Below are 72089 nucleotides of genomic sequence, written 5' to 3'. Positions count from 1 at the left end.
ATTTTTCTAGAACATGTTTCACGTTTTTGAAACATGTCTTTTTGTTGGGGAACGCAATATTTTAAAAAATTTCCTACGATCACGCAAAATCTATCTAGGGATGCATAGCAACGAGAGGGAAGAGTGTGTCTACGTACCCTCGTGGACCGAAAGCGGAAGCGTTAAGTAACGCGGTTGATGTAGTCGAACGTCTTCGCGATCTAACCGATCAAGTACCGAACGCACGGCACCTCCGTGATCTGTACACGTTCAGCTCAGTGATGTCCCTCGAACTCTAGATCCAACTAAGGCCGAGGGAGAGTTTCGTCAGCACGACACCGTGTTGACGGTGATGATGAAGTTACCGACGCAGGGCTTCGCCTAAGCACTACGACAATATGACCGAGGTGAAAATATGTGGAGGGTGGCACCACACACGGTTAAGAGATCAACTTGTGTGTTTATGGGGTGCCCCCTCCCCCGTATAAAAATGAGTGGAGGAGGGTAGGGCCGGCCTCCTATGGCGCGCCCCAAAGGGGGGATTCCTACTCCTAGTAGGAGTAGGTTTCCCCCCTTCCCTAGTTGGAGTAGGAGAGAAGGAAAGGGGGCCGCCCCCCTCCCAATTCGGATTGGGCTTCCAAACATAGCTTTCCAATATATCAATCTTTATGTCTCGACCATTTCGAGACTCCTCGTCATGTCCATGATCACATCTGGGACTCCGAACTATCTTCGGTACATCAAATCACATAACTCATAATACATATCATCATCGAACGTTAAGCGTGCGGACCCTACAGGTTCGATAACTATATAGACATGACCGAGACTAATCTCCGGTCAATAACCAATAGCGGAACCTGGATGCTCATATTGGTTCCTACATATTCTACGAAGATCTTTATCGGTCAAACCGCATAATAACATACGTTTGTTCCCTTTGTCATCGGTATGTTACTTGCCCGAGATTCGATCGTCGGTATCATCATACCTAGTTCAATCTCGTTACCGGCAAGTCTCTTTACTCATTCCGTAATGCAACATCCCGCAATTAACTCATTAGTTACATTGCTTGCAAGGCTTATAGTGATGTGCATTACCGAGAGGGCCCAGAGATACCCCTCCGACAATCGGAGTGACAAATCCTAATCTCGATCTATGCCAACTCAACAAACACCATTGGAGACACCTGTAGAGCATCTTTATAATCACCCAGTTACGTTATGACGTTTGATAGCATACTAAGTGTTTCTCCGGTATTCGGGAGTTGCATAATCTCATAGTCATAGGAACATGTATAAGTTATGGAGAAAGCAATAGCAATAAACTAAACGATCATAGCGCTAAGCTAACGGATGGGTCAAGTCAATCACATCATTCTCTAATGATGTGATCGCGTTCATCAAATGTCAACTCATGTCTATGGTTAGGAAACTTAACCATCTTTGATTAACGAGCTAGTCAATGTAGAGGCATACTAGTGACACTCTGTTTGTCTATGTATTCACACATGTACTAAGTTTCCGGTTAATACAATTCTAGCATGAATAATAAACATTTATCATGATATAAGGAAATATAAATAACAACTTTATTATTGCCTTTAGGTCATATTTCCTTCAGTCTCCCACTTGCACTAGTGTCAATAATCTAGATTATATTGTAATGATTCTAACACCCATGGAGTCTTGGTGCTGATCATGTTTTGCTCGTGAGAGAGGCTTAGTCAACGGGTCTGCAACATTCAGATCCGTATGTATCTTGCAAATCTCTATGTCTCCCTCCTTGACTTGATCGCGGATGGAATTGAAGCATCTCTTGATGTGCTTGATTCTCTTGTGAAATCTGGATTCCTTTGCCAAGGAAATTAATATTGTCATAAAAGATTTTCATTGGACCCGATGCACTAGGTATGACACCTAAATCGGATATGAACTCCTTCATCCAGACTCCTTCATCTGCTGCTTCTGAAGTAGCTATGTATTCTTCTTCACACGTAGATCCCACCACGACGCTTTGCTTAGACCTGCACCAACTGACAGCTCCACCATTCAATAAAAATATGTATCCGGTTTGTGACTTAGAGTCATCCGGATCAGTGTCAAAGATTGCATCAACGTAACCATTTACGATGAGCTCTTTGTCACCTCCATAAACGAGAAACATATCCTTAGTACTTTTCAGGTATTTCAGGATATTCTTGACCACTGTCCAGTGATCTACTCCTGGATTACTTTAGTACCCCCTGCTAAACTAATAGCAAGGCGCACATCAGGTCTGGTACACAGCATTGCATACATGATAGAACCTATGGTTGAAGCATAGGGAATGAGTTTCATTTTTTCTCTATCTTCTGTAGTGGTCGGGCATTGAGTCTGACTCAACTTCACACCTTGTAACATAGGAAAGAACCCTTTCTTTGCTTGATCCATTTTGAACTTCTTCAAAACTTTATCAAGATATGTGCTTTGTGAATGTCCAATTAAGCGTCTTGATCTATCTCTATAGATCTTGATGCCCAATATATAAGCAGCTTCACTGAGGTCTTTTAAAAAATTTTCTTATTCAAGTATCCTTTTATGCTATTCAGAAATTCAGTATCATTTCCAATCAACAATATGTCATCCACATATAATATCAAAAATGCTACAGAGCTCCCACTCACTTTTTTGTAAATACAGGCTTCTCCAAAAGTCTGTATAAAACCATATGCTTTAATCACACTATCAAAGTGTATATTCCAACTCCGAGATGCTTGCACCAGTCCATAAATGGATCGCTGGAGCTTACACACTTTGTTAGCACCTTTTGGATCGACAAAACCTTCTAGTTGCATCATATACAACTCTTCTTTAAGATATCCATTAAGGAATGCAATTTTGACATCCATTTGCAAAATTTCATAATCTTAAAATGCGGTAATTGCTAGCATGATTCGGACGGACTTAAGCATCGCTACGGGTGAGAAGGTCTCATCATAGTCAACTCCTTGAACTTGTCGAAAAAACCTTTCGCAACAAGTCGAGCTTTGTAGATAGTAACATTACCGTCAGCGTCAGTCTTCTTCTTGAAGATCCATTTATTCTCCATGGCTTGCCGATCATCGGGCAAGTCAACCAAAGTCCACACTTTGTTCTCATTCATGGATCCCATCTCAGATTTCATGGCCTCAAGCCATTTTGCAGAATCTGGACTCATCATCGCTTCCTCATAGTTTGTAGGTTCGTCATGGTCAAGTAACATGACCTCCAGAACAGGATTACCGTACCACTCTGATGCGGATCTTACTCTGGTTGACCTATGAGGTTTGGTAGTAACTTGATCAGAAGTTTCATGATCATCATCATTAGCTTCCTCACTAATTGGTGTAGGAATCACTGGAACTGATTTCTGTGATGAACTACTTTCCAATAAGGGAGCAGGTACAGTTACCTCATCAAGTTCTAGTTTCCTCCCACTCACTTCTTTCGAGAGAAACTCCTTCTCTAAAAAGGATCCATTCTAAGCAACGAATATCTTGCCTTCGGATCTGTGATAGAAGGTGTACCCAACAGTCTCCTTTGGGTATCCTATGAAGACACATTTCTCCGATTTGGGTTCGAGCTTATCAGGTTGAAACTTTTTCACATAAGCATCACAACCTCAAACTTTGGGAAACGACAACTTGGGTTTCTTGCCAAACCACAGTTCATATGGTGTCGTCTTAACGGATTTTCATGGTGACGTGAATGCAGCCGTCTCTAAAGCATAACCCCAAAATGATAGTGGTAAATCAGTAAGAGACATCATAGATCACACCATATCTAATAAAGTACGATTACGACGTTCGGACACACCATTATGCTGACCAAACTCGTAACTCAAATATTCTCCTCCACGATCAGATCATAGAAACTTTATTTTCTTGTTATGATGATTTTCCACTTCACTCTAAAATTCTTTGAACTTTTCAAATGTTTCAGACTTATGTTTCATCAAGTAGATATATCCATATCTGCTCAAATCATCTGTGAAAGTCAGAAAATAACGATACCCGCCACGAGCATCAACACTCATCGGACCGCATACATCAGTATGTATTATTTCCAATAAGTCTGTTGCTCGTTCCATTGTTCCGGAGAACGGAGTCTTAGTCATCTTGCCCATGAGGCTTGGTTCGGAAGCATCAAGTGATTCATAATCAAGTGATTTCAAAAGCCCATCAGCATGGAGTTTTTTCATGCGCTTTACACCAATATGACCTAAACGGCAGTGCCACAAATAAGTTGCACTATCATTATTAAACTTATATCTTTTGGCTTCAATACTATGAATATGTGTATCACTACTATCAAGATTTAGTAAAAATAGACCACTCATCAAGGGTGCATGACTATAAAAGATATTACTCATAAAAATACAACAACCATTATTCTCTTATCTAAATGAATAACCGTCTCACATCAAACAAGATCCAGATATAATGTTCATGCTTAACGCTAGCACCAAATAACAATTATTCAGGTCTAAAACTAATCCCGAAGGTAGATATAGAGGTAGTGTGCCGACGGCGATCACATCAACTTTGGAATCATTTCCCACGCGCATCGTCACCTCGTCCTTAGCCAATCTTCGCTTAATCTGTAGCCCCTGTTTCGAGTTGCAAATATTAGCAACAGAACCAGTATCAAATACCCTGGCGCTACTGCGAGCATTAGTAAGGTACACATCAATAACATGTATATCAAATATACCTTTCACTTTGCCATCCTTCTTATCCGCCAAATACTTGGGGCAGTTCCGCTTCCAGTGACCAGTCCCTTTGTAGTAGAAGAACTCAGTCTCATGCTTAGGTCCAGACTTGGGCTTCTTCACTTGAGCAGCAACTTGCTTGCCATTCTTCTTGAAGTTCCCCTTCTTCCCTTTGCCCTTTTCTTGAAACTGGTGGTCTTGTTGACCATCAACACTTGATGCTCCTTCTTGATTTCTATCTCTGCAGCTTTTAGCATTGCGAAGAGCTCGGGAATTGTCTTATCCATCCCTTGTATATTATAGTTCATCACGAAGCTTTTTTAGCTTGGTGGCAGTGATTGAAGAACTCTGTCAATGACACTATCAACCGGAAGATTAACTTCCAGCTGAGTCAAGTGATTGTGGTACCCAGACATTCTGAGTATGTGTTCACTGACAGAACTATTCTCCTCCATTTTGCAGCTGTAGAACTTATTGAAGACATCATATCTCTCAATCCAGGCATTTGCTTGAAATATTAACTTCAACTCCTGGAACATCTCATATGCTCCATGACGTTCAAAACGTCGTTGAAGTCCCGATTCTAAGACGTAAAGCATGGCACACTGAACTATCGAGTAGTCATCAGCTTTGCTCTGCCAGGTGTTCATAACATCTGGAGTTGCTCCTGCAGCGGGTTTGGCACCTGGCGGTGCTTCCAGGATGTAATTCTTCTGTGCAACAATGAGGATAATCCTCAAGTTACGGACCCAGCCCGTGTAGTTGCTACCATCATCTTTCAACTTAGCTTTCTCTAGGAACGCATTAAAATTCAACGGAACAACATCACAGGCCATTTATCTACAACAATATAGACATGCAAAATACTATCAGATACTAAGTTCATGATAAATCAAAGTTCAATTAATCATATTAGTTAAGAACTCCCACTTAGATAGACATCCCTCTAATCATCTAAGTGATCATGTGATCCATATCAACTAAACCATGTCCGACCATCATGTGAGATTGAGTAGTTTTCAGTGATGAACATCACTATGTTGATCATATCTACTATATGATTCACGCTCGACCTTTCGATCTCAGTGTTCCGAGGCCATATCTGCATATGCTAGGCTCGTCAAGTTTAACCCGAGTATTCTACTTGTGCAAAACTGGCTTGCACCCGTTGTATGTGAACGTAGAGTTTATCACACCCGATCATCACGTGGTGTCTCGGCACGACGAACTATAGCAACGGTGCATACTCAGGGAGAACACTTATACCTTGAAATTTAGTGAGAGAACATCTTATAATGCTACCACCGTACTAAGCAAAATAAGATGCATAAAGGATAAACATCACATGCAATCAATATAAGTGATATGATATGGCCATCATCATCTTGTGCCTTTGATCTCCATCTCCAAAGCACCGTCATGATCACCATCGTCACCGGCTTGACACCTTGATCTCCATCGTAAAATCGTTGTCGTCTCGCCAACTATTGCTTCTACGACTAGCGCTACCGCTTAGTGATAAAGTAAAGCAATTACATGGCGATTGCATTTCATACAATAAAGCGACAACCATATGGCTCCTGCCAGTTGCCGATAACTGTGTTACAAAACATGATCATCTCATACAAAAATTTATATAATCATGTCTTGACCATAAGACATCACAACATGCCCCGTAAAAACAAGTTAGACGTCCTCTACTTTGTTGTTGCAAGTTTTACGTGGCTGCTACAGGCTTAGCAAGAACCGTTCTTACCTACGCATCAAAAACCACAACACGGTATAATGATTGCTTTTTGATCTTCAGAAAGAACCTTGTTCATTGAATCCGATTCAACTAAAGTTGGAGAAACTGACACCCGCCAGCCACTTGTGTGCAAAGCACGTCGGTAGAACCAGTCTCCTGAACGCGGTCATGTAATGTCGGTCCGGGCCGCTTCATCCAACAATACTGCCGAATCAAGAAACAACTAGTGACGGCAAGCAATATGTATATACCCACGTACACAACTCCTTTGTGTTCTACTCGTGCATATAACATCTACGCATAGACCTAGCTCGGATGCCACTGCTGGGGAGCAAAATATTTCAAAAAAATCCTACGATCACGCAAGATCTATCTAGGGATGCATATCAACGAGAGGGGAGAGTGTGTCTACGTACCCTCGTAGACAGAAAGCAGAAGCGTTAAGTAACACGGTTGATGTAGTCAAACGTCTTCGAGATCCAACCGATCAAGTACCGAACGCACGGCACCTCCGCGATCTGCACACGTTCAGCTCGGTGATATCCCTCGAACTCTAGATCCAGCTGAGGCCGAGGGAGAGTTCCGTCAGCACGACTACGAGTTGACGGTGATGATGAAGTTACCGACGCAGGGCTTCGCCTAAGCACTAGGATAATATGACCGAGGTGGAAATCTGTGGAGGAGGGCACCGCACACGGCTAAGAGATCAACTTGTGTGTCTATGGGGTGCCCCCCTCCCCCGTATATAAAGGAGTGGAGGAGGGGAGGGCCGGCCTCCTATGGCGCGCCCCAAAGGGGGGATTCCTACTCCTAGTAGGAGTAGGTTTCCCCCCTTCCCTAGTTGGAGTAGGAGAAGAAGGAAGAGGGAGAGGGAGAGAAGGAAAGGGGGGCTGGCCCCCCTCCCAATTCGGATTGGGCTTGGGGGCGCGCGCCTCCCACTTGGACGCCTCCTCCTCTCTCCCACCATGGCCCATTAAGGCCCGTTAACTCCCCCGGGGGGTTCCAGTAACCCCTCGGTACTCCAGAAAATGTCCGAACCTATCCTAAACCTTTCCGGTGTCCAAACATAGCCTTCCAATATATCAATCTTTATGTCTCGGCCATTTTGAGACTCCTCATCATGTCTGTGATCATATCCGGGACTCCGATAAATCTTCGGTACATCAAATCACATAACTCATAATACATATCATCATCGAACGTTAAGCATGCAGACCCTACGGGTTCGAGAACTATGTAGACATGACCGAGACTAATTGCTACCTCTTGAGCATGCGTTGGTTTCCCCTTAAAGAGGAAAGGGTGATGTAGCAAAGTAGCGTAAGTATTTCCCTCAATTTTTGAGAACCAAGGTATGAATCTAGTAGAAGATAACACGCAAGTCACCTAGTACCTGCACAAACAATTAAGAACCTCACAACCAACGCGATAAAGGGGTTGTCAATCCCTTCACGGTCACTTGCCAAAGTGAGATTTGATAAAGATAGTAAGATAAATATCTTTGGTATTTTTGTTGTATAGTTTGGAAAATAAAGATTGCAAAATAGTAAATGAGATGCGATAATAAAAGAGATGCAGTATATTAAGGAAGAGACTCGGGGGGCATAGGTTTCCCTAGTGGCTTCTCTCATGATAGCATGTATTACGGTGGGTGAACAAATTACTGCCGAGCAATTAATAGAAGAGCGCATAGTTATGAGAATATCTAGGCAATGATTATGAACATAGGCATCACGTCCGTGTTAAGTAGACCGAAACGGTTCTGCATCTACTACTATTACTCCACACATCGACCGCTATCTAGCATGCATCTAGAATATTAAGTTCATAAGAACAGAGTAATGCTTTAGGCAAGATGACATGATGTAGAGGGATAAACTCAAGAAATATGATATAAACCCCATCTTTTTATCCTCGATGGCAATAATACAATACGTGCCTTGCTGCCCCTACTGTCATTGGGAAAGGACACCGCAAGAATGAACCCAAAGCTAAGCACTTCTCCCATTGCAAGAAAGATCAATCTAGTAGGCCAAACTAAACTGATAATTCGAAGAGACTTGCAAAGATATCAAATCATGCATATAAGAATTCAGAGAAGAACCAAATATTGTTCATAGATAAACTTGATCATAAATCCACAATTCATCGGATCTTAGCAAACACACCGCAAAAAGTATTACATCGAATAGATCTCCAAGAACATCGAGGAGAACTTTGTATTGAGAACCAAAGAGAGAGAAGAAGCCATCTAGCTAATAACTATGGACCCGAAGGTCTGTGGTAAACTACTCACACATCATCAGAGAGGCTATGGTGTTGATGTAGAAGGCCTCCATGATCGAATCCCCCTCCAGCAGATCGCCGGAAAAGGCCCTAGATGGGATCTCACGGGTACAGAAGGTTGCGGGGGTGGAAAAGTGGTTTCGTGGCTCGCCGTGATGTTTTTAGGGTATAAGAGTATATATAGGCAAAAGAAGTATGCCGGTGAAGCTCCGTGGGGCGCACGAGGGTGGGGGCACGCCTACCCCCCTGGGCGCGCCCTCCTGCCTCGTGGAAGCTTCGCGGAGTTCCAGACTTCCACTCCAAGTCTCCTAGTTTGCATTTGTTCCAAGAAAGATCCTCGCGAAGGTTTCGTTCCGTTTGGATTTCGTTTGATATTCCTTTTCTATGAAACACTGAAATAGGCAAAAAAACAAAAACTGACACTGGGCCTCCGGTTAATAGGTTAGTCCCAAAAATAATATAAAAGAGCATATTAAAACCCATTAAACATCCAAAACATATAATATAATAGCATGGAATAAAAAAATTATAGATACGTTGGAGACGTATCCAACATCCCCAAGCTTAATTCCTGCTCGTCCTCGAGTAGGTAAATGATAAAAACAGAATTTTTGATGTGGAATGCTACCTAGCATAATTTTAATGTAATTTTTTTATTGTGTCATGAATGTTCAGTTCCGAAAGATTCAAGACAAAAGTTTAGTATTGACATAAAAATAATAATACTTCAAGCATACTAACCAAGCAATTATGTCTTCTCAAAATAACATAGCCAAAGAAAGCTCATCCTTACAAAATCATATAGTTCGGCCATGCTTCATTTCTGTCACACAAAATGCTCCCATCATGCACAACCCCGATGACAAGCCAAGCAAGTGTTTCATATTTAGCCTTTTCAAACTCTTTCAACTTTTACGCAATATATGAGCACGAGCCATGGACATAGCACTATAGGTGGAATAGAATGGTGGTTGTGGAGAAGACAAAAGGGAGGAAGATAGTCTCACATCAACTAGGCGTATCAATGGGCAATGGAGATGCCCATCAATAGATATCAATGTGAGTGAGTAGGGATTGCCATACAACAGATGCACTAGAGCTATAAGTGTATGAAAGCTCAACAAAAGTAACTAAGTGAGTGTGCATCCAACTTGCTTGCTCACAAAGACCTAGGGCAATTTGAGAAAGCCCATCATTGGAATATACAAGCCAAGTTCTATAATGAAAAATTCCCACTAGTATATGAAAGTGACAACATAAGAGACTCTCTATCATGAAGATCATGGTGCTACTTTGAATCACAAGTGTGGAAAAAGGATAGTAACATTGCCCCTTCTCTCTTTTTCTCTCATTTATTTTTTTGTTTGGGCCTTCTCTTTTTTATGGCCTCTCTTTTTTTCGTCCAGAGTCTCATCCCGACTTGTGGGGGAATCATAGTCTCCATCATCCTTTCCTCACATGGGACAATGCTCTAATAATGAAGATCATCACACTTTTATTTACTTACAACTCAAGAATTACAACTCGATACTTAGAACAAAATAGGACTCTATGTGAATGCCTCCGACGGTGTACCGGGATGTGCAATGAATTAAGAGTGACATGTATAAAAAATTATGAATGGTGGTCATGTCACAAATACGATGTCAACTACATGATCATGCAAAGCAATATGACTGTGATGAAGCATGTCATAATAAACGGAATGGTGGAAAGTTGCATGGCAATAATATATCGAAATGGTTATGGAAATGCCATAATAGGTAGGTATGGTGGCTGTTTTGAGGAAAGTAAATGATGGGTTTATGGTACCGGCTAAAGTTGCACGGCACAAGAGAGGCTAACAATGGTGGAAGGGTGAGAGTGCGTATAATCCATGAACTCAACATTAATCATAAAGAACTCACATACTTATTGCAAAAATCTACAAGTCATCAAAACCAAGCGCTACGCGCATGCTCCTAGGGGGATAGATTGGTAGGAAAAGACCATCGCTCGTCCCCGACCGCCACTCATAAGGAAGGCAATCAAAGAACACCTCATGCTTCAAATTTGTCACACAATGGTTACCATACGTGCATGCTACGGGACTTGCAAGCCTCAACACAAGTATTTCTCAATTTCACAATTACTCAACTAGCACGACTCTAATATTACCATATTTATATCTCAAAACAATTATCAAGTATTAAACTATTCAATGCACTCTATATGAAAGTTTTTATTATACCCATCTTAGATGCCCATCATATTAGGACTAATTTTATAACCAAAGAAAATTACCATGCTGTTCTAAAAGACTCTCAAAATAATATAAGTGAAGCACGAGAGATCAATAATTTCTATAAAATAAAATCACCACCGTGCTCTAAAAAGATATAAGTGAAGCACTAGAGCAAAACTATCTAGCTCAAAAGATATAAGTGAAGCACATATAGTATTCTAATAAATTCCGATTCATGTGTGTCTCTCCCAAAAGGTGTGTATAGCAAGGATGATTGTGGTAAACTAAAAAGCAAAGACTCAATTCATACAAGACGCTCCAATCAAAACACATATCATGTGGTGAATAAAAAAATAGCCTCAAGTAAAGTTACCGATAAACAAAGACGAAAGAGGGGATGGCTTCCGGGGCATCCCCAAGCTTAGGCTTTTGGTTGTCCTTGAATTTTACCTTGGGGTGCCATGGGCATCCCCAAGCTTAGGCTCTTGCCACTCCTTGTTCCAAAATCCATGAAATCTTTACCCAAAAACTTGAAAACTTCACAACACAAAACTCAACAGAAAATCTCATGAGCTCCGTTAGTATAAGAAAACAAACCACCACTTTAATGTATTGTAATTAACTCATTCTTTATTTATATTGGTGCTAAACCTATTGTATTCCAAATTCTCTATGGTTCATACCCCCCGATACTAGCCATAGTTTCATCAAAATAAGCAAACAACACACGGAAAACAGAATCTCTCAAAACAGAACAGTCTGTAGCAATCTGGAAGTTTCGAATACTTCTGTAACTCCAAAAATTCTGAAAAAATTAGGAAGACCTAAATAATTTGTATATTGATCAACTACAGTTGGAATTGGTATTTTATCGCTCTCTGGTAGAAAATGAAAATTATTTTCATGAGAGCATACTTTCTGTTTTTATCAGCAAGATCAAACAACAATCACCCAAGAAGATCCTAAAGGCTTACTTAGCACAGACACTTATTAAAACATAAAAAACACAATCAGAACAGAGGCTAGATAAATTATTTATTACTAAACAGGAACAAAAGTAAAGAACAAAAATAAAATTGGGTTGCCTCCCAACAAGCGCTACCGTTTAACGCCCCTAACTAGGCATAAAAGCAAGAATAGATCTAGGTATTGCCATCTTTGGTATTTATCTTTCTAATGGAGTTATGCTCGGATCCGGGAGGTTCCTTACGTTTCCCTTCATGCTCGGAGATTTTTAGATCTAGAGCATCCATCCGCTTATTGCAAAGAGTGATCAACGTATTCATACGGTGAAGGTTCCCACCAACATTTTTAAGAGGCTCTATAGATTTTTGCAATTCGTATAATTTCTCTAAAATTTGGGTTCCTTCTTGAGTAAGATGTAGTTCTTTTGTGGGGGAAGCACTCCTACTATTCCCTCTATAATTTCATAAGCAATATTGGGATCAATTTCAATAAAATTCCCTTTAGCGCAAAATCCAAGAGTTGTCTATGGGATATGGTTAGCCCAACATAAAAATTACGAAGTAAAATCTTGAAATCTCCCCCTATAGTGCAATTATGATAGGATTCTATCATCCTATACCAAGCATCTTTTAAGTTTTCTCCTTTTCTTTGTTTGAAGTGAAGAACTTCAAAATCAGGAGAGAAAGGAAGGGAGAAAGGGCTAGCCATGAGGGCAAATAAACGATCTAACACACAAGCTCACAAGAAGTGAGCGAAAAAGAGACGAACGGAAAAGAGGCGAATAAAACAGCAAAGGTGAAGTGGGGGAGAGGAAAACGAGAGGCAAATGGCAAATAATGTAATGCGAGGGAGAAGAGTTTATGATGGGTACTTGGTATGTCTTGACTTGAGCGTAGATCTCCCCGACAACGTCGCCAGAAATCCTTCTTGCTACCTCTTGAGTATGCGTTGGTTTTCCCTTGAAGAGGAAAGGATGACACAGCAAAGTAGCGTAAGTATTTCCCTCAGTTTTTGAGAACCAAGGTATCAATCCAGTAGGAGATAACAGGCAAGTCACCTAGTACCTGCACAAACAATCAAGAACCTCACAACCAACGCGATAAAGGGTTGTCAATCCCTTCATGGTCACTTGAGAAAGTGAGATCTGATAAATATAGTAAGATAAATATTTTTGGTATTTTTGTTGTATAGATTGGAAAATAAAGATTGAAAAATAGTAAACGAGATGCGATAATAAAAAAGATGCAATATAATAAGGAAGAGACCCGGGGGGGCATAGGTTTCACTAGTGGCTTCTCTCATGATAGCATGTATTACGGTGGGTGAACAAATTATTTCCGAGCAATTGATAGAAGGGCGCATAGTTATGAGAATATCTAGGCAATGATTATGAACATAGGCATGACGTCCGTGTTAAGTAGACCGAAACGATTCTGCATCTACTATTATTACTCCACACATCGACCTCTATCTAGCATGCATCTAGAGTATTAAGTTCATAAGAACAGAGTAATGCTTTAGGCAAGATGACATGAGGTAGAGGGATAAACTCAAGCAATATGATATAAACCCCATATTTTTATCCTCGATGGCAACAATACAATACGTGTCGTGCTGCCCCTACTATCACTGGGAAAGGACACCGCAAGATCGAACCGAAAGCTAAACACTTCTCCCATTGCAAGAAAGATCAATCTAATAGGCCAAACTAAACTGGTAATTCGAAGAGACTTGCAAAGATATCAAATCATGCATATAATAATTGAGAGAAGAACCAAATATTGTTCATAGATAAACTTGATCATAAATCCACAATTCATTGGATCTCGGCAAACACACCGCAAAAAGTATTACATCGAATAGATCTCCAAGAACATCGAGGAGAACTTTGTATTGAGAACCAAAGAGAGAGAAGAAGTCATCTAGCTAATAACAATGGACCCGAAGGTCTATGGTAAACTACTCATACACCATCGGAGAGGCTATGGTGTTGATGTAGAAGCCCTCCGTGATCGAATCCCCCTCCGGCAGATCGCCGAAAAAGGCCCCAGATGGGATCTCACGGGTACAGAAGGTTGCGGCAGTGGAAAAGTGGTTTCGTGGCTCCCCTGATGTTTTTAGGGTATAAGAGTGTTGGGGAATGTAGCAGAATTTTAAAATTTTCTACGCATCACCAAGATCAATCTATGGAGTCATCTAGCAACGAGAGAGAGGAGTGCATCTACATACCCTTGTAGATCACGAGCGGAAGCGTTCAAGAGAACGGGGTTGATGGAGTCCTACTCGTCGTGATCCAAATCACCGATGACCGAGCGCCGAACGGACGGCACCTCCGCGTTCAACACACGTATGGTTGGGGAAGACGTCTCCTCCTTCTTGATCCAGCAAGTGGGAAGGAGAGGTTGATGGAGATCCAGCAGCACGACGGCGTGGTGGTGGAAGCAGCGGGGATCTCGGCAGGGCTTTGCCAAGCTCAGCGAGAGGGAGAGGTGTTACGAGGGGAGAGGGAGGCGCCAGGGGCTAGGGTTCGGCTCCCATGTGCCTCCCCACTATATATAGGGGTGGAGGGGGCTGGTTTCTTGCCCTCCAAGTCCATTGGGGCGTTGGCAAAGGTGGGGGAAAGAAATCCCATCATTTCCCTTCCCCACCGATGGTTATCCCCCCTTTTTAGGGATCTTGATCTTATCCCTTTGGGATATGATCTTATTCCTTCTAAGGGGGGATCTTGGTGCGCCTTGACCAGGGGTGTGGGGCCTTGCCCCCACTACCCACGTTCATGTGGGTCCCCCCATGCAGGTGGGCCCCACTCCGGAACCTTCTAGAACCTTCCCGGTACAATACCGAAAAATCCCGAACATTTTCCGGTGGCCAAAATAGGACTTCCCATATATAAATCTTTACCTCCGGACCATTCCGGAACTCCTCGTGACGCCCGGGATCTCATCCGGGACTCCGAACAACTTTCGGGTTACCGCATACTAATATCTCTACAACCCTAGCGTCACCGAACCTTAAGTGTGTAGACCCTACGGGTTCAGGAGACATGCAGACATGACCGAGACGACTCTCCGGTCAATAACCAACATCGGGATCTGGATACCCATGTTGGCTCCCACATGTTCCACGATGATCTCATCGGATGAACCATGATGTCGAGGATTCAATCAATCCCGTATTCAATTCCCTTTGTCTAGCGGTATTGTACTTGCCCGAGATTCGATCGTCGGTATCCGATACCTTGTTCAATCTCGTTACCGGCAAGTCTCTTTACTCGTTCCGTAACACATCATCCCGTGATCAACTCCTTGGTCACATTGTGCACATTATGATGATGTCCTACCGAGTGGGCCCAGAGATACCTCTCCGTCACACGGAGTGACAAATCTCAGTCTCGATTCGTGCCAACCCAACAGACACTTTCGAAGATACCCGTAGTGCACCTTTATAGCCACCCAGTTACGTTGTGACGTTTGGCACACCCAAAGCATTCCTACGGTATCCGGGAGTTGCACAATCTCATGGTCTAAGGAAATGATACTTGACATTTAGAAAAGCTTTAGCATACGAACTACACGATCTTTGTGCTAGGCTTAGGATTGGGTCTTGTCCATCACATCATTCTCCTAATGATGTGATCCCGTTATCAACGACATCCAATGTCCATGGTCAGGAAACCGTAACCATCTATTGATCAACGAGCTAGTTAACTAGAGGCTTACTAGGGACATGGTGTTGTCTATGTATCCACACATGTATCTGAGTTTCCTATCAATACAATTCTAGCATGGATAATAAACGATTATCATGAACAAGGAAATATAATAATAACTAATTTATTATTGCCTCTAGGGCATATTTCCAACAGTCTTCCACTTGCACTAGAGTCAATAATTTAGTTCACATCGCCATGTGATTAACACTCACAGGTCACATCGCCATGTGACCAACATCCAAAGAGTTTACTAGAGTCAATAATCTAGTTCACATCACTATGTGATTAACACTCAATGAGTTCTGGGTTTGATCATGTTATGCTTGTGAGAGAGGTTTTAGTCAACGGGTCTGCAACATTCAGATCCGTATGTACTTCGCAAATCTCTACGCTATATCTGGAGCCATTTCAAATAACTGTTCTACTTGGAGCTATTCTAAATTGTTGCTCCATTATACGTATCCGGTATCTCTACTCAGAGCTATCCGGATAGGTGTTAAGCTTGCATCGATGTAACTCTTTACGTCGAACTCTTTATCACCTCCATAACCGAGAAACATATCCTTATTCCTCTAAGGATAATTTTGGCCGCTATCTGGTGATCTACTCCTAGATCACCTTTGTACCCTCTTGCCAGACATGTGGCAAGGCACACATCAGGTGCGGTACTCAGCATGGCATACTGTATAGAGCCTATGACAAAAGCATAGGGGACTACCTTCGTCCTTCCTCTTTCTCCTGCCGTGGTCGAGCTTTAACTTCATAACTTCATACCTTACAACTCAGGCAAGAACTCCTTTGACTGGTCCATCTTGAACACCTTCAAGATCATGTCAAGGTATGTGCTCATTTGAAAGTACCATTAAGCGTTTTGATCTATCCTTATAGATCTTGATGCTCAATGTTCAAGTAGCTTAATCCAGGTTTTCCATTGAAAAACACTTTTCAAATAACCCTATATGCTTTCCAGAAATTCTACATCATTTCTGATCAACAATATGTCAACAACATATACTCATCAGAAATTCTATAGTGCTCCCACTCACTTCTTTGGAAATACACGTTTCTCATAAACTTTGTATAAACCCAAAAGCTTTGATCATCTCATCAAAGCGTACATTCCAACTCCGAGATGCTTACTCCAGTCCTTAGAAGGATTGCTGGAGCTTTGCATACTTGTTAGCATTTTTCAGGACTGACAAAACCTTCTGGTTGTATCACATACAACCTTCCCTCAAGAAAATCGTCAAGGAAACAATATTTTTGACATCGTATCTGCAAGATTTCATAAACAATGCAGTAACTGCTAACATAATTCCAACAGACTCTTAGCATCGCTACGAGTGAAAAAGTCTCATCGTAGTCAACTCCTTGAACTTGTCGGAAAACATCTTAACAACAAGTCGAGCTTTCTTAATGGTGATACTTACCACCATTGTTCGTCTTTCTTTTAAAATCCATATGTACCCAACAGCCTTATGACCATCAAGCAGTTCTTCCAAAGTCTACACTTTGTTTTCATACATGGATCCTCTGTCGGATTTTATGGCCTCGAGCCAATTTTCGGAATCCGGGCCCACCATCTCTTCTCCATAGCTCGTAGGTTCATTGTTGTCTAGCAACATGACTTCCAAGACAGGATTACGTACCACTCTGAAGTAGTACGCATCCTTGTCGTCCTACGAGGTTTGGTAGTGACTTGATCTGAAGTTTCATGATCACTATCATAAGCTTCCACTTCAGTTGGTGTAGGTGCCACAGGAACAACTCCCTGTGCCCTGCTATACAATGGTTGAAGTGACGGTTCAATAACCTCATCAAGTCTCCACCATCCTCCCACTCAATTCTTTCGAGAGAAACTTTTCCTCGAGAAAGGACCCGATTCTAGAAACAATCCCTGTTGCTTTCGGATCTGAGACAGGAGGTACACCCAACTGTTTTGGGTACTCTATGAAGATGCATTTATCCGCTTTGGGTTCGAGCTTATCAGCCTGAAACTTTTTCACATAAGCGTTGCAGCCCCAAACTTTTAAGAAATGACAGCTTAGGTTTCTCTAAACCATAGTTCATACGGTGTCATCTCATCGGAATTACGTGGTGCCCTATTTAAAGTGAATGTGGTTGTCTCTAATTCCTAACCCATAAACTATCATGGTAATTCGATAACAGACATCATGGTATGCATCATATCCAATAGGGTGCAGTTATGATGTTCGGACACACCATCACACTATGGTGCTCCAGGCTGTATTAGTTGTGAAACAATTTCCACAATGTCTTAATTCTATGCCAAACTTGTAATTCTGATATTCATATCTATGATCATATCATAGATATTTTATCCTCTTGTCACGACGATCTTCAACTTCACCCTGAAATTACTTGAACCTTTCAATAATTCAGACTCGTGATTCATCAAGTAAATATACTTAGCATCTACTCAAATCATCTGTGAAGTAAGAATATGACGATATCCACTACATGCCTCAACACTCATTGGACTGCACACATCAAGATGTATTACTTCCAACAAGTTGCTTTCTTGTTCCATCTTACTGAAAACGAGGCCTTTTAGTCATCTTGCTCATGTGGTATGATTTGCATGTCTCAAGTGATTCAAAATCAAGCGAGTCCAAAGATCCATCAACATGGAGCTTCTTCATGCGTTTTATACCACTGTGACTAAAATTGCAGTGCCACAAGTATGTGGTACTATCATTACTATCTTATATCTTTTGGCATGAATATGTGTATCACTACGATCGGGATTCGATAAACCATTCATTTTAGGTGCAAGACCATTGAAGGTATTATTCAAATAAACAGAGTAACCATTATTTTCCTTAAATGAATAACCGTATTGCGATAAACATAATCCAATCATGTCTATGCTCAAACACCAAATAACACCAATCCCGATGGTAAACGGAGCGTGCGATGCTTGATCACATCAACCTTGGAAACACTTCCACACATATCATCGTCTCACCTTTGACTAGTCTCCGTTTATTCCGTAGCCTTTCATTTCGAGTTACCAACACTTAGCAACCGAACCGGTATCTAATACCCTGCTGCTACTAGGAGTACTAGTAAAGTACACATTTAATATAACGTATGTCCAATACATACGTCTTTCAACCTTGCCAGCCTTCTCATCTACCAAGTATCTAGGGTGGTTCTGCTTCAGTGACCGTTCCCCTTATTACAGAAGCACTTAGTCTCGGGCTTGGGTTCAACTTTGGGTTTCTTCACTAGAGCAGCAACTAATTTGTCGTTTCATGAAGTATCCCTTTCTTGCCCTTGCCCTTCTTGAAACTAGTGGTTTTACTAACCATCAACAATTGATGCTCCTATTTGATTTCTACTTTCACGGTGTCGCGAATAGCTCAAGGATCATCATATCTATCCCTGATATGTTATAGTTCATCACGAAGCTCTCGTAGCTTGGTGGCAGTGACTTTGGAGAACCATCACTATCTCATCTGGAAGATCAACTCCCACTCGATTCAAGAGATTGTAGTACTCATACAATCTGAGCACATGCTCAACGATTGAGCTTTTCTCCTTAGTGTGCAGGCTTAAGAAACTTGTCAAAGGTCTCATACCTCTTGACGTGGGCACTAGCCTGAAATCCCAATTTCAGTCCTTGGAACATCTCATATGTTCTGCGATGTTTCGAAAACGTCTTTGGTGCCTCAATTCTAAACCATTTAGCATTACGCACTGAACTATCATGTAGTCATCAATACGTGTATGTCAGATGTTCGCAACATCCACAACCGACGTTCGAGGTTCAGCTCACTGAGCGGTGCATTAAGGACATAATCCTTCTGCGCAGTAATGAGGACAATCCTCTGTTTATGGACCCAGTCCGCATAATTGCTACTATCAACTTTCAACTAAATTTTCTCTAGGAACATATCTAAAACAGTAGAACTAAAGCGTAAGCTACGACATAATTTGCAAAGTCCTTTTGACTATGTTCATGATAATTAAGTTCATCTGATTATTTAATGAACTCCCACTTAGATAGACATCCCTCTAGTCATCTAAGTGATACATGATTCGAGTCAACTAGGCCGTGTCCGATCATCACGTGAGATGGACTAGTCATCATCGATGAACATCTTCATGTTGATCGTATCTTCTATACGACTCATGTTCGACCTTTCGTTCTTCCGCGTTCCGAGGCCATGTCTGTACATGCTAGGCTCGTCAAGTCAACCTAAGTGTATTGCGTGTGTAAATCTGGCTTACACCCGTTGTATTCGAACGTTAGAATCTATCACACCCGATCATCACGTGGTGCTTCGAAACAACGAACCTTCGCAACGGTGCACAGTTAGGGGGAACACTTTTCTTGAAATTATTGCGAGGGATCATCTTATTTTAGCTACCATCGTTCTAAGCAAATAAGATGTAAAACATGATAAACATCACATGCAATCAAATAGTGACATGATATGGCCAATATCATTTTTCTCCTTTTGATCTCCATCTTTGGGGCGCCATGATCATCATCGTCACCGGCATGACACCATGATCTCCATCATCATGATCTCCATCATCATGTCTTCATGAAGTTGTCTCGTCATCTATTACTTCTACTACTATGGCTAACAGTTTAGCAATAAAGTAAAGTAAATACATGACGTTTATGTTGACACGCAGGTCATAAATAAATTAAGACAACTCCTATGGCTCCTGCCGGTTGTCATACTCATCGACATGCAAGTCGTGATTCCTATTACGAGAACATGATCAATCTCATACATCACATATATCATTCATCACATCCTTTTGGCCATATCACATCACACGGCATATGCTGCAAAAACAAGTTAGATGTCCTCTAATTGTTGTTGCAAATTTTTACGTGGCTGCTATAGGTTTCTTAGCAAGAACGTTTCTTACCTACGCAAAAAGCACAACATGATATGCCAATTTCTATTTACCCTTCATAAGGACCCTTTTCATCGAATCCGATCCGACTAAAGTGGGAGAGACAGACACCCGCTAGCCACCTTATGCAACTAGTGCATGTCAGTCGGTGGAACCTGTCTCACGTAAGTGTACGTGTAAGGTCGGTCCGGGCCGCTTCATCCCACGATGCCGCCGAATCAATATAAGACTAGTAACGGCAAGTAAATTGACAAAATCGACGCCCACAACTACTTTGTGTTCTACTCGTGCATAGAAACTACGTATAGACCTAGCTCTGATACCACTGTTGGGGAACGTAGCAGAATTTTAAAATTTTCTATGCATCACCAAGATCAATCTATGGAGTCATCTAGCAACGAGAGAGAGGAGTGCATCTACATACCCTTGTAGATCGCGAGCGGAAGCATTCAAGAGAACGGGGTTGATGGAGTCCTACTCGTCGTGATCCAAATCATCGATGACCGAGCGCCGAACGGACGACACCTCCGCGTTCAACACACGTACGGTTGGGGAAGACGTCTCCTCCTTCTTGATCCAGCAAGGGGGAATGAGACGTTGATGGAGATCCAGCAGCACGACGGCGTGGTGATGGAAGCAGCGGGGATCTCGGCAGGGCTTCGCCAAGCTCAGCGAGAGGGAGAGGTGTTACGAGGGGAGAGGGAGGCGCCAGGGGCTAGGGTTCGGCTCCCATGCACCTCCCCACTATATATAGGGGTGGAGGGGGCTGGTTTCTTGCCCTCCAAGTCCATTGGGGCATTGGCAAAGGTGGGGGAAAGAAATCCCATCATTTCCCTTCCCCACCGATTGTTATCCCCCCTTTTTAGGGATCTTGATCTTATCCCTTCGGGATATGATCTTATTCCTTCTAAGGGGGGATCTTGGTGCGCCTTGACCAGGGGTGTGGGGCCTTTCCCCCACTACCCACGTTCATGTGGGTCCCCCCATGTAGGTGGGCCCCACTCCAGAACCTTCTAGAACCTTCCCGGTACAATACCGAAAAATCCCGAACATTTTCCGGTGGCCAAAATAGGACTTCCCATATATAAATCTTTACCTCCGGACCATTCCGGAACTCCTCGTGACGCCCGGGATCTCATCCGGGACTCCGAACAACTTTCGGGTTACCGCATACTAATATCTCTACAACCCTAGCGTCACCGAACCTTAAGTGTGTAGACCCTACGGGTTCAGGAGACATGCAGACATGACCGAGACGACTCTCCGGTCAATAACCAACATCGGGATCTGGATACCCATGTTGGCTCCCACATGTTCCACGATGATCTCATCGGATGAACCATGATGTCGAGGATTCAATCAATCCCGTATTCAATTCCCTTTGTCTAGCGGTATTGTACTTGCCCGAGATTCGATCGTCGGTATCCGATACCTTGTTCAATCTCGTTACCGGCAAGTCTCTTTACTCGTTCCGTAACACATCATCCCGTGATCAACTCCTTGGTCACATTGTGCACATTATGATGATGTCCTACCGAGTGGGCCCAGAGATACCTCTCCGTCACACGAAGTGACAAATCTCAGTCTCGATTCGTGCCAACCCAACAGACACTTTCGGAGATACCCGTAGTGCACCTTTATAGCCACCCAGTTATGTTGTGACGTTTGGCACACCCAAAGCATTCCTACGGTATCCGGGAGTTGCACAATCTCATGGTCTAAGGAAATGATACTTGACATTTAGAAAAGCTTTAGCATACTAACTACACGATCTTTGTGCTAGGCTTAGGATTGGGTCTTGTCCATCACATAATTCTCCTAATGATGTGATCCCGTTATCAACGACATCCAATTTCCATGGTCAGGAAACCGTAACCATCTATTGATCAACGAGCTAGTGAACTAGAGGCTTACTAGGGACATGGTGTTGTCTATGTATCCACACATGTATCTGAGTTTCCTATCAATACAATTCTAGCATGGATAATAAATGATTATCATGAACAAGGAAATATAATAATAACCAATTTATTATTGCCTCTAGGGCATATTTCCAACAAAGAGTATATATAGGCAAAAGAAGTATGTCGGTGGAGCTCTATGGGGCCCACGAGGGTGGGGGCGCACCTACCCCCCCGGGCGTGCCCTCCTACCTCGTGGAAGCTTCACGGAGTTCCAGACTTCCACTCCAAGTGTCCTGGTTTCCGTTTGTTATAAGAAAGATCATCGCGAAGGTTTCGTTTCGTTTGGATTCCGTTTAAATTTCTTTTCTACGAAACACTGAAATAGGCAAAAAAACAGAAACTGGCACTGGGCCTCCGGTTAATAGGTTTATCCCAAAAATAATATAAAAGAGCATATTGAAGCCCATTAAACATCCAAAACAGATAATATAATAGCATGAAACAATCAAAAATTATAGATACATTGGAGACGTATCACTAATCTCCGGTCAATAACCAATAGCGGAACCTGGATGCTCATATTGGTTCCTACATATTCTACGAAGATATTTATCGGTCAAACCGCATAACAACATACGTTTGTGCCCTTTGTCATCGGTATGTTACTTGCACAAGATTCGATCGTCGATATCATCATACCTAGTTCAATCTCATTACCGACAAGTCTCTTTACTCATTCCGTAATGCAACATCCTGCAACTAACTCATTAGTCACATTTCTTGCAAGGCTTATAGTGATGTGCATTGCCGAGAGGGTCCAGAGATACCTCTCCAACAATCGGAGTGACAAATCCTAATCTCGATCTATGCCAACTCAACAAACACCATCAGAGACACTTGTAGAGCATCTTTATAATCACTCAGTTACATTGTGACATTTGATAGCACACTAAGTGTTCCTCCGGTATTCGGGAGTTGCATAATCCCATAGTCATAGGAACATGTATAAGTTATGGAGAAAGTAATAGCAATAAACTAAACGATCATAGTGCTAAGCTAACAGATGGGTCAAGTCAATCACATCATTCTCTAATGATGTGATCTCGTTCATCAAATGTCAACTCATGTCTATGGTTAGGAAACTTAACCATCTTTGATTAACGAGCTAGTCAATGTAGAGGCATACTAGTGACACTCTGTTTGTCTATGTATTCACACATGTACTAAGTTTCCGGTTAATAAATTTTTTAGAATGAATAATAAACATTTATCATGATATAATGAAATATAAATAACAACTATATTATTGCCTTTAGGACATATTTTCTTCACTTTTAACTATCGTTTTTCTTCTCAATTCTCTTTCCTCTCTTTTTACTTTCAGTCCCTATATCGTGCAAAAAGGAAAATTGTGTATTACCGGCTGACAGCGCCATAGCGACAGGTCCGGGGTCGTTTATTGAGTGCTCAAGATTACGTGCATCAAAATAATGTATAACGCGTGAATCATTTTCTAGATGAGATACTCCCTCCATTCCACAATGTAGTGCTTCCTCTATCTCCGTGCTTCAACTTTGACCGTAAATTTAACTACCAAGACCGATTGCGGCGGGAGCAAAAATTATATCAGTGAATTCGTATTCGAAAGAAGTTTTCAATTATATAATATTTTCTCCCGCCGCAGTTGGTCTCGTTGGTTAAATTTATGGTCAAAGTTGGACCTCGGGAAACGTGGGCGCACTATATTTTGGAATGGAGGGAGTACACTGTAATATACTCTGTGGATGTCAGATGGTATAGTCGATTTCATGCTTGGTGGTAGCATGCTTGCGCTTTCTTCTCTTTCCCAAATAATGGCACCCATTTATTTTACGTTTTCTAACTTAAATTGTTCATATCTTTTATACCAATATTCCAATCTAAAAACATATATTTAAACTCATGTCGCAAAGACCTTTAAAACAAGACTGATTCTGAATACATTTTAAATGAGCTTAAAATTCATGAAACATATTTCACCCGCTTGAAATCTTCTGGATGAAATGTTTTGAAGCAGCTGCACAAGTTACTATTTCAGTTTCCTGTTGATTTTCATTTCAGAACTTACATTTCACTTTACACAGGCGTGTTCCAGAAAAAATCATATATATATTTCAATTGAACATTTTCTAAAGAACATATATCACTACTTTAAAATAAACCAGTCCACATTTTGAAATAATAGATTCACAAGTTGACATTTCGGTTTCATATTATTTTTCACTTTCAGAACCTACATTTCACTTTCCATGATCTTGTTTCACAAATAACACATATATTTCAATTGCACATTTTCTAAAACATGTTTCACATCTTTTAAATAAGTTGTCACACATTTCAAAAAAAATCAGTTTCACATGTTGACATTTCAGTTCATATTGTTTTTCACTTTCAAAACCTACATTTCACTTTTCACTAGTTTGTTTCATGAAAATCACATCTATTTCAATTTCACATTATTGAAAAAGCATATTTCACTCTTTTGAAGTAAACCATTCCACATTTCAAAAATTTCAATTTCACAAGTTGAGATTTTAGTTTAACATTTTTTTCACTCTCAGAAATTGCGTTTCACGTTTCACTGGCTTGTTTCACAAAAATAACATCTATTTCAGTTGCACATTTTTAAAATAACATATTTTACTATTCTGAAATAAAATGTCACACATTTCCAAAAAATTAGTTTCACAAGTTGACATTTCAGTTTCATATTTGGGTTAAATAGTTTTATGTGAAAAAAATTTCATGTATTTCTAGTGAAATAGGTTTGTTTCAGTTTTTTCTAGTGAAATGGGTTTATTTCACTTATGAAATATGAAACATCAAAATTTAAATGTGTTTGAAATATATTCAAAATTGGTCTAGTTCTAAATTTCTTGATGTTAGGAGTCCAAATATATAAAAAGTTTGAAAAATGAGTCTATACTTTAACAGATTTGGTTGATTTAATTGTGTAAGAGAAAATAAAGTCTATGAATTTGTTCTGCGGGTAGAGTGAGTGGAGAGACCTGCATGCGTACCTTCTCTGGCACAAGGTGTGCTTTGGCCATTAGGGTCATTAAACTGACACTCTGATTTGACTAAAAAGAAAGATATAAGAAAAATACTAGTGCTATATATCTAGATGGGCCATACATCCTTACAAATCTCAGGAAAAGTGGATGGTCTCAGATGTGCCAGTACCTAAGGCAATCGCGCAAAGTGACTTTCAACTATCTTGTACCCTAGCCACTCACTAGTAGAAAAATGGTTAGCCACAACTTTTTTTGGTGGCCCGCCAGTTTCAGTTAACGCACCACTATATTTTCGAAATAGTGGCGGCGTTAGATATTTGGTATGACATTACTAAACCATAGTGACGATGTTGGAAAACTGTCGAATTCTAGTTAGTATACGTGAGACCCACAGTTGGTACATTACGTCATATAGTAGTGGTGTGGCATAACAAGGAATGCCAAGACTATTAGGTTTTCATGCGGCGTGATATATATTGCTACGCCACCACTATATTATTTTGTGTCATTTTTATAATACCGAAGCTAAGTTACGTTGATTTTTTTTAATAATTTTGAGTTGCTGGCGCGCCATTTCCAATCAAGCCAGCAGTATTGCAAACTCAAAATTATATTATTTCTTCGTTGATTGGAAACTGACACGCCATAGCTATTAGCTTTTATTTTGAGTCTTTTATTATTTTGAGTTTTTTATTATTTCAAAACTTTTTATTACTTTGAGTCTTTTATTATTTTGTGTTTTATTTTTTTATTTGTTGTGTCTTTTTATTATTTTGGAGTCTTTTATAATATTGTACTTATTACTTTAAATGTTTTAATTAATTTGATTTTTTTACTTTGAGTCTTTTATTATGCTGAATCTTTTATTATTTTGTATCTTTTGTTATTTTGAATTTATTTTTGAGCCTAGCCCAACATTGCGTCCGAGGTCCGGCCCAGCCCAATGCCGTCAGATCAAAAAATAGGTGGCCACGGCCTCTCTCTCTCTCTCGATCCCTTTTCTCGTTGCCTTTCTCAGTCGTTTTGTTTTGTCGCCTGCAGTCGTCGGTCGATTCCGGCCATTTCCAGCGTCACCCGGTGGTGTGGTACACTTCTAGACCTCCTCTTGCTGCCATACATCTATACCTCACATGTCGCTACCATTTCTCTGTAGGGTTTCGCCGATGACAACGGTGACGCTTACAGGTAACGGCGACGGAGAAGTGGGCAGACCACGACGGTGAATTGACATCCAATTCTCTATGAGCACCTCAACAACTCTTGTTTTTTTGGCATTTCTCTATTTTTTGAAGCACTACTGCAAGATGCTGCTAACGTAACACTACAGTCAGAGACCCTTCAATAAAATTGTATGCAATGCATTAATCGCAAACGGTGTCGTAATAAAAACCGTCCCCAGTAATACGAACTATTTGCGATGACGGAGACATCAAACACGATTCAGATTAAAGTTGCGTGTGCGATACGTGGCATAAAGTTGATCCATACGAACTGTTTGCGATGAGCATAACAATAGAGACAATCAGACAGACCAAAGTGTGTGCGATATACGACATATAGTTCACTCGGATGAACTATTTGCGATTAGCCAACACAGCAGAGATGATCAGTTAGATCAAGGCGTGTGTGCAATATACGGCATACTGTTCACTCGGATGAATTGTTTAAAATTAGCCAACACAAAAGAAACGGCCAGCCAGATAAAGGTGTGTGCGATAGACACATATAGTTCAGTCGGATGAACTATTTGTGATGAGCTAAAACAACATAAACGGTTTAACATTACAAGATGTGTGTGATATGCGGCAAACAATTCAGTAATCAGAAATATGTGGGAAAACCGATAACAACGCAAACGATTCCTACTAACAGGTCGTGTGTGTTATGAGCAAACACTTGTTGGTATACAATTGTCAGCGATTGATGAAATCATCACCGACAGGTTCCCTAGTTTAGTCCATTTGCGATGCGATGAGTCAAGATTACATAAGTGACTAGTATGCACATGATATTTGCACACATCAAAATAAGCAATTACATGCATAATTAACTATGATAAACGATCACATCTAATCATCATCTACTTCTTCTTGTGATGCTTGCCGCCGGTGCTTTGCTGGTGGCTTGATCCCTCGCTGATTATAGGAAGCAGATACTTCCTCATGTCAACAATCCGTCTGTGCATCTCGTAGCATTTGTACACGTTCTTGACCGCAAACTTGAGGTGAGCTTCATCCAGTTTCCGCACCCAGGCACCGTGCGAGGCTCCAGGTTTTTCTTGGCACCATCCTTCATGTTTTCGTAGTATGGTTCGATGATGGCCGCGACGAGTTCAACCAGGGAGTCCTTCTTCGTGCTGCCCCAGACCCTGTAATGGCCACGGATGTCGACAAGCTTTTGGCAGGCCAAGCCCGAAATCTTGAGCGCTTTTACATCATTGATGGTGTCCACCGTAGCGAACTTCTAGTTGGGGATGTTGACAAATCTGACGAAGCGCTCTGTCGGAGTAAATAACCATGGGTAGCCTAGCCGGCTCCCCTGGCCCTTCTGAAAAAATTACGAGCCGATCCGGCTCTCAAGAAACCAAGACACGGGGCCACCTTCCCCTTGCCGGCTGTCTCCCAGGCCGGCTATCGGAAGGCGGCCCGACTTCAGCCCTCATGAAGAAAGCCACGGGAGGGCCGGCTCCGAGAAGCCGGCCGCGAGAAGGCCGACTCCAAGAAGCCGGCTCCCATAAAGCGGTCAAGATCGTACCCTCGAAGTCTGCATCCACATAACGGCGATGTGACGGGGCGTGGCTACAGTGAAGCCTGCCACCCTCGAATCCCGGAGCACGCCTGGCGCAGTGCGCCGTACGGGTGGCCATGACCCGTCCGGCGCGGCACTGTTGCCACGTTGACCCTAATGTCATCCACGACCGGCTGCCAGCGCGGCCCATGGGCGGTGGACCCCTTCGGGCAGAGAGACACCCGAAGGCGGCCAGGCCTCCCCCAGTCGGCCCAAGATAGAGCCGGCTCCCCACAGCCGGCTTGCCACCTACCTCGAAGGAGACGCCCCATTAAGGAGACAAGACACGGTGAGGCTACAGCGATCACCCGCTGGACGGCGGCACTGTAGCCACGCCCACCTCGGCGAAGCCCTCATCACCAAGATTGAGCAACAGTAACCAGCCCCCGACAAGGCCCTGGACAGTGGGGCCTGCCTGTCGACCAAGGAGCCAGCAGCCGGCGGGACCCACCAGCCGGCGGGCCCCAGCAGTCGGCGCAGAAGCCGGCGATTGTAGACACAGACGGCTGGGCCCACGCCCAGCCGGATTACCATTGTATCCCCGGGGGGTAGGCCTATATAAACCCCCCGGGACACCCATGCAAAGGGTTGATCCCTGCTAGTCTTAGACACCACATAGGGAGGAGAAGAGAGCGAGCCGTGCCCTTCTTCCTCCTCTCGCCGAACAGCTCAAGGAGCATCGTGTAGCTACTTGTTCATCTAGTGATCATGCGGAGACCCCGCAGAGCAGCAGTAGGGGTGTTGTCTCCACGGAGGGCCCCGAAGCTGGGTAAGATTCGCCGGCGTGCATGTCTTCGCCTCATCCCGTTTCCAGGCACCGGCGACGTCTTACTGGCTCCCGCAATGATAAGCCACCCGTTGGCATATGTCGCACCTACCACCCGACATTTGGCGCCTACCGTGGGGCCAGGTGCATCGTCTTCCAGAGATCTGTTCTGGACGGGAACCCTCTTCCTCCCCCGCGAGCGTAGCCAGCCCGGCACGCCCGATGGCTCTTGCAACGACGCGCTGCAAGGCGTCACCAACGTCTGTGCGGCGAGCGGCCTCGCTGATCTCCTTGACAAGACCCTCATCTCCGACGAGCTCGCCTCCGACGCAGGCACCGACCACCTCGTCAACCTCCTCGGCCAGCTCCACGTCTCCGGCGAGCCTGCTGTGGACATGGAGTCGGTTGGCTCCATTGATCCGATGCCTGTCGACTCTGACACGGCCTCACTCGACACTTTCCCCACCGACGTCACGATCTACAACGACCCGCTTCCCCGGGCCGATGGCTGCGACGCTGTCACCACCGAGGTGATGGTCATCGGCCACGGCGGCACTTCTGACGAGAGCGCCCACGACGCCCCGCACGCAGCGGTCCACGACTTGTCCATCCCCGTCCCGGCCGATGCCAACGCTGAAGCACTGGAGGCTCGCCGCCTCGCCCTCCTCGCGAAGGGCCGGAAGTTGGTTTCCATGAGACGCCCCACTGAGGCCCACCGACGCGAGGCCGACCGCGCCGCCTTTGGCACGCCGCCCCCAGGCGGGCCCAGCCGGGCCGGCGTTGTCAGACAACGCGGCGCTGTCGTCGCCGATACGCTAGGAGTCGACCGCCCAGTCTACGCTACTCCTCTCGAGAACCTGCGCGCCGCCCAGGCGGCCGTAGACGAGCTAGATGGACTGGGGGCCAAAGAACTCCCCCACATGACCCGACGCATCCAGCAGCTAATCGATTTAGCCGCGCAGCGGCACGAAGCCGACGCCCGCGCGGAAAGCCCTCCCCCGCGCCGAGATCATGGCGCGACGTCCCGGACGCCGACTACGGGTAAAACCCGTGCGCAGCGCGAGAAAGAGCCGGCTGCCAGCCGAAGCCGAACCCGAATCTCCATCGAGCAAGACGCGGAAGGCCACCCCCGGGCCGTGGAGTGGCGGGGCAACCCGCCTCCGCCTCGGCCCCGTGGAGAGAGATATCCCACCCCACCGCCTGTTGCGCATCCGACTCTCAGCGACCGGCTAGGTCACCGCGAAGGAGTCGGCGAGAACGACGCCCGCCATCGGATCGACCGTCTGGCGCGATCCCTGGCGCTGGAAGAAGAAGACGATGTCGGCCCGCCTTGCTTCGGCCCCCGCATCCGCGACGAGCCTTTCCCCAAAGGGTTCTCGCTCCCAAGAGACACGCCCAAGTACAACGGCTCCGTGAAGTCGGAAGATTGGTTGATCGACTACTCCACGGCGGTTAGCATAGCCAACGGCAACAGGCGCGTTGCCGTGAAGTACGTGCCCCTCATGCTGCAGGGCACGGCGCGGACCTGGCTCAACAGCCTCAAGCCATATAGCATCAACAGCTGGCTAGACTTCACAGAAGCTTTCGTCCGCAACTTCACTAGCACCTACAAGCGGGCTCCCAAGCCCAGACAGCTCTCCTTGTGCGTACAAGGCCCCGCCGAGTCCACTCGCGACTACCTCACGCGTTGGGCCGGCTCGGGGGCTACGGTAGTCGGCCCGGAGACTACACCAACACAACAGGCGGCGGCCGACTCCAGCATTTCACCACCCAGCCCGCCCGCCCTGGTCGCAGTAGCCGTGTTGGCAATAGAAGAAGTCGCAGCTCCATCATGGGCTCAATCCATCCTCAACTTCCTAATAAACCAAGATCTGCCGGCTGACGAAACAGAGGCAAGACAAGTCCAACGCCGAGCCGGAGCATACACAATCGTCAACAGAGAACTCGTCAAGCGCAGTGTCACTGGAGTCCTCCAGCGATGCGTCGAGCAAGAGAAGGGCATCGCAATCCTCAGAGACATCCACCAAGGAGAATGCGGCCACCATGCGGCCTCAAGATCACTCGTCGCCAAAGCCTTCCGCCATGGTTTTTTTTGGTCGACTGCTTTGGATGACGCCAAGGGGTTAGTTAAACATTGCAAAGGATGCCAACTCTTTAGCTCCAAGCAACACATGCCGGCTTCAGCACTCAAGACCATTCCCCTCACTTGGCCCTTCGCCGTTTGGGGACTGGACATGGTGTGCCCATTCAAGACGGCGCGCGGCGGCATGACACACCTGCTTGTCGCCGTGGACAAATTCACCAAATGGATTGAGGCAAAGCCGATCAAGAAGCTGAATGGGCCGACTGTCGTGACATTTATCACAGATATAACAACTCGGTACGGCGTGCCACACAGCATCATCACCGACAATGGCACGAATTTCGCCAAGGGAGCCTTGGCACGCTTCTGCGCGACACGAGGCATCCGGTTGGACTTAGCGTCCGTTGCCCACCCGCAGTCAAACGACCAGGTCGAGAGAGCCAACGGCCTCATCCTTTCCGGCATCAAGCCCCGACTGGTCGTACCACTGGAGCATTCAGCCGACTGTTGGCTCGATGAGCTGCCGGCCGTCCTCTGGAGTCTGCGCACTACACCAAACAAGTCAACCGGCTTCACTCCTTTCTTACTCGTGTATGGTGCCGAGGCGGTCATCCCAACTGACATCGAGTTCGACTCGCCTCGGGTAACCATGTACACGAAAGCGGAGGCCAAGGAAGCACGAGAAGACGGCGTCGACCTGCTGGAAGAAGGCCGGCTGTTAGCCCTCAGCCGGTCCGCCATCTATCAGCAGGGCCTGCGCCGCTACCACAGCCGGAAGGTCAAGCCAAGATCCTTCCAAGAGGGCGATCTTGTGCTCTGGCTGATCCAGCGAACAGCCGGCCAGCACAAGCTCTCGGCCCCTTGGGAGGGCCCCTTCGTCATCAGCAGAGCCTTAGGCAATGACTCCTACTACCTGATCGACGTGCAGAAGCCGAAGGCACGAAAGAGAGACGACTCCGGCAAGGAGTCGGAACGACCATGGAACGCCAACCTCCTCCGAAGGTTTTACAGTTGAAATGCAGTATGTATCACGTTAACTTTTGTACTAAGTACGAGACAATAGGCCCCCCGAGGAGAGCTAGATGGACTGGGGGCCGAAGAACTCCCCCACATGACCCGACGCATCCAGCAGCTAATCGATGCAGCCGCGCAGCGGCACGAAGCCGACGCCCGCGCGGAAAGCCCTCCCCCGCACCGAGATCACGGCGCGACGTCCCGGACGCCGACTACGGGTAAAACCCGCGCGCGGCGCGAGAAAGAGCCGGCTGCCAGCCGAAGCCGAACCCGAATCTCCATCGAGCGAGACGTGGGAGGCCACCCCCGGGCCGTGGAGTGGCGGGGCAACCCGCCTCCGCCTCGGCCCCGTGGAGAGAGATATCCCACCCCACCGCCTGTTGCGCATCCGGCTCTCAGCGGCCGGCTAGGTCACCGCGAAGGAGTCGGCGAGAACGACGCCCGCCATCGGATCGACCATCTGGCGCGATCCCTGGCGCTGGAAGAAGAAGACGATGTCGGCCCGCCTTGCTTCGGCCCCCGCATCCGCGACGAGCCTTTCCCCAAAGGGTTCTCGCTCCCAAGAGACACGCCCAAGTACAACGGCTCCGTGAAGCCGGAAGATTGGTTGATCGACTACTCCACGGCGGTTAGCATAGCCAACGGCAACAGGAGCGTTGCCGTGAAGTACGTGCCCCTCATGCTGCAGGGCACGACGCGGACCTGGCTCAACAGCCTCAAGCCATACAGCATCAACAGCTGGCTAGACTTCACAGAAACTTTCGTCCGCAACTTCACCAGCACCTACAAGCGGGCTCCCAAGCCCAGACAGCTCTCCTTGTGCGTACAAGGCCCCGCCGAGTCCACTCGCGACTACCTCACGCGTTGGGCCGAGCTCCGCAACTCTTGCGAAGGGGTGCACGAGGTGCAAGCCATAGAATACTTCACTGCCGGGTGCCGAGAAGGCACCCTCCTCAAGCACAAGCTCCTCTGCGACGAGCCGACTACCCTCGACGAGCTTCTGGTCATAGCGGACAAGTACGCCACCGCCGACTCCTCAATGAAGATCGAACTCCGGTTAGACGCGTCCGGGAAGGTACTCAACCCGGCGCCCAAGACGCCGGCTGGGGACTCCAGCCGACGCCCACACCAGAACGACCACAAGCGCAAGGGCCCCGTGCCGCCCTCCACCAGTCGGCAGGTGGCCACAGTCGAAGACGAGCAGCCCGAAGGGCGGCCCGCACCCAAGAAGCAGAGGGGCGGCAAGCCGGCATGGCAGCCGGCCTTCTCCTACGAGCAGACTCTCGACGCCCCATGCAAGTTCCACAGCGGCGCGAAGCCGTCCAACCACACGACCCGGAAATGCCACTGGCTCACCCGAATCTCCAAAGGCGAAGGACTCGCGCCGCCTCCGCCTGCCGGTCCGCCGCCTCCGGCTCCGCAGCCACCGACCGCTCGGCCCGCAGTTGGAGCCGTGCACGATGAGTTGCCCGACGAGCATGCCGCCTATATCATCTTTACAAGCCAGCCCGAAGACCGGCGCAGCAAACGCCGAGAGCACCAAGAAGTCGGCATGGTCGCTGCCAACCCCGCCGAGCACATGCACTGGTCAGAAAAACCTATCAGCTGGAGCCAGGCCGACCACCCAGAGGTGATGCCGTCTCCCGGCTCTTATGTGTTGGTTTTGGATGCCACCCTTGCAACGGATAGACGCGCCGCCCGTTTCTCCCGCATGATGATAGACGGCGGGAGCAGCATCAACATCCTGTATCGTGATACCCTGGAGAAGCTGAATGTCAAGACGAAGCAACTCATGCCTACTCGGACTGTGTTCCATGGCATCGTACCCGGCCTTTCCTGCGCCCCCATTGGCAAGATCAAGATTGATGTACTCTTTGGGGACAAGGAGCATTTCCGCCGGGAAGCGATCTGGTTTGAAGTGGTGGACCTGGAGAGCCCCTACCATGCATTGCTTGGCCGACCTGCCTTGGCCAGGTTCATGGCAGTTCCCCACTATGCATACCTCAAGATGAAGATGCCGAGCACCAAGGGCATCATCACCATAGCCGGCGATTACAAGAAGTCCTCCGAGTGCGCAGCAGCCAGCAGCCGGCTGGCCGAGTCCCTTGTGATTGCCGAAGAAAAGAAGATGTTGGACCGAGTCATGGCCATGGCCGGCAGACAGTCGGCCTTGTCCCCCGATCCCAAGGAGCATGATGCTCAAGGATCTTTCCAGCCGGCTAAGGAGACGAAGAAGATACCTCTTGACCCCGAGCACCCAGAGAGGTTTGCCGTCATTGGGGCAAACCTAAATAGCAAATAGGAAGGCGAGCTCGCCGATTTCCTCCGTGAGAATTGGGACATCTTTGCATGGTCCCCCAAGGACATGCCGGGTGTTTCGAAGGAATTCGCCGAGCACAAACTACACGTCCGAGAAGACGCAAAACCAGTCAAACAACCCCTCCGCCAACTGTCGGAGGAGAAGAGAAGGATTGTAGGAGAGGAGATAGCCCGGCTTCTGGCAGCCGGCTTCATTATGGAAGTTTTCTTTCCAGAGTGGCTCGCCAACCCGGTCCTCGTGCTAAAGAAGAACAACAAGTGGCGCATGTGCATAGACTACACGAGCCTCAACAAGGCCTGCCCCAAAGATCCCTTTGCCCTGCCAAGGATTGACCAAGTGATAGACTCCACGGCCGGATGCGAGCTATTGAGCTTCTTGGATGCTTACTCAGGATACCACCAGATAAAGTTAGATCCGGCAGACCGCCTGAAGACCGCCTTCATCACGCCATTCGGAGCCTTTTGCTACCTGACTATGACATTCGGCTTGAGAAATGCCGGTGACACTTTTCAGCGTTGCATGCAGAAGTGCCTCCTCAAGCAGCTCGGCAGAAATGCCCACGTCTACGTAGACGACATTGTGGTGAAGACGGAGAAGCGCGGCACCTTGCTGGAAGACCTCAAGGAAACATTTGAGAACCTACGCCGGTTCCAAATCAAGCTCAACCCCGAGAAATTCGTGTTCGGAGTGTCAGCCGGCCAGTTCCTAGGCTTCCTGGTCTCCGAACGCAGCATCGAATGCAACCCAGTAAAGATCAAGGCCATTGAGAGAATGGCGATTCCCACCAAACTTCGAGACATCCTGAAGTTTACTAGATGCTTGGCCTCCCTGAACCGCTTCATCAGCCGGCTCGGAGAGAAAGCTCTTCCCCTCTACCGCCTCATGAAGAAGACCAACCACTTCGAGTGGAATGACCAAGCCGACCAAGCTTTTCACGAGCTGAAGAAGATGCTGGCCACGCCGCCTGTCCTGGCGGCGCCGACTGAGAAAGAGCCCATGCTCCTCTACATTGCCGCAACCAGCCGGGTGGTCAGCACCGTCATCGTAGTCCAACGCCCAGAAGAGGGCCGAGCCCAGCCGGTCCAGAGGCCGGTGTACTATTGGAGCGAGGTGCTGTCTACCTCGAAGCAGAACTACCCGCACTACCAGAAGATGTGCTATGGCGTGTACTTCGCCGCCAAGAAGCTGAAGCCCTACTTCCAAGAGCATCCCATCACGGTTGTATGCACCGCCCCACTGGCCGAGATCATAGGCAGCCGGGATGCATCCGGCCGGGTGGCGAAATGGGCCATCGAGCTGGCCCCCTACACGATCTTCTACCAGCCTCGCACCGCCATCAAGTCCCAAGCATTGGCCGACTTCCTCGTCGACTGGGCCGAGACTCAGTACCTACCGCCAGCTCCCGACTCCACTCATTGGCGCATGCACTTCGATGGGTCCAAGATGCGCACCGGCTTGGGAGCCGGTGTCATCCTCACCTCTGCCAAAGGCGACAAGCTCAGATACACGCTGCAAATTCACTTTGCCGCTTCCAACAACGTGGCCGAGTACGAGGCGCTCATACACGGGCTCCGGCTTGCCAAAGAACTCGGCATTCGCCGGATCCTATGTTATGGCGACTCGGACTTGGTGCTCCAGTAATCATCCGGCGGCTGGGATGCCAAGGACGCAAATATGGCAAGCTACCGCTTCCTCGTTCAGCAGATCAGTGGGTATTTTGAAGGATGCGAGTTCCTCCACGTACCGCGAGCCGACAACGAGCCAGCTGATGCCCTGGCTCGAATAGGCTCCACTCGGCAAGCAATACCAACCGGTGTCTCTCTACAACGCCTCCTCAAGCCGTCTATCAAGCCGTCTCCAGAGTCCGATTCCATCTTCGTGCCGCCTGACCCCGACGCGGCCGGCTCGAAGAACCAAGCAGGTGACCCGGGGACTTTGATAGTCGGCCAGGGGGCATCAGCAGGCGGCTCAAGGACTTCCGTAGTTACGCCCGACCCGAGGACTGCCACATCCGGCTCGGGGGCTACGGTAGTCGGCCCGGAGACTACACCAACACAACAGGCGGCGGCCGACTCCAGCATTTCACCACCCAGCCCGCCCGCCCTGGTCGCAGTAGCCGTGTTGGCAATAGAAGAAGTCGCAGCTCCATCATGGGCTCAATCCATCCTCAACTTCCTAATAAACCAAGATCTGCCGGCTGACGAAACAGAGGCAAGACAAGTCCAACGCCGAGCCGGAGCATACACAATCGTCAACAGAGAACTCGTCAAGCGCAGTGTCACTGGAGTCCTCCAGCGATGCGTCGAGCAAGAGAAGGGCATCGCAATCCTCAGAGACATCCACCAAGGAGAATGCGGCCACCATGCGGCCTCAAGATCACTCGTCGCCAAAGCCTTCCGCCATGGTTTTTTTTGGTCGACTGCTTTGGATGACGCCAAGGGGTTAGTTAAACATTGCAAAGGATGCCAACTCTTTAGCTCCAAGCAACACATGCCGGCTTCAGCACTCAAGACCATTCCCCTCACTTGGCCCTTCGCCGTTTGGGGACTGGACATGGTGGGCCCATTCAAGACGGCGCGCGGCGGCATGACACACCTGCTTGTCGCCGTGGACAAATTCACCAAATGGATTGAGGCAAAGCCGATCAAGAAGCTGAATGGGCCGACTGTCGTGACATTTATCACAGATATAACAACTCGGTACGGCGTGCCACACAGCATCATCACCGACAATGGCACGAATTTCGCCAAGGGAGCCTTGGCACGCTTCTGCGCGACACGAGGCATCCGGTTGGACTTAGCGTCCGTTGCCCACCCGCAGTCAAACGACCAGGTCGAGAGAGCCAACGGCCTCATCCTTTCCGGCATCAAGCCCCGACTGGTCGTACCACTGGAGCATTCAGCCGACTGTTGGCTCGATGAGCTGCCGGCCGTCCTCTGGAGTCTGCGCACTACACCAAACAAGTCAACCGGCTTCACTCCTTTCTTACTCGTGTATGGTGCCGAGGCGGTCATCCCAACTGACATCGAGTTCGACTCGCCTCGGGTAACCATGTACACGAAAGCGGAGGCCAAGGAAGCACGAGAAGACGGCGTCGACCTGCTGGAAGAAGGCCGGCTGTTAGCCCTCAGCCGGTCCGCCATCTATCAGCAGGGCCTGCGCCGCTACCACAGCCGGAAGGTCAAGCCAAGATCCTTCCAAGAGGGCGATCTTGTGCTCTGGCTGATCCAGCGAACAGCCGGCCAGCACAAGCTCTCGGCCCCTTGGGAGGGCCCCTTCGTCATCAGCAGAGCCTTAGGCAATGACTCCTACTACCTGATCGACGTGCAGAAGCCGAAGGCACGAAAGAGAGACGACTCCGGCAAGGAGTCGGAACGACCATGGAACGCCAACCTCCTCCGAAGGTTTTACAGTTGAAATGCAGTATGTATCACGTTAACTTTTGTACTAAGTACGAGACAATAGGCCCCCCGAGGAGAGCTAGATGGACTGGGGGCCGAAGAACTCCCCCACATGACCCGACGCATCCAGCAGCTAATCGATGCAGCCGCGCAGCGGCACGAAGCCGACGCCCGCGCGGAAAGCCCTCCCCCGCACCGAGATCACGGCGCGACGTCCCGGACGCCGACTACGGGTAAAACCCGCGCGCGGCGCGAGAAAGAGCCGGCTGCCAGCCGAAGCCGAACCCGAATCTCCATCGAGCGAGACGTGGGAGGCCACCCCCGGGCCGTGGAGTGGCGGGGCAACCCGCCTCCGCCTCGGCCCCGTGGAGAGAGATATCCCACCCCACCGCCTGTTGCGCATCCGGCTCTCAGCGGCCGGCTAGGTCACCGCGAAGGAGTCGGCGAGAACGACGCCCGCCATCGGATCGACCATCTGGCGCGATCCCTGGCGCTGGAAGAAGAAGACGATGTCGGCCCGCCTTGCTTCGGCCCCCGCATCCGCGACGAGCCTTTCCCCAAAGGGTTCTCGCTCCCAAGAGACACGCCCAAGTACAACGGCTCCGTGAAGCCGGAAGATTGGTTGATCGACTACTCCACGGCGGTTAGCATAGCCAACGGCAACAGGAGCGTTGCCGTGAAGTACGTGCCCCTCATGCTGCAGGGCACGACGCGGACCTGGCTCAACAGCCTCAAGCCATACAGCATCAACAGCTGGCTAGACTTCACAGAAACTTTCGTCCGCAACTTCACCAGCACCTACAAGCGGGCTCCCAAGCCCAGACAGCTCTCCTTGTGCGTACAAGGCCCCGCCGAGTCCACTCGCGACTACCTCACGCGTTGGGCCGAGCTCCGCAACTCTTGCGAAGGGGTGCACGAGGTGCAAGCCATAGAATACTTCACTGCCGGGTGACGAGAAGGCACCCTCCTCAAGCACAAGCTCCTCTGCGACGAGCCGACTACCCTCGACGAGCTTCTGGTCATAGCGGACAAGTACGCCACCGCCGACTCCTCAATGAAGATCGAACTCCGGTTAGACGCGTCCGGGAAGGTACTCAACCCGGCGCCCAAGACGCCGGCTGGGGACTCCAGCCGACGCCCACACCAGAACGACCACAAGCGCAAGGGCCCCGTGCCGCCCTCCACCAGTCGGCAGGTGGCCACAGTCGAAGACGAGCAGCCCGAAGGGCGGCCCGCACCCAAGAAGCAGAGGGGCGGCAAGCCGGCATGGCAGCCGGCCTTCTCCTACGAGCAGACTCTCGACGCCCCATGCAAGTTCCACAGCGGCGCGAAGCCGTCCAACCACACGACCCGGAAATGCCACTGGCTCACCCGAATCTCCAAAGGCGAAGGGCTCGCGCCGCCTCCGCCTGCCGGTCCGCCGCCTCCGGCTCCGCAGCCACCGACCGCTCGGCCCGCAGTTGGAGCCGTGCACGATGAGTTGCCCGACGAGCATGCCGCCTATATCATCTTTACAAGCCAGCCCGAAGACCGGCGCAGCAAACGCCGAGAGCACCAAGAAGTCGGCATGGTCGCTGCCAACCCCGCCGAGCACATGCACTGGTCAGAAAAACCTATCAGCTGGAGCCAGGCCGACCACCCAGAGGTGATGCCGTCTCCCGGCTCTTATGTGTTGGTTTTGGATGCCACCCTTGCAACGGATAGACGCGCCGCCCGTTTCTCCCGCATGATGATAGACGGCGGGAGCAGCATCAACATCCTGTATCGTGATACCCTGGAGAAGCTGAATGTCAAGACGAAGCAACTCATGCCTACTCGGACTGTGTTCCATGGCATCGTACCCGGCCTTTCCTGCGCCCCCATTGGCAAGATCAAGATTGATGTACTCTTTGGGGACAAGGAGCATTTCCGCCGGGAAGCGATCTGGTTTGAAGTGGTGGACCTGGAGAGCCCCTACCATGCATTGCTTGGCCGACCTGCCTTGGCCAGGTTCATGGCAGTTCCCCACTATGCATACCTCAAGATGAAGATGCCGAGCACCAAGGGCATCATCACCATAGCCGGCGATTACAAGAAGTCCTCCGAGTGCGCAGCAGCCAGCAGCCGGCTGGCCGAGTCCCTTGTGATTGCCGAAGAAAAGAAGATGTTGGACCGAGTCATGGCCATGGCCGGCAGACAGTCGGCCTTGTCCCCCGATCCCAAGGAGCATGATGCTCAAGGATCTTTCCAGCCGGCTAAGGAGACGAAGAAGATACCTCTTGACCCCGAGCACCCAGAGAGGTTTGCCGTCATTGGGGCAAACCTAAATAGCAAATAGGAAGGCGAGCTCGCCGATTTCCTCCGTGAGAATTGGGACATCTTTGCATGGTCCCCCAAGGACATGCCGGGTGTTTCGAAGGAATTCGCCGAGCACAAACTACACGTCCGAGAAGACGCAAAACCAGTCAAACAACCCCTCCGCCAACTGTCGGAGGAGAAGAGAAGGATTGTAGGAGAGGAGATAGCCCGGCTTCTGGCAGCCGGCTTCATTATGGAAGTTTTCTTTCCAGAGTGGCTCGCCAACCCGGTCCTCGTGCTAAAGAAGAACAACAAGTGGCGCATGTGCATAGACTACACGAGCCTCAACAAGGCCTGCCCCAAAGATCCCTTTGCCCTGCCAAGGATTGACCAAGTGATAGACTCCACGGCCGGATGCGAGCTATTGAGCTTCTTGGATGCTTACTCAGGATACCACCAGATAAAGTTAGATCTGGCAGACCGCCTGAAGACCGCCTTCATCACGCCATTCGGAGCCTTTTGCTACCTGACTATGACATTCGGCTTGAGAAATGCCGGTGACACTTTTCAGCGTTGCATGCAGAAGTGCCTCCTCAAGCAGCTCGGCAGAAATGCCCACGTCTACGTAGACGACATTGTGGTGAAGACGGAGAAGCGCGGCACCTTGCTGGAAGACCTCAAGGAAACATTTGAGAACCTACGCCGGTTCCAAATCAAGCTCAACCCCGAGAAATTCGTGTTCGGAGTGTCAGCCGGCCAGTTCCTAGGCTTCCTGGTCTCCGAACGCGGCATCGAATGCAACCCAGTAAAGATCAAGGCCATTGAGAGAATGGCGATTCCCACCAAACTTCGAGACATCCTGAAGTTTACTAGATGCTTGGCCTCCCTGAACCGCTTCATCAGCCGGCTCGGAGAGAAAGCTCTTCCCCTCTACCGCCTCATGAAGAAGACCAACCACTTCGAGTGGAATGACCAAGCCGACCAAGCTTTTCACGAGCTGAAGAAGATGCTGGCCACGCCGCCTGTCCTGGCGGCGCCGACTGAGAAAGAGCCCATGCTCCTCTACATTGCCGCAACCAGCCGGGTGGTCAGCACCGTCATCGTAGTCCAACGCCCAGAAGAGGGCCGAGCCCAGCCGGTCCAGAGGCCGGTGTACTATTGGAGCGAGGTGCTGTCTACCTCGAAGCAGAACTACCCGCACTACCAGAAGATGTGCTATGGCGTGTACTTCGCCGCCAAGAAGCTGAAGCCCTACTTCCAAGAGCATCCCATCACGGTTGTATGCACCGCCCCACTGGCCGAGATCATAGGCAGCCGGGATGCATCCGGCCGGGTGGCGAAATGGGCCATCGAGCTGGCCCCCTACACGATCTTCTACCAGCCTCGCACCGCCATCAAGTCCCAAGCATTGGCCGACTTCCTCGTCGACTGGGCCGAGACTCAGTACCTACCGCCAGCTCCCGACTCCACTCATTGGCGCATGCACTTCGATGGGTCCAAGATGCGCACCGGCTTGGGAGCCGGTGTCATCCTCACCTCTGCCAAAGGCGACAAGCTCAGATACACGCTGCAAATTCACTTTGCTGCTTCCAACAACGTGGCCGAGTACGAGGCGCTCATACACGGGCTCCGGCTTGCCAAAGAACTCGGCATTCGCCGGATCCTATGTTATGGCGACTCGGACTTGGTGCTCCAGTAATCATCCGGCGGCTGGGATGCCAAGGACGCAAATATGGCAAGCTACCGCTTCCTCGTTCAGCAGATCAGTGGGTATTTTGAAGGATGCGAGTTCCTCCACGTACCGCGAGCCGACAACGAGCCAGCTGATGCCCTGGCTCGAATAGGCTCCACTCGGCAAGCAATACCAACCGGTGTCTCTCTACAACGCCTCCTCAAGCCGTCTATCAAGCCGTCTCCAGAGTCCGATTCCATCTTCGTGCCGCCTGACCCCGACGCGGCCGGCTCGAAGAACCAAGCAGGTGACCCGGGGACTTTGATAGTCGGCCAGGGGGCATCAGCAGGCGGCTCAAGGACTTCCGTAGTTACGCCCGACCCGAGGACTGCCACATCCGGCTCGGGGGCTACGGTAGTCGGCCCGGAGACTACACCAACACAACAGGCGGCGGCCGACTCCAGCATTTCACCACCCAGCCCGCCCGCCCTGGTCGCAGTAGCCGTGTTGGCAATAGAAGAAGTCGCAGCTCCATCATGGGCTCAATCCATCCTCAACTTCCTAATAAACCAAGATCTGCCGGCTGACGAAACAGAGGCAAGACAAGTCCAACGCCGAGCCGGAGCATACACAATCGTCAACAGAGAACTCGTCAAGCGCAGTGTCACTGGAGTCCTCCAGCGATGCGTCGAGCAAGAGAAGGGCATCGCAATCCTCAGAGACATCCACCAAGGAGAATGCGGCCACCATGCGGCCTCAAGATCACTCGTCGCCAAAGCCTTCCGCCATGGTTTCTTTTGGTCGACTGCTTTGGATGACGCCAAGGGGTTAGTTAAACATTGCAAAGGATGCCAACTCTTTAGCTCCAAGCAACACATGCCGGCTTCAGCACTCAAGACCATTCCCCTCACTTGGCCCTTCGCCGTTTGGGGACTGGACATGGTGGGCCCATTCAAGACGGCGCGCGGCGGCATGACACACCTGCTTGTCGCCGTGGACAAATTCACCAAATGGATTGAGGCAAAGCCGATCAAGAAGCTGAATGGGCCGACTGTCGTGACATTTATCGCAGATATAACAACTCGGTACGGCGTGCCACACAGCATCATCACCGACAATGGCACGAATTTCGCCAAGGGAGCCTTGGCACGCTTCTGCGCGACACGAGGCATCCGGTTGGACTTAGCGTCCGTTTCCCACCCGCAGTCAAACGGCCAGGTCGAGAGAGCCAACGGCCTCATCCTTTCCGGCATCAAGCCCCGACTGGTCGTACCACTGGAGCGTTCAGCCGGCTGTTGGCTCGATGAGCTGCCGGCCGTCCTCTGGAGTCTGCGCACTACACCAAACAAGTCAACCGGCTTCACTCCTTTCTTCCTCGTTTATGGTGCCGAGGCGGTCATCCCAACTGACATCGAGTTCGACTCGCCTCGGGTAACCATGTACACGAAAGCGGAGGCCAAGGAAGCACGAGAAGACGGCGTCGACCTGCTGGAAGAAGGCCGGCTGTTAGCCCTCAGCCGGTCCGCCATCTATCAGCAGGGCCTGCGCCGCTACCACAGCCGGAAGGTCAAGCCAAGATCCTTCCAAGAGGGCGATCTTGTGCTCCGGCTGATCCAGCGAACAGCCGGCCAGCACAAGCTCTCGTCCCCTTGGGAGGGCCCCTTCGTCATCAGCAGAGCCTTAGGCAACGACTCCTACTACCTGATCGACGCGCAGAAGCCGAAGGCACGAAAGAGAGACGACTCCGGCAAGGAGTCAGAACGACCATGAAACGCCAACCTCCTCCGAAGGTTTTACAGTTGAAATGCAGTATGTATCACGCTAACTTTTGTACTAAGTACAAGACAATAGGCCCCCCGAGGAGAGCTCGGGGACTGCCTCTTTTAGCTATGAATGAAAAGTATCGTGCTTATGACCTTGTCATTACATTCCTTTTTCCGTCCGGCACCAGGTTCGACTAGTCGGCCCAGGGACTGGCTGCCTGGAATTATATTAGAAGTCCTACCCGCAGTCAGACAAGTAGTGTGCCGGCTCCCAAGCTTTCTCTTGCCAAAAGTCGCAGATCGAAGAACCAGCTGTCCGGCTGGCAAGAGTTAAAGGCAGGAAAGGACGCCCACACGAAAAACGGCTAGGGACTAACGGACTAATATAACAAAAGCCGGTTTTTCTCCCACCACCGACCGACTACCAGAGTAGCCAGCCGGCCGGCTTCCATTCACCTCGCTTCAATCTAAGAAAGCTCGAGTACTTGCCTTCCCAAAAGGGGAAGGCGGCAAAGGAAACAACCTAAGGATAAAAAGCATATATGAATGGAAACCAAACACACACACAATAATATTTACATAAAAGACCTTCAAAAGGCCAGCATTCAACATAGTTCGAATACACCCCCAGTGGGTGGAACTGCGCAAGTTTAATAAAATTTTTCAAAAGGCAACAAGCAGGAAAAAACAAGGACGGCAGATTAAGCCAAGGGAGCGACTGGCGAGTCGGGCAGGTCGGTGGAGACGGCAGTGCCGGCTGGAGGAGTGGCCGACTGGCGAACCTCGGCATGATCACTGCCTCCCGCAGAGGGCGCGCTAGCACGCGCCTCGTTGTTGGAGGCACGATCAGGCTGAGGCCGGCTGGCCGCTTCACCGGTCGGCTCAACGTCTTCGCCTTCCTCTCCTTCGTCATCTTCGCCTTCATCGCTGGAGGCGATCTCCTCTGCCGAGTCTTCACCCGCTGCCGGGTCCAGCCCAAACCACTCCTCCGGCTGGGCAACGCCGTCATCATTAATCTCAGGAGCGAAGACGCTGATGTCAGTACACTCGGCGATCGTCGAAGCACGCTGAGCGATAGCCGGCCGCACCTCCTCCATCTCTTCATCAGCCTCCAGCCGCCAGGTGCGCAGCTGGTCCAGGTTCAGCCCCGGATACCAGGCTCGGACGAACTCCAGCGCCCGCCCAGCTCCAAGCCGGGCTGCCGACGCCTTCCAGGCCTTGAAGCGGCCAACCGCCACCTCCAGCCAGTCGGCAGTCCGACTCGGGGTGCGGGGAATCGTCTCGCTTGGCCAGAGGGCGGCCAACACCTGTGCCCCGGCGCGCTGGAGGCGGCGGAGCATACGGTGAGCCGGCTGCAGCCGGGCTTGGACCGCCAAGAGCTGCTCCTCAAGCGTCCGGCTCGCGTCCGGCGCGATTTCAGCCCCCGCCTGCCGGCGCGCCTCGCGATGGGCCTCGATGGATTGGGTGGCGAAGACGGAGTAGCCGGGAAAGTAGTCTGCACAGAGAACAAAAAGCAGCACAAGTCAGAACACAAATCGGGGATCAAGGGGCAAGCAGGGAGTGAAGAAGGCGGCTTACCGTTGATCAGATCCTCGATACGACTGAAGCCCTCGCTCAGCGCCTGCTTCGCTTCAGCCCAGCCCGTCGCTTCGGTCTCGAACTCGGCCTTCAGGGCGTCCTCGCTGTCCTGCGCCTTCTTCAGGGCCGCCTTGTGGCTCTCCTCCTGGTCAGCCAACTTCTTGGCCAGGCGGTCACGCTCCAGGACCAAGGCGTTGTACTCGGCTTCCTTGGCGCGAAGGGTGGCCTGGGCCCCGCTGAGCTGCCCCCTCAAGTCGGCATTGGCTCATGCAAGCATGAAGACAAAGGAAAAATTAGTAAGGAAGAAGTCGTAAAGGAAGATCCGACCCGGCTGCTCAGCAGTCGGCCCGAATCTCGGGGACTACACCCAGTGGGTGCGCTGACGCGCCCCCACAGGAGATGAACGAGACAAACACGCACTCCGGCTGCTGGTTAGGTCCTCGGTTCTCCGGCCCAGCTCCTGAGCCTGGGAGTTGAAGGCGGCTGCGCGGAGGTTATGATACTCCTGGAAGATTATACAGGAGGCGAGGATAAGTTAAGTTGTCAGAACCTAGTAAGTTCCAAGCCGCTTGCGCAGCAGCCGGCTCGGAACTCGGGGACTACACCCAGTGGGTGCGCTGACGCGCCCCCACGGAAGAAATCAAAAGAGCAAAATAACCAAGGCCAGAAGACTCACCCGGATGACGGGCCGCATCGCGAGGAACTCTTGGGTGTATTGCTGCAGCGAGCCGGCCTGAGCTTGAAGCCGGTTCCGGACCTCCTGGGCCGCCGCGTTCAGCTCGCCCGTCCCCCCGCTGGGAGTCCACTCGGACGTGCTGGCGCTGGCCGCCTCCAGGGCCTCCGCCGTCTGGCTAGCGCGCTGCTCGGTGCGGTTCCGGCACAGAGGCGCCACCCCCTGCGCGCCGGCGCAATGCGGGCTGCACCTCGAGACCGGCCCCGGCCTCCGGCTCGCCCCTGGACGGCTGCTCTGGCGCCGCAGCTGATTGGCCGCTTTGGCCCGCTCCAGTCGGCGCCATCTGCAGCGCCCCCTCCACGAAGATCATGTGGTCCTCCCTCCTCTCCATCACCGGCGGGCCTTGGTCGACCTCCTCCAACGGGGGCACGGGAATGTCGGGGGCCACGACGCGGAGGGGAACAACGAGCAGCGGAGGCTGGTTGTGCGAGGCCTCCGCCTCCGTCTCCGTGGCTGCCGCCTTCGCCCGGGCCTTGGACGCCGCGTCGGCCTGCTCCTTCGTCGCCTGGGCGGTCCTTCGCTCCGCCGCCTCCCGCTCCTCCCGTGCGTTCCGCTCCGTGGCTTCCCTAAGGTCGATGCGGGGATCCACGCGACGGGAGCCTGAGGACCCTCCAGTCGGCCCGACTACGGAGCCGCCAGGACCTCGCTCAAGAGAAAGCGGCGCCCTGTCCGGCAGGCAAATAAAGGTTTAGAAGAGCTTCGGTCGAAAAAGACAACAAAAAATATATGCCAGACATTCGACGACTTTCGCCGAGATCGCCTGCGGTTGTTTCACCGCCTTGCGGAAGCGGGCCGCCTTCGCGGCCGCCTCATCCCGCTTGGTCGCCGCCGTGGAAGCCTTGGATTTCTTCGACCGGCTGCCGAAGAAGGTCGACACGGCCCGGCGCTTCTGCGCGCCGCCACGGGCAGCCGGCACGGCAGACGAGCCCGCGCCTTGATGATCAGGCGTCGGCTAGCGGTGCGGGGCGACTTCGACCTCGTCGTCGTCCGGCCAGTCTTCGAAGCCGGCCCCAAGCCCCACGCCTCCGGCCTCGTCGCCTTCCCCCACAATGGCGTCTTCCATGGCGGCCGCTCCCAGGTCCGGATCGTCGGTGTCGTCCACCGTGCGGTCGGGGAGGAGTTGGCGCTCTACCCCCGCGGCCCCGGCTGTCGGTGGAAGAAGAGGGTTCTGCTAAAGGCAAACCAATTGATCAAGAGTAGGCTATAATGAGGCCGGCTACAAAAAGGAAGAAAAGAAGAAAAAACTTACGGCAGGCGGAGGGTTGGCGCGGGAATACGGCTCCTTGCCGTATCGCCAATCCTCAGCGAGCTTGCAGTTGGAGATGTAGTTCACCATATAAGACACCTCTGCATGAGGCATCTCCCTAGTGCTCAGCCGGCACGGGTCGAAGCGGCCGCTCATCTGGCAAATCATGTGAGGCCGGCCTTGGAGCGGAAGTACCCGGCGCTCCACGAAGGCGGCCACCAAGTCGGCTCCGGTCAGGCCCTCCGACTGGATCATCACCCGAAGCCGGGAGACGGCTGCGTTCCCGGCCTGAGACAGCGACCTGGCCCGGTAGCTCCACGAAGGTTGCCTCCCAGCCGGCGGGCCGGCTACGTAAGCCGGCAGGTTGACGTAGTCGCCTTGCTGGGCGACGTTCTTCACATAAAAATAGGACTTCTGCCAGAGCTTCATCGACTGGATCAGCGGGATGGACGGGAAAAGATTGTTCTCGCTCGCCCGCCTCATGGCAATGAAGGCTCCGCAGGGGGCGGGCACGCCCGCGACGATGGTGCCGAGCTTGCTCTGGAAGAATTTCCCCCAGAGCTCGAGAGTGGGGAGAACCCCAAGAAAGCCCTCGCACAGGGTGACGAAAGCCGACAGCAACATCACCGCGTTAGGCGTGAGGTGATGCGGCTGGAGGTGGTAGAATTCGAGGAAGGCTCGAAGGAATCCGCTCGCCGGGAGGCCGAAGCCGCGCAGGCAGTGCGAGCAGAAGATCACCCGCTCGCCCTCCTCCGGTGCCGGCGAAATCTCCCTCGTCGGCGCTTGACGAACCCGCACGAAGTTCTCGCCCGGCAGGCGCCGCGTCCGGCGGAGGAACTCGACGTGGTCCTCATGGACGTTGGAGCCATCCCACGAGCTCGACAGCGCCATGGGAGCAGTGCGGCGGGGAGCAAGACGAAGCAACGGCGGAACGGCGCGGCAAAGGTTTGCTGCGGCGAAGAGAAGAAGAAGGAGGGCGAGAAGGGGCGGAGTGAGGGAGAGCACGCGAGCCTCTGCCACTCCCCCTCCTCCTACTACTTATAGACCCGCGCGGCGGAGCCGAGGAGGCGCGGCGTGGGGGAACGTGGGGATCAACTGCGCCCACTCCCCCACGTCCCGCGATTATTGTGCCTTGATGGCAGAATAAAACCGCCGCGGGAAGGCGAGCGGTCCATGAGGGCCGCAGAAGATCCGCGCGCGGGCCGAGGCCTACGAGTGGCGGGCCCGGGCCTGCGGCGGCGTCCCGTCGCGCGCGTGCGTTGGCAGGATTTCCTTGCCAGGTGGCCCGCGGAATGGCGCGCGGTCAGCTCGCAGGGCGACCCGCGCTCCCACCTACGAGAAACGAAGCTTTCCGAAGACGGCGCGCACAAGCAAAGCCGGTCCCTCAGGATAGGAAGCTGACCTAGCTTCTCGTCCCTTTGTCAGCCTCGAAGCTCGATCAGCTTCGGGGACTACTGTCAGAGTAAATAACCATGGGTAGCCTAGCCGGCTCCCCCTGGCCCTTCTGAAAAAATTACGAGCCGATCCGGCCCTCAAGAAACCAAGACACGGGGCCGCCTTCCCCTTGCCGGCTGTCTCCCAGGCCGGCTATCGGAAGGCGGCCCGACTTCAGCCCTCATGAAGAAAGCCACGGGAGGGCCGGCTCCGAGAAGCCGGCCGCGAGAAGGCCGACTCCAAGAAGCCGGCTCCCATAAAGCGGTCAAGATCGTACCCTCGAAGTCTGCATCCACATAACGGCGATGTGACGGGGCGTGGCTACAGTGAAGCCTGCCACCCCCGAATCGCGGAGCACGCCTGGCGCAGTGCGCCGTACGGCGCGGCACTGTTGCCACGTTGACCCTGATGTCATCCACGACGGGCTGCCAGCGCGGCCCATGGGCGGTGGGCCCCTTCGGGCAGAGAGACACCCGAAGGCGGCCAGGCCTCCCCCAGTCGGCCCAAGATAGAGCCGGCTCCCCACAGCCGGCTTGCCACCTACCTCGAAGGAGACGCCCCATTAAGGAGACAAGACACGGTGAGGCTACAGCGATCACCCGCCGGACGGCGGCACTGTAGCCACGCCCACCTCGGCGAAGCCCTCGTCACCAAGATTGAGCAACAGTAACCAGCCCCCGACAAGGCCCTGGACAGTGGGGCCTGCCTGTCGACCAAGGAGCCAGCAGCCGGCGGGCCCCAGCAGTCGGCGCAGAAGCCGGCGATTGTAGACACATATGGCTGGGCCCCACGCCCAGCCGGATTACCATTGTACCCCGGGGGGTAGGCCTATATAAACCCCCCGGGACACCCATGCAAAGGGTTGATCCCTGCTAGTTTTAGACACCACATAGGGAGGAGAAGAGAGCGAGCCGTGCCCTTCTTCCTCCTCTCGCCGAACAGCTCAAGGAGCATCGTGTAGCTACTTGTTCATCTAGTGATCATGCGGAGACCCCGCAGAGCAGCAGTAGGGGTGTTGTCTCCATGGAGAGCCCTGAAGCTGGGTAAGATTCGCCGGCGTGCATGTCTTCGCCTCATCCCGTTTCCAGACACCGGCGACGTCTTACTGGCTCCCACAATGATAAGCCACCCGTTGGCATATGTCGCACCTACCACCCGACATGCTCGCATGGCCTTGTGGCTAGGCAGTAGTGGTAGACGAGAACGTGATGGCGCACATACAACTGGACGACGGCAACCTTCTGATCTTTCTCAGGATGACCACTGGTGTACTAGAGGTCGAAGCCGACCACTTTGTACTTGTCATCCTCAGCAAGCAATCGCTCCATGACGTTGACGGAGTCCTCCACCACGGCCGGGTCGATGGTGTACACCACCAAGAGGTCCCTAGTCTTAGTAATTAGTATACGCCATGTATTTGTTGAAGCAACTCTAGATGGTCCAACACATATTTTTATTTGTATATAAATTTTGTAAAATATGTTTCAATTGAATAAACTTAAAAAGATGATGGGAATCAGTTTAATAACGGAATACATTAATATACACATATATATTGCAAAAAAGGTTTATGTACTCTAAAAAAGGTTAATGTGCTTGAAATAAAATATTCATCTCATATTCAAAAAATATTCCTGTATACAGAGAAAGAATATATATTCAAAAGGTTTGAATAATTCTAAAAAGTTGCTCATAAGTTTCAGAAGACTATGTACTCCTTCCGTTCCTAAATATTTGTCTTTCTAGACATTTCAAATGACTACTACGTACGGATGTATGTAGACATATTTTAGAGTGTAGATTCACTCATTTTGCTCCGTATGTAGTCACTTGTTAAAATGCCTAGAAAGACAAGTATTTAGGAACGGAGGGAGTATTAAGCAAAAAAGAAAGTTTCAGAATATGTAGAAAAAAAAAGCTATTTTCACAGAATATATGTTCATGAGGATCCAGTTCCATGTCCGGACTTCGGACTAAGGTTCAGTACTTGAGACGTTCAAGCGTGTCTTTCTTGGGTACAAACGTGGCTATATGATGCATCTGGCCGTAGCCGTAAGATGGAGACCCTGGTCGATGTAGAGCGTGATCATGGTCCTGTAGTTGACGCTGGCGTACTTGTCATGTAGCTCGAGCACAAAGAAGCGGAGGAGCACAGCCGCGAAGATCTTCATCTGCCTATACGCGAATTCCTTTCCCAAGCAGATCCTTGGACCAGCCTGGAAAGCTGTGAACTTGAAAGGGCTCTCCGGCAGGAACTCGCCGCACTCGTCGAGCCATCTTTCGGGCCGGAAGGCAATGGCGTCCTCGCCCCACAGCCGCTCCATCCGGCCCATGGCGTAGGGGGCGTAGAACACGATGTCTCCCTTCCCGACGCTGAAGCCATTGGGTAGAACGTCGTCTGAAAAGCACTCCTTGTTATCCTGAAAAACCCACAAAAAAACAGATATCATCACTCAGATCCGCAGTTACAATCGTACTACATGGAATCCCAACAACTCGTGGTAGATGGATTAGATGGATGGACTCACCAACGGGAGAGAAGGGTACAGCCTCAGCGTCTCCGTTAGGGCGGCGTGCAGGTAGTGCATCTTGTTCAGCGCTTCCTCGGTGAGGCTCCGGGAGTAGTCGTCGATGGACGACGTGGCGTCGCCGGCGCCGGCAGCCTCCTTGCTTATCTTCTCCTGGACCTCCGGGTGCTTGCACATCATGTAAAGGAACCAGGCAAGCGCTCCGGCGGTCGTGTCCTTGCCGGCCATGACTATGTTCAATATGATGTCTCTCAGGTACTTGTAATCCACCTTCCCGGTTTCGCTGTTGGTTGCCAGTATGAACCTGGACAGCAGATCATCCTTCGACCCCTGTCAAGCATCAACGTAGATGCAGGTGAGAGCACGTTAGATTACAACATTGATGTAGTAGTCTTACAACAAGTTGATGTAGTAGTCTTACAACAAGTTGATGCAGGTGAGAGCACGTTAGATTACATACAGTGCCGTGTGCCTTGCTGCCGTCCGACATCTCGTCCGCCCTGGCCCGGATGCACTTGTACACGAACTCGTCGACGACCTTGATCCTGTGCCTGAGCGCCGCCTCGGCGCCGACGTTAAGGAACCTCGACACCTTCCAGAACGCATCGACGTAACGTAGCAGGATGAACTCGCTGGCGTCGTCGAACGCCGCGGCGAAGCGGCTCCCCTCGTCCGACCCCGACAGCGTGCCGAGGTCCACGCCGAAGGCGATGGTGAAGATGGAGTCCATCGTCGCTTTCATCAGCAGGGCCTGATCCAAGAAACATATATACACATGTCGGCAGTGTTAGGTTAGGTCACAGGATGGTCTTGGATTTAATCAGAGCCAGCCAGGTTGACCTGGAAGTCCATGGGTTGCTTCGCGGCTGCGTTGCCGGCGACGATATGCGCGAGCTTGGCGGCGTTCCGGTTGAAAACGCCGCCGCTGAAGTCCCGGAGGGCCCTCGTCGAGAAGTCGTAGCTGGCGATCTTCCTCTGCTGCTTCCACTTGTCGCCGTCCACCGCGAAGATGCCGTCTCCGAAGAGATCGCCCATCTTGTCGTAGTTAGACGCGCCCTTTTAATTGTGTTTGTTCAGAATATATGTGAGCAAGTATCCTGACTCCTGAGCTACTAATCATTATCTTGATCATCCTTTGAGCGTCAACTTATTTCGGACGGAGGGAGTAGTTAGCAGCTACTTGTATACCTTGCCGTAGTTGGCGAAGTTGGTCCTGAGGATGTGTTCGACCACCGCCGTGTCGGACGTGTAAATCTGCCTCCGTCCTCCCGGCGCGAGCAGCCGGAACGTCGCGTGCTCGCGGAACAGGTCCGTGAAGTAGTCGTGCAGCCGCCGGAGGTGATATACCTGGTGGAACACCGTTCCGACCACGGGCGGGTACCGCTGCGCTCCGGCGGCGCCGTGGCGGACAACGATGGTGGCAAGGTACGAGCAGATCGCTAGCACGGCGAGGCCGGCAGCCACCAGCATGGCCGGAGAGCACTCTGGCATTCCCGTCGCCATAGCTACGCACTTGCTCGCGTGTGTGTTGTGAGCTGAGCTGTGCGGGTGAGTGTGACTCGGCCTGCCAGCCGGCCGGGGCTTTTAACTATTTGGTGCCTGCTATGTTCCATTTCAGCATTAGTTAGTAATAATACATCAGCACAACGCATACATAAGACGCACAAACTAGTACTCTCACCGTTCCTAAATATAAGTCTTCGTAGAGATTTCACTATGAACCACATATGAATGTATATAGATGTATTTAGAGTGTAGATTCATTTATTCCGCTCCGTATGTAGTCTATAGTGTAATCTCTACAAAGACTTGTATTTAGGAACGGAGGAAGTTCATCTCCAGTTTAATATAATACGGTATCATGTCATGATACTTGATCATCTCTTTTCCCCGCCAGCCAATGATAGGACCACACGTAGATCATCGGATCCCCTCCTCCCGTCCAGATCCCCTCCTATCGTCCTCCTTCCCTCCGCCTTCCGTCCAGATCCCTCCGCCTCCCGTCCACCTCTTCTCCAGACCCCGTCCACCTCCCTCCGGATCCCCTCCGCCTCCTGTCCGTCTTCCCTCCCGTCGTTGCTGGATCCCGACTAGGTAAAGCCCGTGCGGGGGGATGATTGCGGCGGTGGGGCGTCCCTCCGTCGTGGCTTGGAGGCGTGGCTGTGACGATGGATCTTGAGTGGGCTCCTCAGGACGAGGTGTGTGTGGCCATGGCACCGGTCACGCAGCGATGATACCTCCTCTACCTTTGGTTGTCTTCATCATCGTTCCAAAGAGATTTGGCCGGTGGGTGTTGCCTCGCGGTGGCTTCCCGGCGACGGATCAAGTGGAGGAGGAGATGGTGACCTAGCTGCTGAAGCGGGTGAGGATGCCACCATCGTCGGCGGCGCCCGCGGGTGTTGTAGCCCTTGTTGGAGGCGATGGTGGGGGCGTCCCTCACTCCATTGTTTCCGGGGGAAAATTCAGATTTGGAGGAGGCTACCATTGACGGCGGCGCCCGTGGGTGTCGTAGCCCTCGTTGGAGGCCTTGAGGGGCCTCCTGGATCGGATGATGGCGACGTCTTCGTCGTCACCCCCATGGGGGCATCATTTTTGGAGACATTCATCGGCTGGACGGACATGTGGACGGCTTGGTGGTTGAGCGTCGGTAGGTGGTGGAGTGGTGCTTCATCGTACACATTGATGGCGGCGGATCTTGGCGGTGTGGCGCGGTGGAGTCTCGGCATCCGATGGGTGGCAATGGACTCATGCAGGAGGACGACGCTGTCTGGCGTAGTGATGGCGTCGACGGCAAAGAAGCCTGGCATTAGATGTTAGGTGTTGGCGCGATGTATGTTTGATATTAGGCTCGGACATTCGGCACCCCTTCACGGGGATAGAAGTAGCGACATGTGTTGTCAAGATGGTGACTTTAGATTTACTGATGTATTAGCTTTGTAAGGACTTTGTTAATAATTAACAAAATAGCTGCATGCGTCACCAGATACAGAAGCCGGGAGTACATCCTCATTTTCACGTCCATTGTTACCGGTCTTACTAGGTTTTGACTTAGTTAACCGGGCCAAGTCAACTTCACGTCCATTCAGAAGTTGTATAGTATCGTGATTAAGTAAGAAGTATGATTGTTCGCATAACATAATTAATTAAAGAGTATGATGCAAGTGCAGGCCGCTAGTGCTATATGCAATTGGTATACATATAATTATAAATGTTTCTTCTTCGTGAAATGTAGTCTATGGGCAACTACGCTGACTCAACGATGAATGTGTGGCAAGACCTACCCTGTTACGTATTCTTCGAGACAATTGGAGCCAAGGTATTGAATACCGAATGTACCTTTTTTCTCATGGGAGGGTGAGATCCTCGGTTGCCATGGTAGTCGGGTGCGTACTTTTCATTTGCATGTCCGCATCCACTGACATAAAAAAACAAAAATTTCTTTTTTGCGAGATAAAGAGTTTTATTCTAGGGTAATAGGTTACAATCGAGAGGTAAAAGGTTCTCTATACATGGCGGGCCACTATGTAGCCATACATCAGCAATACTCTTCGTACGACTATAAAAAGCCAACCGATCTGCGATCTTATTTTGCTCACACTTAATTTTCATAGGAATAAACTCTCCATTCACCATAAGATGCTTAATTTCAGCTACCAAATGCTCATAAGCTGATCGAGATAGGGCTCGCCCGTCAAAGCCGACAATGCTTCCGAAGAATCTAATTGAACGACAATAGGCTCATTACTATGCTGCACCGCCAACGCCATTCCTTGCATCAATACATGAAGTGTAGCGACCAGACCTCAAACAGTCTGATCTCTGTGCTCCGGTGTCATTCCTGAATCAGTAATGCAGACACCACACAGTACTCGGAGGATTTATAGCAGAGTAGCAATCACACATTTATTACATTGAGTGTCTCAAAAGAGAACTTATTATAATAAATATGGCTTAAGGCCATCTAATAACGATAACAGCGGAAGGCTTGGAAGATAAGTGAGTCCATCAACTTCAACGACATCACTGAGTATAGAACCACGACCTAAAAACTCCTTAATCGTCGTCTGAAAAGTCTGCAACATTAATGTTGCAGCTCGAAACGGGTCAGCACATGGAATATGCTGTCAATGTAACACATAGAGAGTAATGGTATGAAACAGCTATACTATATGCATATTTAGCTGGTGGAAAGCTCTATGGTTACAGTTTTGCGTAAAGCCAACTTTTCCCTACTTCAAAGGAATAAATTTAATTACTATCATGGTGGTTGTTAAACATTGAGAATGGTTGACAGCATTCTCAATCCTAATTAAGCATCATCATTAAACATAACCCAACAAAATTAATTTAGAGTAACATGTTGAGATTCACATGATAATCTAAGTACTAGATACTCAAGATGTCCATAACCGCGACACGGCTAATCATGATTAGTTTATTACATTCTGCAGAGGTTTGCGCACTTTTCCCTACAAGACTCGATCGCCTCCGTTTGGTTTCTCGCACTACATGGTGTTTGAGAAGACGGATAACCAAGACATAGTCTTTCAGAATCGCTAGCACCTTACAATCGGGTAGACCGTACCACCTACATCCCCTACATCTGCTAGTCTACTACTGTAAGAGTTCACACAACTTAGTCAACTATGCTAGAGCCCATAATAGCTTGTGGCTGCACACGGAAGTTTCTAGCATGAATAGTCTCATGATCCCTTTGAGCCTGGGTGGCGGTCCAAAAAAAAACAGGCAAGTCCTGGAATACCCAGGTGCCTCAATCCACCCAGATGTGTGTTTAAGTTGCCACCTTAGATAAACCATTAATTAACAATCTCACATCTGTCATGGATATCACTCACCCAATCCACGTCTACTAGCTTAGCACGACATAATAAGCAAACGTAGAAGTAACTCCCAAAGGTTTGATAGTAACAGGTAATAGGTACTACCTCATCTACTTCCCCTCTCACAATTTAATTAGATCCTAATCATGCAATGTGTGAGGATTGATCTAATGCAATAAAACTGGGTAGTAGAAAGGTATAATCAAAGTGTTACTTGCATTGCTGATGATCCGCGAAACCTAACGATTCGAAGTAACAAGCGGCGCACTCCGGTTATTCTATCGCAGACAAACAAACAAGTATACAATAAGTACTCATCTAATGCACAGATAAAACTCAAATAAGAGATCTAACCAGAAGGTTCAACTTAAGAACTCCGGTTGGCAAAAAGAATCAAATCGAACGAAACAACGAAAGTCAAACGGTGAAAGAAAACAACTTCGTTCTAGTAATCTGGATCTAGGGCAAATTTTACAGTAGCAAAATCTTGTTTAAATTGATTAAACGGATAGAGGGTTTCGAAACGAATCTCTAGGCGCTTGAATCGCCTGATTCCGATAAACGAGCGAAAAGTTATACTAAAACGAAAATCGGATCAGGAATCGCGATCAGAAAAATCACGGATTTAATCCGAGAAAAAGAAAAATGACGAACGCTCGCTAGAACGAACGAACGGACGAACGCTCACTATTTAAATAAACCGAAAAAACCGATCTATTTAAAAAAACCGAAACTAAAAAAACCCAACAAAAACCGGTCTATTTAAAAAAAAACGTTGGCACGGAAGTCGAGGCGGCAGTGAACCTCGGCGGCGCGGCGCGTGGGGGCGAGCGGCGGTGGTGCGGGGCTCGAGGGCGGGCGGGGCTGGCGGCTAGGGTTTCTCTCGGGGGGGCTGGGCCGGCTTATATTGCCTAGTCAGGCCGGAGTCCTAGTCGGACACGGCCCATAGGTCGGTTCGTTTTTTTTTTAAAATTATTCCACTCGGAAGAAAAATAAAAAGAAATACTAAACGGACTCGAAAAATTCCGAAATAAATTTTCACGGGCTTCTAAAATCAAGCCGCACAAGGTGAATATTTATTTGAGACCTAAATGCAATTTTGAAAAACGCACATTTTTTCTAAATTGAAATAAAACACCGAAAAACTCCGAAATAAAATCTTATTTGATTTTATTATTAAATCCTCAATATTTCTTTATTTTGGAAAATTCATTTTATTCCCTCTCTCATATTTTTGTAATAGAAATAATTGATGATAAAATAAATAAAATCAAATGATTTCATTCTCAAAATTTAAGAAAACTCAAATATGAAAATAACGAAATCCCCAACTCTCTCCGTGGGTCCTTGAATTGCGTAGAATTTCTAGGATCAACCAAAATGCAAAATAAAATATGATATGCAATGATGATCTAATGTATAACATTCCAAATTGAAAATTTGGGATGTTACAAACCTACCTCCCCTTAAGATGAATCTCGCCCTTGAGATTCGGATTGGCTAGAAAATAGGTGAGGGTGGTCTTTGAGCAAATCTTTCTCTCGTTCGCAAGTGGCTTCATCCTCCGTGTGATGGCTCCACTGAACTTTGCAAAACTTGATAACTTTGCTGCGAGTGACTCGACTGGCAAACTCGAGGATCTTAATTGGTTTCTCCTCGTAGATCAAATCGTTATCCAAGTGAATCGTTTCCAAAGGCACTGTGTCTCTCTCTCAACGGTATATCAGCCATCTCCGCGTGACATTTCTTTAACTGAGAAACGTGGAACACATCATGAACTCTTGACAATCCTTCGGGCAATTCCAACTTGTAGGACACTTCTCCCATACGCTCCAAAACTCGATATGGTCCTACAAATCGTGGTGCTAACTTCCCTTTAACTCCAAAATGCTTTGTTCCTCGAAGTGGAGATACTCGAAAATAAGCTCTATCTCCAACTTCGTAAACTGTCTCCTTGCGTTTAGAATCTGCATAACTTTTCTGTCTGGACTGGGCTACCTTGAGCCTATCGCGAATCAACTTCACCTTCTGTTCAGACTCTTTAATCAAGTCAGGTCCAAACAACTGGCGGTCTCCAACTTCGTCCCACGATAACGGTGTCCTGCACCTCCTTCCGTACAAAGCTTTGAAAGGGGCCATCTTTAAATTGGTTTGATAACTGTTGTTGTAAGAAAACTCTGCATATGGCAAATTATCGTTCCAACTAGATCCATAATCTAGCGCACAAGCTCTCAGCATATCCTCCAAAATCTGATTGACTCTCTCGGTCTGTCCGTCTGTCTGTGGATGAAAAGCTGTACTGAATTCTAACCTGGTTCCCAAAGTTTCGTGCAACTGCTTCCAGAACTTTGAGGTAAACTGGGTTCCTCTATCTGATACGATACTCCTTGGAACTCCATGCAAATATACGATCCTGGTCATGTATATGTTTGCCAACTTAGCACTGGTGTAAGTGGTCTTTACTAGGATGAAATGAGCTACTTTCGTCAATCGATCAACTACAACCTAAATCGAGTCATAGCCTGAACGAGTCCTGGGCAATCCCGTGATAAAATCCATGCCTAGCTTATCCCAGTTCCATTCGGGTATCGGCAATGGTTGTAACAATCCTGCTGGCTTCTGATGCTCTGCCTATACCTTCTGACATACATCACAAACTGCTACATACTCCGCAATATCCTTCTTCATTCCGGTCCACCAGAAAATATCCTTCAAATCCAAATACATCTTGATATTTCCTGGGTGAATTGAATACGGTGAGTCGTGTGCCTCTTGCAAAATCAACTTCCTGATCTCCGGGTCATTGGGCATGTAAACACGGTCTTCAAACCATAGGGTGTCGTGCTCATCCTCACGAAATCCTTTAGCTTTTCCTTTTCTCAGTTTCTCCTTTATAGTGACAATCTCTTTGTCAGCTTTCTGAGCTTCCCTGATTTTATCCATCAAAGTTGACTGAATCTCCAATGCAGCTACATAGCCTCTCGGAACTATTTCCAAACATAGTTCACGAAGATTTTCTGCTAACTCCTTGGGTATTTCTCCTGTCATTAACGTATTGACATGGCTCTTACGGCTTAATGCGTCACCTACTACATTAGCCTTTCCGGGGTGATAATGCAATTTCATATTATAATCCTTGATAAGCTCCAACCATCTTCTTTGTCTGAGATTCAACTCCTTCTGTGTGAAAATGTACTTCAAACTCTTATGATCCGTGTACACCTCACAATAATTTTCAATGAGGAAATGTCTCCATGTCTTCAATGCATGCACTACGGCTGCTCACTCCAAATCATGCGTGGCATAATCCAACTCATGAGGCTTCAGTTGTCTTGAGGCATATGAAACAACTCTCCCTTCCTACATAAGCACTGCTCCAAGTCCTCGACGTGAAGCGTCGCAATACACCTCATAATCTTTGGTCTGGTCTGGCAAAATCAACACTGGTGAGGTAACCAACGTTTCTTCAACTCTTGGAAACTAGTCTCATATTCCTCTGTCCATATGAACTTGATATCCTTCTTTAACAACTCAGTCATAGGCTTCGCAATCTTTGAGAAATTCTCAATAAATCTCCGATAGTATCCTGCGAGTCCAAGAAAACTCCGGATCTCTCCAACTGTTGTTGGGGCTTCCCACTTGGTCACGGTTTCCACTTTAGTGGGATCAACTGCTATACCTTCTCCAGATATGACGTGTCCGAGGAACCCTACTTCCTTCAACCAAAACTCACATTTGCTGAACTTGGCATATAATTGATGTTCTCTGAGCTTTCCAAGTACCAAACGCAAATGCTCCTTATGCTCCTCTTCATTCTTAGAATAAACCAGGATATCATCAATGAACACTACGACGAACTTATCCAAAAACTTCATAAACACTTTGTTCATCATGTTCATAAAATAGGCAGGTGCGTTAGTCAGACCAAATGACATAACGGTATACTCATACAGCCCATACCTGGTGGTAAAAGCTGTCTTAGGAATATCCTGTTCTCGAATCTTCAACTGGTGGTATCCTAATCGCAGATCGATCTTGGAAAATACCTTAGCTCCTTGCAATCAATTAAACAGATTGTTGATCATTGGTAGTGGGTACTTGTTCTTGATCGTTACTTCATTCAATCCTCGATAATCAACAACCATCCTTAACGATCCATCCTTCTTCTCCACTAGAAGTACTGGCGATCCCCAAGGTGAAGAACTTGGGCGGATATATCCCTTATCCAGTAACTCCTTAATTTGCTTCTTAATTTCCACCAAATCCTTTACTGGCATCCTATATGGTCTCTTTGATATTGGCCCTGTGCCTGGCAATAGCTCAATCAAAAACACAATATCTCTATCCGGTGGCATGCCTGGCAACTCCTCGGGAAATACATCAGGGAAATCCCTTACCACTGGTACTTCCTCCTGCACAACTCTTGTTAGGCAATTTACTTGAGTCCTCTTTGACACATGCCGGGATACATACTTGATCCTTCTCCCTTTTGGGGTGGTAAGCAAAATTGACTTACTAGCACATTCAATATTCCCTTCATACTTTGATAACCAATCCATGCCTAATATCACATCCAATCCTTGATATTCCAATACTATTAGGTCTGGGGGAAAAACATAGTTACCAATGCTTAATGGTAACCGATCACACCATAAACTAGCCACATACTCTGCTCCGGGCGAGGTTATTAACATGGGTGACCTAAGGGCTTGGGTTGGTAGGTTATACTTATCCACAAATCCCTTTGAGATGTATGAATGCGATCAACAGTATCAAAAAGAACGAGTGCAGTAAATGACTTAACCAAAAACTTACCTATTACTGCATCAGGCTGAGCTTCAACCTCCTCCACGCTAACGTGGTTCACCTGTCCCCTGTTGAAAGGGTTCGGCTTCTTCTCAGAACTTCCATTGCCATTTTGGCCTTCAGGACATTCATTGGCATAATGTCCGGTCTTCTGACACTTAAAGCAAGTGACTTGACTTAGGTCCTTCTTGGCTGGGGTTGAGGGATTGGTGCGATTCTGGCCCTTGCTTCCTCCATTCCCATTACCATTCCTGGTGCCATTGTGATTGTGCGAGCTACCTCCTCCATGGGTATGCTGAAAATGTCCTCCTGGTCTAGGGGTAAAACGTGGCTTCTGCTGAGCTCCTGAATTGTACTTTCCTTGCCCATACTTCCTCTTGCGGTTCTCAATCTGCTGTTGCTTCCATTCAATCATAAGAGCACGATCTACCAACTCCTGGTAGTTGTTGAAGGTTGCTACCATCAACTGCATGCTCAACTCATCATTCAGTCCTTCCAGAAACTTCTCCTGCTTAGCTGCATCCGTAGCGACGTCATCTGGGGCATAACGTGCTAGCTTACTAAAGTCCTCCACATACTGGCCAACTGTCCGTCCTCCTTGGCGTAAGTTGCGAAACTCACGCTTCTTCATGGCCATAGCTCCCGCTGAAACATGTGCAGTACGAAAAGCCTGCTGAAACTGGTCCCATGTGACAGTGTCAACTGGAAAAGTGGCTGTGAAATTCTCCCACCATGATGCCGCGGGTCCTTCTAGCTGATGTGCGGCAAACTTCACCTTCTTCGCATCTGTGCATCCTGCTGTGGTCAACTCCCTAGCTGTCTTGCGGAGCCAATCATCTGCTACTATCGGCTCGGTGCTGCTGGAAAACACCGGCGGATTCAGCCTAAGAAAACGAGCTAAGTGGTCAACAGGTGGTGGTGGTGGTTGTTGTTGTTCCCCTGATTCTGATTCTGGACTAGCAACTGCATCAATGTGTTCTGCTGCTGGATCAACTGGGTGAGCTCCGGTGGAAAGGCAAATCCGGGGTCACGTCTCGGAGGCATCTAAGGGTTTAGAAAAGATGAGATATAAGAATAAAGGGGGTCTAAAGAGAAAACACTACCCATATGCACATGAGGCAAAAACAAACAATTCACTTCAATCAATCAAACAAGGGCATACAATCGATCTAACTATCGTAAAAGTGCTCGGACTACTATATTTACATGGTGAACTACTACTACTGATGAGGTGGTCTACTAGAAATATTTTTCGGTTGCAGACTCCATGATATCTGCTCCAGCTTCATCAACATAGTCATCATCGCTACTATCTGGTTCCGAGTCGGTGCCGTCGATGATGATGTAGTCTTCCGGGCTAATCTCCTTGGGTTCTTCGTCTTCATCTACTGGTGTAGGGTCTCCCATAAATATTCCAATCTTCTTGATTAGGTCGTCATTCTTCTCCACCAATACTTCAATTTCCTCTTCATAATCTTCACGTGTAGTCTTGAGTTCTTCCTCCAGTTCCTTGATTCTAGTCTTTGCCTTCTTCAGATCTATCATGTCGGCGCACATCTGGTTCTCCTGTCGTCGAATGTGCTGATTTAACTCCTGGATAAAAGCTGCGATTGATCTATCCTTCCTGGTGCTGATCATCTCCCAGTGCTCATCTCGGCGCCCACAAATCTGGTAGATAGTATCCTTGAGATCATTGCGGTAGACTTCTCCAATGCGTCCCATGGCGATGTGAGCTGCCATGCTCTTTCCTATATTCCAAGTTGGTGCATCAAAAGAAAACTCTATGGGCTTAGTGACTGGCAAGAACGTCCTTCCTGGAACTTGAACTTGAATCATCCAGCGCTCTTCTTCAGGTAAAGTGGCGTTGTAGGTTCCCGTGAAGCTTGGTACTCCTATGTTCAGGTATCTAGCGACTTCCTTCAAGTGTCGTCCAAAGGGTGTATCTTTATCCAGTTGTGTGAACTTGTTCCTTGCATCCGCCATCCTAAAGAGTAGAAAAGATGAGAGGTCAGAAGAGAAGAGAGTGAATAGTGATCTAGGTCTCTAACTTAGTGGTCATGTCCTACAGTCAGCGTGTGCTCTAATACCATCTCTGTAGCGACCAGACCTCAAACAGTCTGATCTCTGTGCTCCGGTGTCATCCCTGGATCAGTAATGCTGACACCACACAGTACTCGGAGGATTTATAGCAGAGTAGCAATCACACACTTATTACATCGAGTGTCTCAAAAGAGAACTTATTACAATAAATATGGCTTAAGGCCATCTAATAACGATAACAGCGGAAGGCTTGGAAGATAAGTGAATCCATCAACTCCAACGGCATCACTGAGTATAGAACCACGACCTAAAGACTCCTTAATCGTCGTCTGAAAGGTCTGCAACATTAACATTGCAGCTCGAAACGGGTCAGCACATGGAATATGCTGGCAATTTAACACATAGAGAGTAATGGAATGAAATAGCTATACTATATGCATATTTAGCTGGTGGAAAGCTCTATGGTTACAGTTTTGCGTAAAAGCCAATTTTTCCATACTTCAAAGGAATAAATTTAATTACTATCATGGTGGTTGTTAAACATTGAGAATGGTTGACAGCATTCTCAATCCCAATTAAACATCATCATTAAAGATAACCCAACAAAATTAATTTAGAGTAACATGTTGAGATTCACATGATAATCTAAGTACTAGATACTCAAGATGTCCATAATTGGGGACACGACTAATCATGATTAGTTTATTACACTTTGCAGAGGTTTGCGCACTTTTCCCCACAAGACTCGATCGCCTCCGTTTGGTTTCTCGCACTACATGGTGTTTGAGAAGACGGATGACCGAGACAAGCGCTAGCACCTTACGATTGGGTAGACCGTACCACCTACATCCCCTACATCTGCTAGTCTACCACTGTAAGAGTTCGCACAACTTAGTCAACTATGCTAGAGTCCATAATAGCTTGTGGCTGCACACGGAAGTTTCTAGCATGAATAGTCTCATGATCCCTTTGAGCCTGGGTGGCGGTCCAAAAAAAAACAGGCAAGTCCTGGAATACCCAGGTGCCTCAATCCACCCAGATGTGTGTTTAAGTTGCCACCTTAGATAAACCATTAATTAACAATCTCACATCTGTCATGGATATCACTCACCCAATCCACGTCTACTAGCATAGCATGACATAATAAGCAAACGTAGAAGTAACTCCCAAAGGTTTGATAGTAACAGGTAATAGGTACTACCTCATCTACTTCCCCTCCCATAATTTAATTAGATCCTAATCATGCAATGTGTGAGGATTGATCTAATGCAATAAAACTGGGTAGTAGAAAGGTATGATCAAAGTGTTACTTGCCTTGCTGATGATCCGCGAAACCTAACGATTCGAAGTAACAAGCGGCGCACTCCGGGTATTCTATCACAGACAAACAAACAAGCATACAATAAGTACTCATCTAATGCACATGTAAAACTCAAATAAGAGATCTAACCAGAAGGTTTAACTTAAGAACTCTGGTTGGCAAAAAGAATCAAAACGAACGAAACAACGAAAGTCAAACGGCGAAAGAAAACAACTTCGTTCTAGTAATCTGGATCCAGGGCAAATTTTACAGTAGCAAAATCTTGTTTAAGTTGATTAAACGGATAGAGGGTTTCGAAACGAATCTCTAGGCGCTTGAATCGCCTGATTCCGATAAACGAGTGAAAAGTTATACTAAAACGAAAATCGGATCAGGAATCGCGATCAGAAAAATCGCGGATTTAATACGAGAAAAAGAAAAATGACGAACGCTCGCTAGAACGAACGAACGGACGAACGCTCACTATTTAAATAAACCGGAAAAACCGATCTATTAAAAAAACCGAAACTAAAAAAAACGATGAAAACCGATCTAATTTAAAAAAAAAGTTGGCACGGAAGTCGAGGCGGCGGCGAACCTCGGCGGCGGCGCGGCGCGTGGGGGCGAGCGGCGGCGGCGCGGGGCTGGCGGCTAGGGTTTCTCTCGGGGGGGGGGGCGGGCCGGCTTATATTGCCTAGTCGGACCGGAGTCCTAGTCGGACACGGCCCGTAGGTCGGTTCGTTTTTTTTAATTATTCCGTTCGGAAGAAAAATAAAAAGAAATACTAAACGAACTCCAAAAATTCCGAAATAAATTTTCGCGGGCTTCTAAAATGAAGCCGCACAAGGTGAACATTTATGGGACCTAAATGCAATTTTAAAAAACGCACATTTTTCCTAAATTCAAATAAAACACCGAAAAACTCCGAAATAAAATCTTATTTAATTTTATTATTAAATCCTCAATATTTTTTTATTTTGGGAAAGTCATTTTATTCCCTCTCTCATATTTTTGTAATAGAAATAATTGATGATAAAATAAATAAAATCAAATGATCCTATTCTCAAAATTTGAGAAAACTCAAATATAAAAATAACGAAATCCCCAACTCTCTCTGTGGGTCCTTGAGTTGCGTAGAATTTCTAGGATCAACCAAAATGCAAAATAAAATATGATATGCAATGATGATCTAATGTATAACATTCTAAATTAAAAATTTGGGATGTTACATGAAGTTCCGCCTCTAAAGCATCATTGCAATTAAATAAACACCGGTATGCAGCAAAGATCATACTCCCATCACGTCTTCTGAGAATTATACCAGCCGCCGTTGAACCATCAGACATGGAAAACACCCCATCAAAAGGTTAGTGGCATATCCATAGTTCAAGAAAATTTGGTGGCAAGCATCAAATATCTGATATGGATAGTGTCATAGACATAATTTTTCCTATTATTTATAAGAGCATATAGAAAAAAGCCAAAAACGTATTTCATAGACAGAATTTTGTTTTTTTGTAGGCACATACGTAAAAATCAAATGATTTTTCATATGCTCGTGTGGAAACCGTATATGTTTCCATGGATTTTTTCGATTTTTTTAAAATTTAAAATATCACTTTTGAATTTTTTTCCTTCAAAATACCAAGCTCCTGGAGCTCGGGGAGCTGGGGCTCCATTGGCATTTACCGCGCACGATGGCCTCTGTTCGGCAGTTTGATAGCACGTGTTTTCCACCGTTGGATGGACACGGCACGGCCCAGGCTACCCCCGCCCGAGCCCGACACCCCCTTCCACGGAGCGGAGGCCCTCATTATTACAGGCGACTTTTATAGGAAAGCCCCCGAATTACCTCGGATTCCAGGATACCCATTCGGTGATACCGCGAGGGGCGTCCAGCTCCGGCTCGCTTCAACCCTAACCCCCTGCCCCCCTCCCCTCCCCTCCGGCGAGATGCCCACCGGCGCCTCAGCGTGACGCGACCCCTCGTCGGCGGCGAGGAGGGCGAATCGGGGGCGGCGGAGGGTGATTCGAGATGGAGGCGAGGCCTCGGCCTTCCGGCGTGCGGAGGGTGACCGCCAAGAAGCGGCCGAGGCCGGATGCGTCCTCCAACAGCGCGCGGAAGCTGCAGCGCCGGGAGATTGCCGCATTCCCCGAGCGCACCTTCGCCGCCAGCACCACGCGGGAGCGGTTCCGCAACATCCAGCTCCAGGTACGCCTTTTGCCCGGGTGTCTCCCTGTCAATTGTGGGCGTCATTGGCGGTGCCTGGCATGGGTTGGTGGTGGTTTAGGGTTTAGGAGAGGGTTGCTTAAAGATCTTTACTTTTTCGGATTGCGGGAGGGTTTGGAACCAGGGATGTGATTTATGAGTGCTAGGCGAGGAGGAACTGTGGCCTGCGGTCATGCTTAACAGTTAACAGGAGAAAATTTAGATTTTTGAACTACTTGTTTGTACAGCCTTTTTCTTGTGCGCCAGCTTCACTTTTGGTTAAGTAACTGTCTGACTGAGCTGTTAGGGTGCATCCTGGAATCACATCAATAGCAGTGTATTGGATGACACTAATAGGAGAAAGGATTACTTCTTGGTGTTGTATTCCAATGTGTCGACGCCTTGAACGGCCATCACTGGGATAATTTGGTCTGTATAGGAGGGCATCTTATAATTTGATGAAAAAATTTGAACTTGGGCCATGAGGCCTCGCTTTGGCATTTCAATTTCCCAGTCTTGGAAAAGGATAACATTTCAGGTAACTATGAGAACATGGAAGTCATGAATAGGTTTCACAAGCTACATTTCAATGGCTGATTCAGTTAGTCTGCTCACTCACTCTATTTTGAGATTAAACCTTGACCAGTGAAGTTTGCTACCGTTCACTCACTCAGTTTTTGGCGCTTAATGCTCAGCGAGTGTTGAATTGCCTGACAGTGTGAATCTGCCAGTGACATGCCACATGCTATCTAGGATTCTTGATTTGTTTTATTTTTCTCATTCTTATTTGTAGGAAGAATTTGATACATATGATCCTAAGGAGAACAGTTCGCTACTACCTTACTTGAGGAAGCGGTCTGAAATTATCGAGATAGTTGGAGCCCGTGATATTATCTTTGCTTTATCACAGCTGGGAGTATGTGCTGCGTTCAGTAGAGGTACGCCTGTTTTGAGCTTTTGTTAATGACTGGTCCTGGTTCAAACTACCATCCTTATATTCTCTTTGTTTCCAGTGACAAACCAGCGGATTTGCTTTCTGAATGGAAGTCCAGATGAAGTCATCCGTAGTTTGTTCTATAACAAGAACAATGACTCTCTTATAACCGTATCAGTTTATGGTTCTGAAAATTTCAGTGCTTTAAGATGCAGGACAACTCGAATCGAGTGAGTTGACTTCCTATGATCCTGTTACACCGCTAGCCTTCTACTTTTGCCATATTATAGCTAAACAACATTTTACTCTCAAGGTATATACGCCGTGGAAAGCCAGATGCTGGTTTCCCTCTTTTTGAGACAGAATCGTTAAGGTGGCCAGGTTTCGTGGAATTTGATGATGTAAACGGAAAAGTGCTGACTTACTCTGCTCAAGACAGGTGATTGAACTACCTACCTTTCTAACAGGAAGAAAATATACTTTGTTCAAATTATGACACTGTGTTCTCATTTGAAACAGTACTTACAAGGTGTTTGACTTGAAAAATTACACACTTCTGTATACGATATCTGATAAAGATGTTCAAGAGATAAAAATCAGGTAAGGAAATCTCTCTTTGTTTGTTTTTCTAATTTACATTGTTCACATTGTGCAATGATCCTGTTCTTGTTTCTATGTCACCTGGCTGTTCTCGTGCAATACTGACAGAGTATTTTTGTTTGACATCTTTTTTTCCTCATATTAGAAGTACAAGTACAAGTCACCCCTTTACGCTCAATTTGGGGTTGCTGAACTGTGTTGTGCTGAACTTATTTTATAATCTGCTGTGAGAAAGTAGGTGTGGAGATAGACAAAAGTTGATTAACCAAACAGTCAATGAAATAGGCAAAAGCTGGTTAGGCAGACACGAGTATCGTAATTCAACGTGATGGCAAACAATGGCCTTAGTCCACGTAGTGACTGCACAGTACATTGGTCTGAATTCTATATTAATCTGGAGACCATATTATATGTGCAACAATTCTGTTCCAATGTTTCTCCTCTCACCTTCAATCTCATATATGTTCTAGGACGCAAATTTTTTAGCAAGTTAACTAAGAAAAAGAAGCAAAGAGCAGTAACCAAACACCCAATTATCTCAGCAAGCAGTAACAAAACACCCAAGGTCTCAGAAAGCAGTAACGAAACCTTAAATTATCTAAAAGCAGTTCAACCCAACAGGACTATCATAATCAATGCTAAATGGATTCTAACTTCATGGCTGAACGGTGAGTTGTCCTCTTTTGTAAGAGATACTTATGAGTTATGACTGCTTTGATTCTAAATGAGCTCTTGTATGAAACCAGCAATAGAAGATGGCACAGTTATAACTTGATATTGTTGGCACATTTAGAAATGCCATTCTCAATCCCTACCCGTAGGTTATGATAACCGAGGTTTCAAGATAAATATGTGTGGTTGCACTAGTGCTTCTTTGTAGAAATGATTGTCACTACAAGCCACGATTGACATAGCATATACCATATCTCTTGCACTATTTTGTGCAGCAGCAACAGGGTACCTTTCATGTGAATTGTACCACGTGAAACGGTATCATGGACGGTTTAGAGGATAACTCAAATGCATGGCTTTTCTTGTTCCCCAAATTAAGTTAGGTTTGGTTGTTATCTACTAATTGCATCCAAATGTCCATTAGCTATCCATTGTTTGGGGCTGGACTGTATATAAGCGATGCCAGCATTACCTCTCAACAGGAAACAATAAAGAATAAACAAGTACTCCCTCTGTAAGCTAATATAAGATCTTTTAGATCACTAAAAGATCTTGTATTAGTTTACAGAGGGAGTAATTTTTTCCTCTAGTCTCCTGTCTTCTCTAAAAAAGCCATGCTGCTGAACTGCCCTGGTGGCTGTATTTATTACGTAAAGATCTAAGGACCATCACATGTGCATTATGTTTGCTTTATGGAGAAGCTAATAGTTAGCATGTGGGGATGAGAGAATTGTTTCTTTGCGACTTCCAAGATGGGATTAGTGTACCTCTTTTCTTTCAAGAGAAGTTGGACACATTCAGTTTTATTTCTTGTGCACATTTCTATTCACGAGGAATTGCTCACAAAATTAGTTATAACTTATTGCTTCTTGTTTCCTTCTCACAGCCCTGGTATAATGCTATTGATATACTCTAGAAAAAAGGGCTATATTCCTCTTGAGATTCTTTCTATTGAAGATGGTAAGCGCTTGAAGTCATTCAGGCATCTTCTTCATCGCAACAAGAAGATCGATTTCATCGAGCAATTCAATGAAAAGCTTCTAGTTAAGCAGGATGGGGAGAACCTTCAAATTCTTGATGTAAGCATTTGGCCTGTATTATAGGTCGTGGGAAATAAAGCAAACCAATTTTCTATTTCTTATTTGTAACGAACTTCTGTGCAATGCTGCAGGTAACAAACTCTAAGATAACAGAAGTGAGCAGCAATGAGTTTGTGACTCCATCAGCTTTTATTTTTCTGTACGAGATGCAGTTGTTCCTGACCTTCCGTAATCGATCAGTATCAGTTTGGAATTTCCGTGGTGAACTGGTGACATCCTTTGAGGATCATTTGTTGTGGCATCCTGATTGCAATACAAACAGTATTTACATAACTAGCAACCAAGACCTAATTATCTCTTACTGCAAAGCTGAACCGGATGATCCATCTTCAGAAGACAATGGTAAACTTTAAACTTTCTGGTGCTTCAACATGTTCTGTTGAAATGTTGATGTGTTTAATTGCTAATTGATTTGTTATGGTTGCTAATCCTTCCTGGCAATGCATTTACCTTTATCCATTATACTCCTCATGTTAGACTTAGTCGCAAGCACTGTCAGTTTTCTCTTTGACGGGAGGCAGTGTTCCCGAGCTTTTTAGTTTTATATAAGTTTGATGATTCATGCATGCAATTTCAGTGCTGATCAAGTGTGTGTCACCAAAGTTTTATCTCTCCGTTTTAAAAGTCAATACAAACGCCAGAATAGGTGTTTATTTCGAGTAGCTGGTAATCACTTGATTTTGCGTGTGATGCTTTCCATAGATTCTCTACTTAGTAAGAAAGATGTGTCAGGAAGCATGTTGATGGATGCGCACGTTGCCTAATGTGCCTTTTTGTTTTGAAGTCATGTTTTCAAATGTATGCTCGAAGAAAATCTGCTCTAACTTGCTGCCTTAGATACATGGGGATGATGTATCTATCCCTGCATGATCTTATTTGTACTTTGCATCCTTGTGCAGCCTGCTCTATAAACATCAGCGATATATTGACTGGGAAATGCATGGCCAAGATAAAGGCAGGGAACCTGTGCAAACAGAAGTCGTCGAAGTTCCTGTGTACGCCTCTAGAGGCCCTCGGCGACATCACATCTCTGTACTACGATGAAGAGCGTGAGGAGATCATCACCGGCAACCATCAAGGCCTCATCCATGTGTGGTCAAATTAACAGCTTGGTCCAGTGCAGGCAGGTTACATCAGGCATCAGGGGATCCTCGTTAGTATATTTAGCTTGTAGTGGCACCAGTTTAGTGGGCAGCCTGACCTAGCCGTGGGTATCTTTCGCCGCATGGGCCTTCATGTTGGGAATGTTTGTGTATAGTACTGTAGCTCATCCATCGCCAGCCTCTTAGCTATTTATCAGCTGCCGAGTTGACATTTGTCATGTGTTTTTTGGGGGATCCGTGTAGCTTTAGGAGATGCTTATCATAGGGGCATCGAAGAGGGAAGGTTTCGGGTGTATCGCATGTAAGCATTATTGACCTTTAAGCTATTTATCCGATTCTGATTTTGGAGTGCTGTTCGATGTGCAATTTTTGTGAATTCCTCTTTAACATTACTTGTTATATGTGATGATCCCAAAGGTCTACAGAATGCCCTAAGAAAATGTTGGCATTGTTTTGAGCACCTCCTGTCCCTAACCCTAGCTGCCGCCCAAAGGTCTAATCCGTGCCACCGCCTTCTCTTCCTGTCCGATGGCCTTGGCAGCAGAAAGAGGAGAGAGGGCCTGTCTGATTTCTTTTCTTTTTCTTAGGTTTTGTTTTTGTGGCGGCGTACACTAAGGTGGCGGCGACGATGTCGTGCTCCAATAAGATCTCTCTGTACCTCGGCGACGTTTGATCTGGTGTCATTGAAGGGCTTAACAGAGGTAAGTATTTTCCTCAGTTATAAAACCAAGATTATCAATCTAATAGAACCAAATAACACTATGTAAATAGCACGTGTATACAAACAATAAATACTTGCAACCCAACATGTAAAGGGATTGTCAATCCCTCAACGGTATTCAGATAGATTAAATTATATGAGATTTAATAAATAGATCTAACTAAAACACACAATAAAATAAATAAAATAAAATCGCGGCAAGGTATTTTTGGTTTTAATATATGATAGAAAATAGATCCTGGGCCATAGTTTTCACTAGAGATTTCTCTTGAGAAAATAATATACGGTGGGTAAACAAATTACTGTTGTGCAATTGATAGAAAATCAAATAATTATGGTGATATTCAAGGCAATGATCATGTATATAGCCATCACGTCCAAAATTAGTAAACCGAAATGATTATGCATCTACTACTATTACTCCACACATCAATCGCTATTCAGCATGCATCTAGTGTATTAAGTTCATGGAAAAACGGAGTAATGCATTAGGCAAGATGACATGATGTAGACAACTCATGTATGAATAAACCCCATCTTGTTACCCTTAATAGCAACGATACACGCGTGTTATGTCTTTTTCTGTCACTGAGATTGACCACCGCAAGATCGAACCCATCACAAATCACCTTTTCCCATGGCAAGATAGATCAATCT

General features: G+C 48.0%; 2 protein-coding genes across 3 annotated transcripts; one reads left to right on the top strand and one right to left on the bottom strand.

Moving 5' to 3' along the window:
- Positions 1–50605: 50605 nt before the first annotated feature.
- Positions 50606–52609, bottom strand: LOC125548751 (cytochrome P450 704C1-like). Of its 2 annotated transcripts, none has more exons than XM_048712297.2 (5): positions 52295–52609; positions 51947–52162; positions 51567–51857; positions 51107–51436; positions 50606–50998 (listed from the first exon to the last, which is right to left on the bottom strand). In XM_048712297.2, exons 1-5 carry the CDS (start codon positions 52607–52609, stop codon positions 50606–50608), a joined length of 1545 nt encoding a protein of 514 aa, XP_048568254.2. The 2 variants fall into 2 exon arrangements, with proteins under 2 accessions (XP_048568254.2, XP_087373040.1); XM_087516914.1 differs by having other exon boundaries at positions 51579–51857.
- Positions 52610–65940: 13331 nt separating this feature from the next.
- On the top strand, positions 65941–71063 carry LOC125545147 (uncharacterized). The gene is made up of 8 exons (XM_048709027.2): positions 65941–66305; positions 67096–67240; positions 67316–67466; positions 67550–67675; positions 67756–67836; positions 69395–69587; positions 69680–69950; positions 70508–71063. The coding sequence occupies exons 1-8, from the start codon at positions 66129–66131 to the stop codon at positions 70711–70713; spliced, it is 1350 nt and encodes a 449-aa protein (XP_048564984.1). The 5' UTR covers positions 65941–66128; the 3' UTR covers positions 70714–71063.
- Positions 71064–72089: the final 1026 nt, after the last annotated feature.

Source organism: Triticum urartu, chromosome 3A (assembly GCF_056163025.1).
Source record: "Triticum urartu cultivar PI428250 chromosome 3A, HENAU_Tu73, whole genome shotgun sequence".
Taxonomy (NCBI): Eukaryota; Viridiplantae; Streptophyta; class Magnoliopsida; order Poales; family Poaceae; genus Triticum; species Triticum urartu.
Note: the sequence above shows the minus strand (reverse complement) of the source record. Positions and strands in the feature narration are given on the sequence as shown.

Coding starts and splice junctions, on each gene's coding strand:
- LOC125548751 (XM_048712297.2), bottom strand. CDS start 52,609: ATGGCGACGGGAATGCCAGAGTGCTCTCCGGCCATGCTGGTGGCTGCC. Junction 51,858..51,946: donor AGCAACCCATGGACTTCCAG/GTCAACCTGGCT, acceptor TTCTTGGATCAG/GCCCTGCTGATGAAAGCGAC. Junction 51,437..51,566: donor GCAGCAAGGCACACGGCACT/GTATGTAATCTA, acceptor GATGCTTGACAG/GGGTCGAAGGATGATCTGCT.
- LOC125545147 (XM_048709027.2), top strand. CDS start 66,129: ATGGAGGCGAGGCCTCGGCCTTCCGGCGTGCGGAGGGTGACCGCCAAG. Junction 66,306..67,095: donor TCCGCAACATCCAGCTCCAG/GTACGCCTTTTG, acceptor TCTTATTTGTAG/GAAGAATTTGATACATATGA. Junction 69,588..69,679: donor AGAACCTTCAAATTCTTGAT/GTAAGCATTTGG, acceptor GCAATGCTGCAG/GTAACAAACTCTAAGATAAC.